The sequence below is a fragment of the Chiloscyllium punctatum genome, chromosome 6 (assembly GCF_047496795.1).
Source record: "Chiloscyllium punctatum isolate Juve2018m chromosome 6, sChiPun1.3, whole genome shotgun sequence".
Taxonomy (NCBI): domain Eukaryota; kingdom Metazoa; phylum Chordata; class Chondrichthyes; order Orectolobiformes; family Hemiscylliidae; genus Chiloscyllium; species Chiloscyllium punctatum.
The window spans coordinates 130,862,141-130,934,229 of record NC_092744.1 but is presented as its reverse complement, the minus strand read 5'-3'; the positions used below and the strand labels follow the sequence as shown (position 1 = coordinate 130,934,229).

At 43.9% G+C, this 72,089-nt stretch overlaps 6 non-coding genes across 6 annotated transcripts; all 6 read left to right on the top strand.

The window, feature by feature from the left end:
* Nucleotides 1–31,490: 31,490 nt before the first annotated feature.
* trnav-aac (transfer RNA valine (anticodon AAC)) lies at nucleotides 31,491–31,563 on the top strand. Its single transcript has one exon. It is a non-coding gene; the product is annotated as a tRNA-Val (tRNA).
* An 11,721-nt stretch (nucleotides 31,564–43,284) lies between these two features.
* Nucleotides 43,285–43,357, top strand: trnav-aac (transfer RNA valine (anticodon AAC)). Its single transcript has one exon. It is a non-coding gene; the product is annotated as a tRNA-Val (tRNA).
* A 2,875-nt stretch (nucleotides 43,358–46,232) lies between these two features.
* On the top strand, nucleotides 46,233–46,305 carry trnav-aac (transfer RNA valine (anticodon AAC)). The gene has a single exon. It is a non-coding gene; the product is annotated as a tRNA-Val (tRNA).
* A 5,827-nt stretch (nucleotides 46,306–52,132) lies between these two features.
* trnav-aac (transfer RNA valine (anticodon AAC)) lies at nucleotides 52,133–52,205 on the top strand. The gene has a single exon. It is a non-coding gene; the product is annotated as a tRNA-Val (tRNA).
* Nucleotides 52,206–55,080: 2,875 nt separating this feature from the next.
* Nucleotides 55,081–55,153, top strand: trnav-aac (transfer RNA valine (anticodon AAC)). Its single transcript has one exon. It is a non-coding gene; the product is annotated as a tRNA-Val (tRNA).
* Nucleotides 55,154–58,033: 2,880 nt separating this feature from the next.
* trnav-cac (transfer RNA valine (anticodon CAC)) lies at nucleotides 58,034–58,106 on the top strand. Its single transcript has one exon. It is a non-coding gene; the product is annotated as a tRNA-Val (tRNA).
* The last annotated feature ends 13,983 nt before the right edge of the window (nucleotides 58,107–72,089 follow it).

Below are 72,089 nucleotides of genomic sequence, written 5' to 3'. Positions count from 1 at the left end.
TTCCCAGTTCGAAAGTGGGCAGAAACTGCTTTGCCTTTGACATAGACAAGAGCCGAGCTTTCTTGCTTGCTTTCCCATCTGCAAACCTGCCTTCGAATTTGCTTGAAGAAATCTGCTCTCGAAGTAAACTGCAATACAATTCCATTTAAATACTGTGCAAAGAATTGTAAATGATCATATGCCTTCTGTTTGAGAGTGTAGTTACCCCCTTCTGATGCTTGTTAGTTGTGTGATTACTTTATGGCTCATGCCCCCGGAATGTCTCACATTTAGCATTCATGCTCGCTGTGTCTGAAAATGCATTTGGTTTTCCAGGTTTGTTTGTGTTCCGTGTTAAATGCTTTCTGTTTTGCGATTCGCTCAATACATTACGAATTAACAGGGTTTCTGAGGTAACTTCCAGCTGCAAAAGTCCTCAACTCAGAATCTGGGAAACTTTCACGGAGTATGGTCAGTCGGAGCAAAAGTAAGGATGTCGTTCGTTTCTGCAGTGTTTCACAATACTACCTTTCCCGTGAGCAGTCGAACAAACGAAATGATTTTGCCACAGACTGCGACGGTAAGCTCCGCAAAAACGTAATTCTTTAAAGCAGGTGTGAGCAACACAACGTTATTGGGGTACACCACGTGGAGACAGATACTTCGGTGTATCACGTCCATGCTCAGCACATAGCCAAATTTAAACAACGAGCTCATGGAAACAGAAAGGTGGAAGGGAGAATGGCTTCAACTTTCAGTGCGAGATGCCACTGAGCCCCAGCCGGGACGGCAGAGGCCTGTTTCTGTCGTGTAGTGGTCATTACGTTCGCCGCACACGCGAAAGGTATCGGTTAGAAACTGGGCAGAAACAACTTTGTTCTTCAGCTACAGCCTTTGACATGGGCAAGAACGGAGCTGACATGCTCCATCGGCACAGCTTGTTAAAATGCTGTTTCAAACCCTGCTGCATTTCTGTTTAAAACAGAAGACAAATGGGTTTGCTCCCCGGGGAATTGACTGCGGTGTGGGAAAGTGCCGAATTTTCCAAAGTGCCTGTTCTGTCGTGATCGTGTTCGCCTCCCGCGGGGAAAATCGCAAGCAGCTCTACTGTTCCGTTTCTGTTCCAGGCAAGTTGAGCTTTTACTGGAACCGAATGGAGACTGTTATTTCATCGCTGTTGCGAAACAGAGTCCTACGGTGACTCGACTCGCCGACATTCGGTTTTCTGGCCAATGAGAAAATCGTTCCAATCTATTTCGATGTCATATGTTATTGAATTTCTCCCACTTTCTTCATTTCCGTCCTGGAGACATCGGAAGGGAAAGGTAATCTAATCGAGACTGCGATTGGTGAAATTCACTTTTTATGGCCCATTCTTATTATGTTCTTTCTTTGTCGCTTTGCAGCATTGTCTGTGAAGTGGTGGTGCACTCAGGCTCCAGTATGTTTGAAAGAGTAGTTTGGAATTGCCCTGTTGTTAGTTGAGTGATTACTTTATGGCTCATGCCCCCGGACTGTCTCACAGTTAGCATTCATGCTCGCTGTGTCTGAAAATGCATTTGGTTTTCCAGTTTTGTTTGTGTTCCGTGTTAAATGCTTTCTGTTTTGCGATTCGCTCAATACATTACGAATTAACAGGGTTTCTGAGGTAACTTCCAGCTGCAAAAATCCTCAACTGAGAATCTGGGAAACTTTCACGGAGTATGGTCAGTCGGAGCAAAAGTAAGGATGTCGCTCGTTTCTGCACTGTTTCACAATACTACCTTTCCCGTGAGCAGTCGAACAGAGGAAATGATTTTGCCACAGACTGCGACGGTAAGCTCCGCAAAAACGTAATTCTTTAAAGCAGGTGTGAGCAACACAACGTTATTGGGGTACACCACGTGGAAACAGATACTTCGATGTATCTCGTCCATGCTCAGCACATAGCCAAATTTAAACAAGTCCCATTAAACAACGAGCTCATGGATATAGAAAGGTGAAAGGTGGAATGGCTTCAACTTTCAGTGCTGAATGTCACTGAGCCCCAGCAGGGACGGCTGCGGCCTGTTTCTGTAGTGTAGTGGTCATCCCGTTCGCCTAACACGCGAAAGGTCCCCAGTTCGAAACTGGGCAGAAACTGCTTTGTCCTTTAACTGTAGACTTTTGCATGGACAAGAACGGAGCTGACTTGCTTGCTTTCCCATCTGCAAACCTGCCTTCGAGTTTGCTTAAACAAATCTGCTCTCGTAGTGAAATGCAATGCAGTTCCATTCACTAACAGTGCAAAGCATTGTAAAGTTTTTCTCCAACCTGGTTCTGATCATATGCCATTCTGTTTGAGAGTGTAGTTACCCCCTTCTGATCCTTCCACGAAAAGCATTACCGCATTTGCATTCCTTGCGCAGGCAACCCGGTTCAAAGACAGGGAAGAAGCCGATGCGCTGGTGTCACAATGCACCACGGATTCCTGAGCTAATCTGTCTGTCAAATGTATCCCAAAGTCGTCTCTGAAAGACCTCATTTGGAAGGTGTCTGTCGTTATTCAACGTGCGAGAATTGGCACCAGAGATCCTGAATCATGTTTTGGAGCAGTTCGCACGTTTGTGGCTCATTCAATCAGCAACAGCAATGAAAGAAATTACACTCTCAGAGGAACCTCTGGATCTGTGCTTTCATAGCGTCGCTAGTATTAAGGTGCGCCCCGAGATCTAAGCCACGTTGGACCTGAAACGGAGGAATCGACAGAGAGACTACAGAATGACATCGCATCCATTTGGTTTTCTTGAAATCACTGACGAGCAGGAAAATGTAAACGGGAGGGCGACTGGGGAAGTGTGGCAGTTGCAGCTCTGGTGAAACTCCTTCTTTGTGATTCACTCAGCAACCAGACACGTGAAGGTGACTCAGGCGTGAGAGCTCTTCACATCGTGAACAAAAAGCAATCAAGGGCAGTTAGCACCTCTTCCGGAGTGGGGTGGGGTGAGGTAATTACCTTTTGACTTCTGTTACTATGTTCAGAAACTGCCTTTTAGATTGAGGTGAAAAGAAACTGCATTTCTAAAAAGCACCATGGAATTTGTTAAACTCTATTGAGTCGCTTCTCATCGATTCCCACACAGGTTTCCAACTCAGTTGGTATCCATGAGGCTCATGTCCAGGTGTGAACATCTCTGCAGCAAATTGCACGGTGAAGGTAAAAGGCAAGGAAAGTGGCATCTCGAACCGGCCCCGAGGTCAGATCTTCCTCACGATGCAATCTGTCGTTCTCGGATTGGAATGCGACCTCTGGTTTTCGGGTGGAACTTTCTTTGGGAACCTTATTCTGCAAAACAGACACAGTGACTGAAACTATGCTGCACGGTATGATTTGGGACACGGCCTGCTCAGCTTTGTGCATTTTCCCTGTAGTCCGGTGTGTTTCATGTTCCGTGTAAACGTGAAAGTTGTCCTGTTTCGAGCAATGGGTGAAATCATTTAGCAAAGCAAGAATCCGAATTGCAGTAATGTCAAGCAGCTGATGGTAATTTGACCCAATCATAACCGATCATATATTCTCACGCACTCACAGATACATTTGTAGCTGAATCCAGTCTGAGAAGATAGACTCAGCTTACCAGTGATTTTTGTCTGGATTGATGGGCTGTCATTATCTGCTGAGAAATTGATATTGCAGACGGGCACATCCGAGCAGCTGTGCGAGTCGGAGAGGGATCATCGAACCCTTTTCACGTGAGTTTGCATCTGTTGTTATGCAGGAGCACAATTGGAATTGCAAGAAAATGGCGGGCGGGGCGTGTTGGTAGTGTGGCCGAGCGGTCTAAGACGCTGGATTAAGGCTCCAGTCTCGACAGAGTCGTGCGTTCGAATCCCACCGCTGCCATTTCCTCTGAACAGCTCCATCGGCACAGCTTGTTAAAATGCTTTTTCGATCCCTGCTGCATTTCTGTTCAAAATAGAAGAAAAATGTGTTTGCTTCCCGGGGATTTGACTGCGGTTTGTGAAAGTGGCGAATTTTCCAAAGTGTCTGTGCTCGCGTGTTCGACTCCCGCGCGGAAAAATCGCAAACAGCTCTACTGTTGCTTTCTGTTCCAGGCAAGTTGAGCTTTTACTGGAACCCAATGGAGACTGTTATTTCATCGCTGTTGCGAAACAGAGTCCTACGGTGACTCGACTCGCCGACATTCGGTTTTCTGGCCAATGAGAAAATCGTTCGAATCTATTTCGATGTCATATGTTATTGAATTTCTCCCACTTTCTTCATTTCCGTCCTGGAGACATCGGAAGGGAAAGGTAATCTAATCGAGACTGCGATTGGTGAAATTCACTTTTTATGGCCCATTCTTATCAGGTTCTTTCTTTGTCGCTTTGCAGCATTGTCTGGGAAGTGGTGGTGCACTCAGGCTCCAGTATGTTTGAAAGAGTAGTTTGGAATTGCCCTGTTGTTAGTTGAGTGATTACTTTATGGCTCATGCCACCGGACTGTCTCACATTTAGCATTCATGCTCGCTGTGTCTGAAAATGCATTTGGTTTTCCAGTTTTGTTTGTGTTCCGTGTTAAATGCTTTCTGTTTTGCGATTCGCTCAATACATTACGAATTAACAGGGTTTCTGAGGTAACTTCCAGCTGCAAAAATCCTCAACTGAGAATCTGGGAAACTTTCACGGAGTATGGTCAGTCGGAGCAAAAGTAAGGATGTCGCTCGTTTCTGCACTGTTTCACAATACTAACTTTCCCGTGAGCAGTCGAAAAGAGGAAATGATTTTGCCACAGACTGCGACGGTAAGCTCCGCAAAAACGTAATTCTTTAAAGCAGGTGTCAGCAACACAACGTTATTGGGGTACACCACGTGGAAACAGATACTTCGATGTATCTCGTCCATGCTCAGCACATAGCCAAATTTAAACAAGTCCCATTAAACAACGAGCTCATGGATATAGAAAGGTGAAAGGTGGAATGGCTTCAACTTTCAGTGCTGAATGTCACTGAGCCCCAGCAGGGACGGCTGCGGCCTGTTTCTGTAGTGTAGTGGTCATCACGTTCGCTTAACACGCGAAAGTTCCCCAGTTCGAAACTGGGCAGAAACTGCTTTGTCCTTTAACTGTAGACTTTTGGATGGACAAGAACGGAGCTGACTTGCTTGCTTTCCCATCTGCAAACCTGCCTTCGAGTTTGCTTAAACAAATCTGCTCTCGTAGTGAAATGCAATGCAGTTCCATTTACTAACAGTGCAAAGCATTGTAAAGTTTTTCTCCAATCTGGTTCTGATCATATGCCATTCTGTTTGAGAGTGTAGATACCCCCTTCTGATCCTTCCACGAAAAGCATTACCGCATTTGCATTCCTTGCGCAGGCAACCCGGTTCAAAGACAGGGAAGAAGCCGATGCGCTGGTGTCACAATGCACCACGGATTCCTGAGCTAATCTGTCTGTCAAATGTATCCCAAAGTCGTCTCTGAAAGACCTCATTTGGAAGGTGTCTGTCGTTATTCAACGTGCGAGAATTGGCACCAGAGATCCTGAATCATGTTTTGGAGCAGTTCGCACGTTTGTGGCTCATTCAATCAGCAACAGCAATGAAAGAAATTACACTCTCAGAGGAACCTCTGGATCTGTGCTTTCATAGCGTCGCTAGTATTAAGGTGCGCCCCGAGATCTAAGCCACGTTGGACCTGAAACGGAGAAATCGACAGAGAGACTACAGAATGACATCGCATCCATTTGGTTTTCTTGAAATCACTGACGAGCAGGAAAATGTAAACGGGAGGGCGACTGGGGAAGTGTGGCAGTTGTAGCTCTGGTGAAACTCCTTCTTTGTGATTCACTCAGCAACCAGACACGTGAAGGTGACTCAGGCGTGAGAGCTCTTCACATCGTGAACAAAAAGCAATCAAGGGCAGTTAGCACCTCTTCCGGAGTGGGGGTGGGGTGAGGTAATTACCTTTTGACTTCTGTTACTATGTTCAGAAACTGCCTTTTAGATTGAGGTGAAAAGAAACTGCATTTCTAAAAAGCACCATGGAATTTGTTAAACTCTATTGAGTCGCTTCTCATCGATTCCCACACAGGTTTCCAACTCAGTTGGTATCCATGAGGCTCATGTCCAGGTGTGAACATCTCTGCAGCAAATTGCACGGTGAAGGTAAAAGGCAAGGAAAGTGGCATCTCGAACCGGCCCCGAGGTCAGATCTTCCTCACGATGCAATCTGTCGTTCTCGGATTGGAATGCGACCTCTGGTTTTCGGGTGGAACTTTCTTTGGGAACCTTATTCTGCAAAACAGACACAGTGACTGAAACTATGCTGCACGGTATGATTTGGGACACGGCCTGCTCAGCTTTGTGCATTTTCCCTGTAGTCCGGTGTGTTTCATGTTCCGTGTAAACGTGAAAGTTGTCCTGTTTCGAGCAATGGGTGAAATCATTTAGCAAAGCAAGAATCCGAATTGCAGTAATGTCAAGCAGCTGATGGTAATTTGACCCAATCATAACCGATCATATATTCTCACGCACTCACAGATACATTTGTAGCTGAATCCAGTCTGAGAAGATAGACTCAGCTTACCAGTGATTTTTGTCTGGATTGATGGGCTGTCATTATCTGCTGAGAAATTGATATTGCAGACGGGCACATCCGAGCAGCTGTGCGAGTCGGAGAGGGATCATCGAACCCTTTTCACGTGAGTTTGCATCTGTTGTTATGCAGGAGCACAATTGGAATTGCAAGAAAATGGCGGGCGGGGCGTGTTGGTAGTGTGGCCGAGCGGTCTAAGACGCTGGATTAAGGCTCCAGTCTCGACAGAGTCGTGCGTTCGAATCCCACCGCTGCCATTTCCTCTGAACAGCTCCATCGGCACAGCTTGTTAAAATGCTTTTTCGATCCCTGCTGCATTTCTGTTCAAAATAGAAGAAAAATGTGTTTGCTTCCCGGGGATTTGACTGCGGTTTGTGAAAGTGGCGAATTTTCCAAAGTGTCTGTGCTCGCGTGTTCGACTCCCGCGCGGAAAAATCGCAAACAGCTCTACTGTTGCTTTCTGTTCCAGGCAAGTTGAGCTTTTACTGGAACCCAATGGAGACTGTTATTTCATCGCTGTTGCGAAACAGAGTCCTACGGTGACTCGACTCGCCGACATTCGGTTTTCTGGCCAATGAGAAAATCGTTCGAATCTATTTCGATGTCATATGTTATTGAATTTCTCCCACTTTCTTCATTTCCGTCCTGGAGACATCGGAAGGGAAAGGTAATCTAATCGAGACTGCGATTGGTGAAATTCACTTTTTATGGCCCATTCTTATCAGGTTCTTTCTTTGTCGCTTTGCAGCATTGTCTGGGAAGTGGTGGTGCACTCAGGCTCCAGTATGTTTGAAAGAGTAGTTTGGAATTGCCCTGTTGTTAGTTGAGTGATTACTTTATGGCTCATGCCACCGGACTGTCTCACATTTAGCATTCATGCTCGCTGTGTCTGAAAATGCATTTGGTTTTCCAGTTTTGTTTGTGTTCCGTGTTAAATGCTTTCTGTTTTGCGATTCGCTCAATACATTACGAATTAACAGGGTTTCTGAGGTAACTTCCAGCTGCAAAAATCCTCAACTGAGAATCTGGGAAACTTTCACGGAGTATGGTCAGTCGGAGCAAAAGTAAGGATGTCGCTCGTTTCTGCACTGTTTCACAATACTAACTTTCCCGTGAGCAGTCGAAAAGAGGAAATGATTTTGCCACAGACTGCGACGGTAAGCTCCGCAAAAACGTAATTCTTTAAAGCAGGTGTCAGCAACACAACGTTATTGGGGTACACCACGTGGAAACAGATACTTCGATGTATCTCGTCCATGCTCAGCACATAGCCAAATTTAAACAAGTCCCATTAAACAACGAGCTCATGGATATAGAAAGGTGAAAGGTGGAATGGCTTCAACTTTCAGTGCTGAATGTCACTGAGCCCCAGCAGGGACGGCTGCGGCCTGTTTCTGTAGTGTAGTGGTCATCACGTTCGCTTAACACGCGAAAGTTCCCCAGTTCGAAACTGGGCAGAAACTGCTTTGTCCTTTAACTGTAGACTTTTGGATGGACAAGAACGGAGCTGACTTGCTTGCTTTCCCATCTGCAAACCTGCCTTCGAGTTTGCTTAAACAAATCTGCTCTCGTAGTGAAATGCAATGCAGTTCCATTTACTAACAGTGCAAAGCATTGTAAAGTTTTTCTCCAATCTGGTTCTGATCATATGCCATTCTGTTTGAGAGTGTAGATACCCCCTTCTGATCCTTCCACGAAAAGCATTACCGCATTTGCATTCCTTGCGCAGGCAACCCGGTTCAAAGACAGGGAAGAAGCCGATGCGCTGGTGTCACAATGCACCACGGATTCCTGAGCTAATCTGTCTGTCAAATGTATCCCAAAGTCGTCTCTGAAAGACCTCATTTGGAAGGTGTCTGTCGTTATTCAACGTGCGAGAATTGGCACCAGAGATCCTGAATCATGTTTTGGAGCAGTTCGCACGTTTGTGGCTCATTCAATCAGCAACAGCAATGAAAGAAATTACACTCTCAGAGGAACCTCTGGATCTGTGCTTTCATAGCGTCGCTAGTATTAAGGTGCGCCCCGAGATCTAAGCCACGTTGGACCTGAAACGGAGAAATCGACAGAGAGACTACAGAATGACATCGCATCCATTTGGTTTTCTTGAAATCACTGACGAGCAGGAAAATGTAAACGGGAGGGCGACTGGGGAAGTGTGGCAGTTGTAGCTCTGGTGAAACTCCTTCTTTGTGATTCACTCAGCAACCAGACACGTGAAGGTGACTCAGGCGTGAGAGCTCTTCACATCGTGAACAAAAAGCAATCAAGGGCAGTTAGCACCTCTTCCGGAGTGGGGGTGGGGTGAGGTAATTACCTTTTGACTTCTGTTACTATGTTCAGAAACTGCCTTTTAGATTGAGGTGAAAAGAAACTGCATTTCTAAAAAGCACCATGGAATTTGTTAAACTCTATTGAGTCGCTTCTCATCGATTCCCACACAGGTTTCCAACTCAGTTGGTATCCATGAGGCTCATGTCCAGGTGTGAACATCTCTGCAGCAAATTGCACGGTGAAGGTAAAAGGCAAGGAAAGTGGCATCTCGAACCGGCCCCGAGGTCAGATCTTCCTCACGATGCAATCTGTCGTTCTCGGATTGGAATGCGACCTCTGGTTTTCGGGTGGAACTTTCTTTGGGAACCTTATTCTGCAAAACAGACACAGTGACTGAAACTATGCTGCACGGTATGATTTGGGACACGGCCTGCTCAGCTTTGTGCATTTTCCCTGTAGTCCGGTGTGTTTCATGTTCCGTGTAAACGTGAAAGTTGTCCTGTTTCGAGCAATGGGTGAAATCATTTAGCAAAGCAAGAATCCGAATTGCAGTAATGTCAAGCAGCTGATGGTAATTTGACCCAATCATAACCGATCATATATTCTCACGCACTCACAGATACATTTGTAGCTGAATCCAGTCTGAGAAGATAGACTCAGCTTACCAGTGATTTTTGTCTGGATTGATGGGCTGTCATTATCTGCTGAGAAATTGATATTGCAGACGGGCACATCCGAGCAGCTGTGCGAGTCGGAGAGGGATCATCGAACCCTTTTCACGTGAGTTTGCATCTGTTGTTATGCAGGAGCACAATTGGAATTGCAAGAAAATGGCGGGCGGGGCGTGTTGGTAGTGTGGCCGAGCGGTCTAAGACGCTGGATTAAGGCTCCAGTCTCGACAGAGTCGTGCGTTCGAATCCCACCGCTGCCATTTCCTCTGAACAGCTCCATCGGCACAGCTTGTTAAAATGCTTTTTCGATCCCTGCTGCATTTCTGTTCAAAATAGAAGAAAAATGTGTTTGCTTCCCGGGGATTTGACTGCGGTTTGTGAAAGTGGCGAATTTTCCAAAGTGTCTGTGCTCGCGTGTTCGACTCCCGCGCGGAAAAATCGCAAACAGCTCTACTGTTGCTTTCTGTTCCAGGCAAGTTGAGCTTTTACTGGAACCCAATGGAGACTGTTATTTCATCGCTGTTGCGAAACAGAGTCCTACGGTGACTCGACTCGCCGACATTCGGTTTTCTGGCCAATGAGAAAATCGTTCGAATCTATTTCGATGTCATATGTTATTGAATTTCTCCCACTTTCTTCATTTCCGTCCTGGAGACATCGGAAGGGAAAGGTAATCTAATCGAGACTGCGATTGGTGAAATTCACTTTTTATGGCCCATTCTTATCAGGTTCTTTCTTTGTCGCTTTGCAGCATTGTCTGGGAAGTGGTGGTGCACTCAGGCTCCAGTATGTTTGAAAGAGTAGTTTGGAATTGCCCTGTTGTTAGTTGAGTGATTACTTTATGGCTCATGCCACCGGACTGTCTCACATTTAGCATTCATGCTCGCTGTGTCTGAAAATGCATTTGGTTTTCCAGTTTTGTTTGTGTTCCGTGTTAAATGCTTTCTGTTTTGCGATTCGCTCAATACATTACGAATTAACAGGGTTTCTGAGGTAACTTCCAGCTGCAAAAATCCTCAACTGAGAATCTGGGAAACTTTCACGGAGTATGGTCAGTCGGAGCAAAAGTAAGGATGTCGCTCGTTTCTGCACTGTTTCACAATACTAACTTTCCCGTGAGCAGTCGAAAAGAGGAAATGATTTTGCCACAGACTGCGACGGTAAGCTCCGCAAAAACGTAATTCTTTAAAGCAGGTGTCAGCAACACAACGTTATTGGGGTACACCACGTGGAAACAGATACTTCGATGTATCTCGTCCATGCTCAGCACATAGCCAAATTTAAACAAGTCCCATTAAACAACGAGCTCATGGATATAGAAAGGTGAAAGGTGGAATGGCTTCAACTTTCAGTGCTGAATGTCACTGAGCCCCAGCAGGGACGGCTGCGGCCTGTTTCTGTAGTGTAGTGGTCATCACGTTCGCTTAACACGCGAAAGTTCCCCAGTTCGAAACTGGGCAGAAACTGCTTTGTCCTTTAACTGTAGACTTTTGGATGGACAAGAACGGAGCTGACTTGCTTGCTTTCCCATCTGCAAACCTGCCTTCGAGTTTGCTTAAACAAATCTGCTCTCGTAGTGAAATGCAATGCAGTTCCATTTACTAACAGTGCAAAGCATTGTAAAGTTTTTCTCCAATCTGGTTCTGATCATATGCCATTCTGTTTGAGAGTGTAGATACCCCCTTCTGATCCTTCCACGAAAAGCATTACCGCATTTGCATTCCTTGCGCAGGCAACCCGGTTCAAAGACAGGGAAGAAGCCGATGCGCTGGTGTCACAATGCACCACGGATTCCTGAGCTAATCTGTCTGTCAAATGTATCCCAAAGTCGTCTCTGAAAGACCTCATTTGGAAGGTGTCTGTCGTTATTCAACGTGCGAGAATTGGCACCAGAGATCCTGAATCATGTTTTGGAGCAGTTCGCACGTTTGTGGCTCATTCAATCAGCAACAGCAATGAAAGAAATTACACTCTCAGAGGAACCTCTGGATCTGTGCTTTCATAGCGTCGCTAGTATTAAGGTGCGCCCCGAGATCTAAGCCACGTTGGACCTGAAACGGAGAAATCGACAGAGAGACTACAGAATGACATCGCATCCATTTGGTTTTCTTGAAATCACTGACGAGCAGGAAAATGTAAACGGGAGGGCGACTGGGGAAGTGTGGCAGTTGTAGCTCTGGTGAAACTCCTTCTTTGTGATTCACTCAGCAACCAGACACGTGAAGGTGACTCAGGCGTGAGAGCTCTTCACATCGTGAACAAAAAGCAATCAAGGGCAGTTAGCACCTCTTCCGGAGTGGGGGTGGGGTGAGGTAATTACCTTTTGACTTCTGTTACTATGTTCAGAAACTGCCTTTTAGATTGAGGTGAAAAGAAACTGCATTTCTAAAAAGCACCATGGAATTTGTTAAACTCTATTGAGTCGCTTCTCATCGATTCCCACACAGGTTTCCAACTCAGTTGGTATCCATGAGGCTCATGTCCAGGTGTGAACATCTCTGCAGCAAATTGCACGGTGAAGGTAAAAGGCAAGGAAAGTGGCATCTCGAACCGGCCCCGAGGTCAGATCTTCCTCACGATGCAATCTGTCGTTCTCGGATTGGAATGCGACCTCTGGTTTTAGGGTGGAACTTTCTTTGGGAACCTTATTCTGCAAAACAGACACAGTGACTGAAACTATGCTGCACGGTATGATTTGGGACACGGCCTGCTCAGCTTTGTGCATTTTCCCTGTAGTCCGGTGTGTTTCATGTTCCGTGTAAACGTGAAAGTTGTCCTGTTTCGAGCAATGGGTGAAATCATTTAGCAAAGCAAGAATCCGAATTGCAGTAATGTCAAGCAGCTGATGGTAATTTGACCCAATCATAACCGATCATATATTCTCACGCACTCACAGATACATTTGCAGCTGAATCCAGTCTGAGAAGATAGACTCACCTTACCAGTGATTTTTGTCTGGATTGATGGGCTGTCATTATCTGCTGAGAAATTGATATTGCAGACGGGCACATCCGAGCAGCTGTGCGAGTCGGAGAGGGATCATCGAACCCTTTTCACGTGAGTTTGCATCTGTTGTTATGCAGGAGCACAATTGGAATTGCAAGAAAATGGGGGAGTGGGCGTGTTGGTAGTGTGGCCGAGCGGTCTAAGGCGCTGGATTAAGGCTCCGGTCTCGGCAGAGGCGTGCGTTCGAATCCCACCGCTACCATTTCCTCTGAACAGCTCCATCGGCACAGCTTGTTAAAATGCTTTTTCGATCCCTGCTGCATTTCTGTTTCAAATAGAAGAAAAATGGGTTTGCTTCCCGGGGATTTGACTGCGGTTTGTGAAAGTGGCGAATTTTCCAAAGTGTCTTTGCTCGCGTGTTCGACTCCCGCGCGGAAAAATCGCAAGCAGCTCTACTGTTGCTTTCTGTTCCAGGCAAGTTGAGCTTTTACTGGAACCGAATGGAGACTGTTATTTCATCGCTGTTGCGAAACAGAGTCCTCCGGTGACTCGACTCGCCGACATTCGGTTTTCTGGCCAATGAGAAAATCGTTCCAATCTATTTCGATTTCATATGTTATTGAATTTCTCCCACTTTCTTCATTTCCGTCCTGGAGACATCGGAAGGGAAAGGTAATCTAATCGAGACTGCGATTGGTGAAATTCACTTTTTATGGCCCATTCTTATCAGGTTCTTTCTTTGTCGCTTTGCAGCATTGTCTGGGAAGTGGTGGTGCACTCAGGCTCCAGTATGTTTGAAAGAGTAGTTTGGAATTGCCCTGTTGTTAGTTGAGTGATTACTTTATGGCTCATGCCCCCGGACTGTCTCACATTTAGCATTCATGCTCGCTGTGTCTGAAAATGCATTTGGTTTTTCCAGTATTGTTTGTGTTCCGTGTTAAATGCTTTCTGTTTTGCGATTCGCTCAATACATTACGAATTAACAGGGTTTCTGAGGTAACTTCCAGCTGCAAAAATCCTCAACTGAGAATCTGGGAAACTTTCACGGAGTATGGTCAGTCGGAGCAAAAGTAAGGATGTCGCTCGTTTCTGCACTGTTTCACAATACTACCTTTCCCGTGAGCAGTCGAACAGAGGAAATGATTTTGCCACAGACTGCGACGGTAAGCTCCGCAAAAACGTAATTCTTTAAAGCAGGTGTGAGCAACACAACGTTATTGGGGTACACCACGTGGAAACAGATACTTCGATGTATCTCGTCCATGCTCAGCACATAGCCAAATTTAAACAAGTCCCATTAAACAACGAGCTCATGGATATAGAAAGGTGAAAGGTGGAATGGCTTCAACTTTCAGTGCTGAATGTCACTGAGCCCCAGGATGGATGGTTGCGACCTGATTCTGTAGTGTTGTGGTCATCACGTTCGCCTAACACGCGGAAGGTCGCCAGTTCGAAACTGGGAAGGCACTGCTTTGTCCTTTAACTGTAGACTTTTGGATGGACAAGAACGGAGCTGACTTGCTTGCTTTCCCATCTGCAAACCTGCCTTCGAGTTTGCTTAAACAAATCTGCTCTCGTAGTGAAATGCAATGCAGTTCCATTTACTAACAGTGCAAAGCATTGTAAAGTTTTTCTCCAACCTGGTTCTGATCATATGCCATTCTGTTTGAGAGTGTAGTTACCCCCTTCTGATCCTTCCACGAAAAGCATTACCGCATTTGCATTCCTTGCGCAGGCAACCCGGTTCAAAGACAGGGAAGAAACCGATGCGCTGGTGTCCCAATGCACCACGGATTCCTGAGCTAATCTGTCTGTCAAATGTATCCCAAAGTCGTCTCTGAAAGACCTCATTTGGAAGGTGTCTGTCGTTATTCAACGTGCGAGAATTGGCACCAGAGATCCTGAATCATGTTTTGGAGCAGTTCGCACGTTTGTGACTCATTCAATCAGCAACAGCAATGAAAGAAATTACACTCTCAGAGGAAGCTCTGGATCTGTGCTTTCATAGCGTCGCTAGTATTAAGGTGCGCCCCGAGATCTAAGCCACGTTGGACCTGAAACGGAGGAATCGACAGAGAGACTACAGAATGACATCGCATCCATTTGGTTTTCTTGAAATCACTGACGAGCAGGAAAATGTAAACGGGAGGGCGACTGGGGAAGTGTGGCAGTTGCAGCTCTGGTGAAACTCCTTCTTTGTGATTCACTCAGCAACCAGACACGTGAAGGTGACTCAGGCGTGAGAGCTCTTCACATCGTGAACAAAAAGCAATCAAGGGCAGTTAGCACCTCTTCCGGAGTGGGGGTGGGGTGAGGTAATTACCTTTTGACTTCTGTTACTATGTTCAGAAACTGCCTTTTAGATTGAGGTGAAAAGAAACTGCATTTCTAAAAAGCACCATGGAATTTGTTAAACTCTATTGAGTCGCTTCTCATCGATTCCCACACAGGTTTCCAACTCAGTTGGTATCCATGAGGCTCATGTCCAGGTGTGAACATCTCTGCAGCAAATTGCACGGTGAAGGTAAAAGGCAAGGAAAGTGGCATCTCGAACCGGCCCCGAGGTCAGATCTTCCTCACGATGCAATCTGTCGTTCTCGGATTGGAATGCGACCTCTGGTTTTAGGGTGGAACTTTCTTTGGGAACCTTATTCTGCAAAACAGACACAGTGACTGAAACTATGCTGCACGGTATGATTTGGGACACGGCCTGCTCAGCTTTGTGCATTTTCCCTGTAGTCCGGTGTGTTTCATGTTCCGTGTAAACGTGAAAGTTGTCCTGTTTCGAGCAATGGGTGAAATCATTTAGCAAAGCAAGAATCCGAATTGCAGTAATGTCAAGCAGCTGATGGTAATTTGACCCAATCATAACCGATCATATATTCTCACGCACTCACAGATACATTTGTAGCTGAATCCAGTCTGAGAAGATAGACTCAGCTTACCAGTGATTTTTGTCATTATCTGCTGAGAAATTGATATTGCAGACGGGCACATCCGAGCAGCTGTGCGAGTCGGAGAGGGATCATCGAACCCTTTTCACGTGAGTTTGCATCTGTTGTTATGCAGGAGCACAATTGGAATTGCAAGAAAATGGGGGGGTGGGCGTGTTGGTAGTGTGGCCGAGCGGTCAAAGGCGCTGGATTAAGGCCCCAGTCTCGACAGAGGCGTGCGTTCGAATCCCACCGCTGCCATCTCCTCGGAACAGCTCCATCGGCGCAGCTTGTTAAAATGCTTTTTCGATCCCTGCTGCATTTCTGTTTATAATAGAAGAAAAATGGGTTTGCTTCCCGGGGATTTGACTGCGGTTTGTGAAAGTGGCGAATGTTCCAAAGTGTCTGTGCTCGCGTGTTCGACTCCTGCGCGGAAAAATCGCAAGCAGCTCTACTATTGCTTTCTGTTCCAGGCAAGTTGAGCTTTTACTGGAACCGAATGGAGACTGTTATTTCATCGCTGTTGCGAAACAGAGTCCTACGGTGACTCGACTCGCCGACATTCGGTTTTCTGGCCAATGAGAAAATCTTTCCAATCTATTTCGATGTCATATGTTATTGAATTTCTCCCACTTTCTTCTATTCCGTCCTGGAGACATTGGAAGGGAAAGGTAATCTTATCGAGACTGCGATTGGTGAAATTCACTTTTTATGGCCCATTCTTATTAGGTTCTTTCTTTGTCGCTTTGCAGCATTGTCTGGGAAGTGGTGGTGCACTCAGGCTCCAGTATGTTTGAAAGTGTAGTTTGGAATTGCCCTGTTGTTAGTTGAGTGATTACTTTATGGCTCATGCCCCCGGACTGTCTCACATTTAGCATTCATGCTCGCTGTGTCTGAAAATGCATTTGGTTTTCCAGTTTTGTTTGTGTTCCGTGTTAAATGCTTTCTGTTTTGCGATTCGCTCAATACATTACGAATTAACAGGGTTTCTGAGGTAACTTCCAGCTGCAAAAATCCTCAACTGAGAATCTGGGAAACTTTCACGGAGTATGGTCAGTCGGAGCAAAAGTAAGGATGTCGTTCGTTTCTGCACTGTTTCACAATACTACCTTTTCCCGTGAGCAGTCGAACAGACGACATGATTTTGCCACAGACTGCGACGGTAAGCTCCGCAAAAACGTAATTCTTTAAAGCAGGTGTGAGCAACACAACGTTATTGGGGTACGCCACGTGGAAACAGATACTTCGATGTATCTCGTCCATGCTCAGCACATAGCCAAATTTAAACAAGTCCCATCAAACAACGAGCTCATGGATCCAGAAAGGTGAAAGGTAGAATGGCTTCAACTTTCAGTGCTGGATGTCAATGAGCCCCAGCAAGGACGGCCGAGGCCTGTTTCTGTAGTATAGTGGTCATCACGTTCGCCTAACACGCGAAAAGTCCCCAGTTCGAAACTGGGCAGAAGCTGCTTTGTCCTTTAACTGTAGACTTTTGCATGGACAAGAACGGAGCTGACTTGCTTGCTTTCCCATCTGCAAACCTGCCTTCGAGTTTGCTTAAACAAATCTGCTCTCGTAGTGAAATGCAATGCAGTTCCATTTACTAACAGTGCAAAGCATTGTAAAGTTTTTCTCCAACCTGGTTCTGATCATATGCCATTCTGTTTGAGAGTGTAGTTACCCCCTTCTGATCCTTCCACGAAAAGCATTACCGCATTTGCATTCCTTGCGCAGGCAACCCGGTTCAAAGACAGGGAAGAAACCGATGCGCTGGTGTCCCAATGCACCACGGATTCCTGAGCTAATCTGTCTGTCAAATGTATCCCAAAGTCGTCTCTGAAAGACCTCATTTGGAAGGTGTCTGTCGTTATTCAACGTGCGAGAATTGGCACCAGAGATCCTGAATCATGTTTTGGAGCAGTTCGCACGTTTGTGACTCATTCAATCAGCAACAGCAATGAAAGAAATTACACTCTCAGAGGAACCTCTGGATCTGTGCTTTCATAGCGTCGATCGTATTAAGGTGCGCCCCGAGATCTAAGCCACGTTGGACCTGAAACGGAGGAATCGACAGACAGACTACAGAATGACATCGCATCCATTTGGTTTTCTTGAAATCACTGACGAGCAGGAAAATGTAAACGGGAGGGCGACTGGGGAAGTGTGGCAGTTGCAGCTCTGGTGAAACTCCTTCTTTGTGATTCACTCAGCAACCAGACACGTGAAGGTGACTCAGGCGTGAGAGCTCTTCACATCGTGAACAAAAAGCAATCAAGGGCAGTTAGCACCTCTTCCGGAGTGGGGGTGGGGTGAGGTAATTACCTTTTGACTTCTGTTACTATGTTCAGAAACTGCCTTTTAGATTGAGGTGAAAAGAAACTGCATTTCTAAAAAGCACCATGGAATTTGTTAAACTCTATTGAGTCGCTTCTCATCGATTCCCACACAGGTTTCCAACTCAGTTGGTATCCATGAGGCTCATGTCCAGGTGTGAACATCTCTGCAGCAAATTGCACGGTGAAGGTAAAAGGCAAGGAAAGTGGCATCTCGAACCGGCCCCGAGGTCAGACCTTCCTCACGATGCAATCTGTCGTTCTCGGATTGGAATGCGACCTCCGGTTTTAGGGTGGAACTTTCTTTGGGAACCTTATTCTGCAAAACAGACACAGTGACTGAAACTATGCTGCACGGTATGATTTGGGACACGGCCTGCTCAGCTTTGTGCATTTTCCCTGTAGTCCGTGTGTTTCATGTTCCGTGTAAACGTGAAAGTTGTCCTGTTTCGAGCAATGGGTGAAATCATTTAGCAAAGCAAGAATCCGAATTGCTGTAATGTCAAGCAGCTGATGGTAATTTGACCCAATCATAACCGATCATATATTCTCACGCACTCACAGATACATTTGTAGCTGAATCCAGTCTGAGAAGATAGACTCAGCTTACCAGTGATTTTTGTCTGGATTGATGGGCTGTCATTATCTGCTGAGAAATTGATATTGCAGACGGGCACATCCGAGCAGCTGTGCGAGTCGGAGAGGGATCATCGAACCCTTTTCACGTGAGTTTGCATCTGTTGTTATGCAGGAGCACAATTGGAATTGCAAGAAAATGGAGGCCTGGGCGTGTTGGTCGAGTGGCCGTGCGGTCTAAGGTGCTGGACTAAGGTTCCAGTCTCGACATAGGCGTGGGTTCGAATCACACCGCTGCCATTTCCTCTGAACGGCTCCATCGGTGCAGCTTCTTAAAATGCTGTTTCGATCCCTGCTGCATTTGTGTTTAAAACAGAAGAAAAATGTGTTTGCTTCCCGGGGAATTGACTGCGGTTTGTGAGAGTGGCGAATTTGCCAAAGTGTCTGTGCTCGCGTGTTCGCCTCCCGCGCGGAAAAATCGCAAGCAGCTCTACTGTTGCTTTCTGTTCCAGGCAAGTTGAGCTTTTACTGGAACCGAATGGAGACTGTTATTTCATCGCTGTTGCGAAACAGAGTCCTCCGGTGACTCGACTCGCCGACATTCGGTTTTCTGGCCAATGAGAAAATCTTTCCAATCTATTTCGATGTCATATGTTATTGAATTTCTCCCACTTTCTTCATTTCCGTCCTGGAGACATTGGAAGGGAAAGGTAATCTTATCGAGACTGCGATTGGTGAAATTCACTTTTTATGGCCCATTCTTATTATGTTCTTTCTTTGTCGCTTTGCAGCATTGTCTGGGAAGTGGTGGTGCACTCAGGCTCCAGCATGTTTGAAAGAGTAGTTTGGAATTGCCCTGTTGTTAGTTGAGTGATTACTTTATGGCTCATGCCACCGGACTGTCTCACATTTAGCATTCATGCTCGCTGTGTCTGAAAATGCATTTGGTTTTCCAGTTTTGTTTGTGTTCCGTGTTAAATGCTTTCTGTTTTGCGATTCGCTCAATACATTACGAATTAACAGGGTTTCTGAGGTAACTTCCAGCTGCAAAAATCCTCAACTGAGAATCTGGGAAACGTTCACGGAGTATGGTCAGTCGGAGCAAAAGTAAGGATGTCGCTCGTTTCTGCACTGTTTCACAATACTACCTTTCCCGTGAGCAGTCGAACAGAGGAAATGATTTTGCCACAAACTGCGACGGTAAGCTCCGCAAAAACGTAATTCTTTAAAGCAGGTGTGAGCAACACAACGTTATTGGGGTACACCACGTGGAAACAGATACTTCGATGTATCTCGTCCATGCTCAGCACATAGCCAAATTTAAACAAGTCCCATTAAACAACGAGCTCATGGATATAGAAAGGTGAAAGGTGGAATGGCTTCAACTTTCAGTGGTGGATGTCACTGAGCACCAGGATGGACGGCTGCGACCTGATTCTGTAGTGTTGTGGTCATCACGTTCGCCTAACACGCGGAAGGTCGCCCGTTCGAAACTGGGAAGGCACTGCTTTGTCCTTTAACTGTAGACTTTTGGATGGATAAGAACGGAGCTGACTTGCTTGCTTTCCCATCTGCAAACCTGCCTTCGAGTTTGCTTAAACAAATCTGCTCTCGTAGTGAAATGCAATGCAGTTCCATTTACTAACAGTGCAAAGCATTGTAAAGTTTTTCTCCAACCTGGTTCTGATCATATGCCATTCTGTTTGAGAGTGTAGTTACCCCCTTCTGATCCTTCCACGAAAAGCATTACCGCATTTGCATTCCTTGCGCAGGCAACCCGGTTCAAAGACAGGGAAGAAACCGATGCGCTGGTGTCCCAATGCACCACGGATTCCTGAGCTAATCTGTCTGTCAAATGTATCCCAAAGTCGTCTCTGAAAGACCTCATTTGGAAGGTGTCTGTCGTTATTCAACGTGCGAGAATTGGCACCAGAGATCCTGAATCATGTTTTGGAGCAGTTCGCACGTTTGTGACTCATTCAATCAGCAACAGCAATGAAAGAAATTACACTCTCAGAGGAACCTCTGGATCTGTGCTTTCATAGCGTCGATCGTATTAAGGTGCGCCCCGAGATCTAAGCCACGTTGGACCTGAAACGGAGGAATCGACAGACAGACTACAGAATGACATCGCATCCATTTGGTTTTCTTGAAATCACTGACGAGCAGGAAAATGTAAACGGGAGGGCGACTGGGGAAGTGTGGCAGTTGCAGCTCTGGTGAAACTCCTTCTTTGTGATTCACTCAGCAACCAGACACGTGAAGGTGACTCAGGCGTGAGAGCTCTTCACATCGTGAACAAAAAGCAATCAAGGGCAGTTAGCACCTCTTCCGGAGTGGGGGTGGGGTGAGGTAATTACCTTTTGACTTCTGTTACTATGTTCAGAAACTGCCTTTTAGATTGAGGTGAAAAGAAACTGCATTTCTAAAAAGCACCATGGAATTTGTTAAACTCTATTGAGTCGCTTCTCATCGATTCCCACACAGGTTTCCAACTCAGTTGGTATCCATGAGGCTCATGTCCAGCTGTGAACATCTCTGCAGCAAATTGCACGGTGAAGGTAAAAGGCAAGGAAAGTGGCATCTCGAACCGGCCCCGAGGTCAGACCTTCCTCACGATGCAATCTGTCGTTCTCAGATTGGAATGCGACCTCCGGTTTTAGGGTGGAACTTTCTTTGGGAACCTTATTCTGCAAAACAGACACAGTGACTGAAACTATGCTGCACGGTATGATTTGGGACACGGCCTGCTCAGCTTTGTGCATTTTCCCTGTAGTCCGTGTGTTTCATGTTCCGTGTAAACGTGAAAGTTGTCCTGTTTCGAGCAATGGGTGAAATCATTTAGCAAAGCAAGAATCCGAATTGCTGTAATGTCAAGCAGCTGATGGTAATTTGACCCAATCATAACCGATCATATATTCTCACGCACTCACAGATACATTTGTAGCTGAATCCAGTCTGAGAAGATAGACTCAGCTTACCAGTGATTTTTGTCTGGATTGATGGGCTGTCATTATCTGCTGAGAAATTGATATTGCAGACGGGCACATCCGAGCAGCTGTGCGAGTCGGAGAGGGATCATCGAACCCTTTTCACGTGAGTTTGCATCTGTTGTTATGCAGGAGCACAATTGGAATTGCAAGAAAATGGCGGAGTGGGCGTGTTGGTAGTGTGGCCGAGCGGTCAAAGGCGCTGGATTAAGGCTCCAGTCTCGACTGAGGCGTGCGTTCGAATCCCACCGCTGCCATCTCCTCGGAACAGCTCCATCGGCGCAGCCTGTTAAACTGCTTTTTCGATCCCTGCTGCATTTCTGTTTAAAATAGAAGAAAAATGGGTTTGCTTCCCGGGGTTTTGACTGCGGTTTGTGAAAGTGGCGAATTTTCCAAAGTGTCTGTGCTCGCGTGTTCGAATCCCGCGCGGAAAAATCGCAAGCAGCTCTGCTGTTGCTTTCTGTTCCAGGCAAGTTGAGCTTTTACTGGAACCGAATGGAGACTGTTATTTCATCGCTGTTGCGAAACAGAGTCCTACGGTGACTCGACTCGCCGACATTCGGTTTTCTGGCCAATGAGAAAATCGTTCCAATCTATTTCGATGTCATATGTTATTGAATTTCTCCCACTTTGTTCATTTCCGTCCTGGAGACATCGGAAGGGAAAGGTAATCTAATCGAGACTGCGAAGGTGAAATTCACTTTTTATGGCCCATTCTAATCAGGTTCTTTCTTTGTCGCTTTGCAGCATTGTCTGGGAAGTGGTGGTGCACTCAGGCTCCAGTATGTTTGAAAGAGTAGTTTGGAATTGCCCTGTTGTTAGTTGAGTGATTACTTTATGGCTCATGCCCCCGGACTGGCTCACATTTAGCATTCATGCTCGCTGTGTCTGAAAATGCATTTGATTTTCCAGTTTTGTTTGTGTTCCGTGTTAAATGCTTTCTGTTTTGCGATTCGCTCAATACATTACGAATTAACAGGGTTTCTGACGTAACTTCCAGCTGCAAAAATCCTCAACTGAGAATCTGGGAAACTTTCACGGAGTATGGTCAGTCGGAGCAAAAGTAAGGATGTCGTTCGTTTCTGCACTGTTTCACAATACTACCTTTTCCCGTGAACAGTCGAACAGAGGAAACGATTTTGCCACAGACTGCGACGGTAAGCTCCGCAAAAACGTAATTCTTTAAAGCAGGTGTGAGCAACACAACGTTATTGGGGTACACCACGTGGAAACAGATACTTCGGTGTATCTCGTCCATGCTCAGCACATAGCCAAATTTAAACAAGTCCCATTAAACAACGAGCTCATGGATTTCGAAAGGTGAAAGGTAGCATGGCTTCAACTTTCAGTGGTGGATGTCACTGAGCCCCAGGCAGGATGGTTGCGACCTGTTTCTGTAGTGTAGTGGTTATCACGTTCGCGTAACACGCGAAAGGTCCCCAGTTCGAAACTGGGAAAAAACTGCTTTGTCCTTTAACTGTAGACTTTTGGATGGACAAGAACGGAGCTGACTTGCTTGCTTTCCCATCTGCAAACCTGCCTTCGAGTTTGCTTAAACAAATCTGCTCTCGTAGTGAAATGCAATGCAGTTCCATTTACTAACAGTGCAAAGCATTGTAAAGTTTTTCTCCAACCTGGTTCTGATCATATGCCATTCTGTTTGAGAGTGTAGTTACCCCCTTCTGATCCTTCCACGAAAAGCATTACCGCATTTGCATTCCTTGCGCAGGCAACCCGGTTCAAAGACAGGGAAGAAGCCGATGCGCTGGTGTCACAATGCACCACGGATTCCTGAGCTAATCTGTCTGTCAAATGTATCCCAAAGTCGTCTCTGAAAGACCTCATTTGGAAGGTGTCTGTCGTGATTCAACGTGCGAGAATTGGCACCAGAGATCCTGAATCATGTTTTGGAGCAGTTCGCACGTTTGTGACTCATTCAATCAGCAACAGCAATGAAAGAAATTACACTCTCAGAGGAACCTCTGGATCTGTGCTTTCATAGCGTCGCTAGTATTAAGGTGCGCCCCGAGATCTAAGCCACGTTGGACCTGAAACGGAGGAATCGACAGACAGACTACAGAATGACATCGCATCCATTTGGTTTTCTTGAAATCACTGACGAGCAGGAAAATATAAACGGGAGGGCGACTGGGGAAGTGTGGCAGTTGCAGCTCTGGTGAAACTCCTTCTTTGTGATTCACTCAGCAACCAGACACGTGAAGGTGACTCAGGCGTGAGAGCTCTTCACACCGTGAACAAAAAGCAATCAAGGGCAGTTAGCACCTCTTCCGGAGTGGGGGTGGGGTGAGGTAATTACCTTTTGACTTCTGTTACTATGTTCAGAAACTGCCTTTTAGATTGAGGTGAAAAGAAACTGCATTTCTAAAAAGCACCATGGAATTTGTTAAACTCTATTGAGTCGCTTCTCATCGATTCCCACACAGGTTTCCAACACAGTTGGTATCCATGAGGCTCATGTCCAGGTGTGAACATCTCTGCAGCAAATTGCACGGTGAAGGTAAAAGGCAAGGAAAGTAGCATCTCGAACCGGCCCCGAGGTCAGACCTTCCTCACGATGCAATCTGTCGTTCTCGGATTGGAATGCGACCTCCGGTTTTAGGGTGGAACTTTCTTTGGGAACCTTATTCTGCAAAACAGACACAGTGACTGAAACTATGCTGCAAGGTATGATTTGGGACACGGCCTGCTCAGCTTTGTGCATTTTCCCTGTAGTCCGGTGTGTTTCATGTTCCGTGTAAACGTGAAAGTTGTCCTGTTTCGAGCAATGGGTGAAATCATTTAGCAAAGCAAGAATCCGAATTGCAGTAATGTCAAGCAGCTGATGGTAATTTGACCCAATCATAACCGATCATATATTCTCACGCACTCACAGATACATTTGTAGCTGAATCCAGTCTGAGAAGATAGACTCAGCTTACCAGTGATTTTTGTCTGGATTGATGGACTGTCATTATCTGCTGAGAAATTGATATTGCAGACGGGCACATCCGAGCAGCTGTGCGAGTCGGAGAGGGATCATCGAACCCTTTTCACGTGAGTTTGCATCTGTTGTTATGCAGGAGCACAATTGGAATTGCAAGAAAATGGCGGGCTGGGCGTGTTGGTAGTGTGGCCGAGCGGTCTAAGGCGCTGGATTACGGCTCCAGTCTCGACAGAGGCGTGCGTTCCAATCCCAACGCTGCCATTTCCTCTGAACAGCTCCATCAGCACAGCTTGTTGAAATGCTTTTTCGATCCCTGCTGCATTTCTGTTTAAAATAGAAGAAAAATGGTTTTGCTTCCCGGGGATTTGACTGCGGTTTGTGAAAGTGGCGAATTTTCCAAAGTGTCTGTGCTCGCGTGTTCGACTCCCGCGCGGAAAAATCGCAAGCAGCTCTGCTGTTGCTTTCTGTTCCAGGCAAGTTGAGCTTTTACTGGAACCGAATGGAGACTGTTATTTCATCGCTGTTGCGAAACAGAGTCCTACGGTGACTCGACTCGCCGACATTCGGTTTTCTGGCCAATGAGAAAATCGTTCCAATCTATTTCGATGTCATATGTTATTGAATTTCTCCCACTTTCTTCATTTCCGTCCTGGAGACATCGGAAGGGAAAGGTAATCTAATCGAGACTGCGATTGGTGAAATTCACTTTTTATGGCCCATTCTTATTATGTTCTTTCTTTGTCGCTTTGCAGCCTTGTCTGGGAAGTGGTGGTGCACTCAGGCTCCAGTATGTTTGAAAGAGTAGTTTGGAATTGCCCTGTTGTTAGTTGAGTGATAACTTTATGGCTCATGCCCCCGGACTGTCTCACATTTAGCATTCATGCTCGCTGTGTCTGAAAATGCATTTGGTTTTCCAGTTTTGTTTGTGTTCCGTGTTAAATGCTTTCTGTTTTGCGATTCGCTTAATACATTACGAATTAACAGGGTTTCTGAGGTAACTTCCAGCTGCAAAAATCCTCAACTGAGAATCTGGGAAACTTTCACGGAGTATGGTCAGTCGGAGCAAAAGTAAGGATGTCGTTCGTTTCTGCACTGTTTCACAATACTACCTTTTCCCGTGAGCAGTCGAACAGACAAAATGATTTTGCCACAGACTGCGACGGTAAGCTCCGCAAAAACGTAATTCTTTAAAGCAGGTGTGAGCAACACAACGTTATTGGGGTACACCACGTGGAAACAGATACTTCGATGTATCTCGTCCATGCTCAGCACAAAGCCAAATTTAAACAAGTCCCATCAAACAACGAGCTCATGGATCCAGAAAGGTGAAAGGTAGAATGGCTTCAACTTTCAGTGCTGGATGTCACTGAGCCCCAGCAAGGACGGCCGTGGCCTGTCTCTGTAGTGTAGTGGTCATCAAGTTCGCCTTGCACGCGAAAAGTCCCCAGTTCGAGACTGGGCAGAAACTGCTTTGTCCTTTAACCGTAGACTTTTGCATGGACAAGAACGGAGCTGACTTGCTTGCTTTCCCATCTGCAAACCTGCCTTCGAGTTTGCTTAAACAAATCTGCTCTCGTAGTGAAATGCAATGCAGTTCCATTTACTAACAGTGCAAAGCATTGTAAAGTTTTTCTCCAACCTGGTTCTGATCATATGCCATTCTGTTTGAGAGTGTAGTTACCCCCTTCTGATCCTTCCACGAAAAGCATTACCGCATTTGCATTCCTTGCGCAGGCAACCCGGTTCAAAGACAGGGAAGAAACCGATGCGCTGGTGTCCCAATGCACCACGGATTCCTGAGCTAATCTGTCTGTCAAATGTATCCCAAAGTCGTCTCTGAAAGACCTCATTTGGAAGGTGTCTGTCGTTATTCAACGTGCGAGAATTGGCACCAGAGATCCTGAATCATGTTTTGGAGCAGTTCGCACGTTTGTGGCTCATTCAATCAGCAACAGCAATGAAAGAAATTACACTCTCAGAGGAACCTCTGGATCTGTGCTTTCATAGCGTCGATCGTATTAAGGTGCGCCCCGAGATCTAAGCCATGTTGGACCTGAAACGGAGGAATCGACAGAGAGACTACAGAATGACATCGCATCCATTTGGTTTTCTTGAAATCTCTGACGAGCAGGAAAATGTAAACGGGAGGGCGACTGGGGAAGTGTGGCAGTTGCAGCTCTGGTGAAACTCCTTCTTTGTGATTCACTCAGCAACCAGACACGTGAAGGTGACTCAGGCGTGAGAGCTCTTCACATCGTGAACAAAAAGCAATCAAGGGCAGTTAGCACCTCTTCCGGAGTGGGGGTGGGGTGAGGTAATTACCTTTTGACTTCTGTTACTATGTTCAGAAACTGCCTTTTAGATTGAGGTGAAAAGAAACTGCATTTCTAAAAAGCACCATGGAATTTGTTAAACTCTATTGAGTCGCTTCTCATCGATTCCCACACAGGTTTCCAACTCAGTTGGTATCCATGAGGCTCATGTCCAGGTGTGAACATCTCTGCAGCAAATTGCACGGTGAAGGTAAAAGGCAAGGAAAGTGGCATCTCGAACCGGCCCCGAGGTCAGACCTTCCTCACGATGCAATCTGTCGTTCTCGGATTGGAATGCGACCTCTGGTTTTAGGGTGGAACTTTCTTTGGGAACCTTATTCTGCAAAACAGACACAGTGACTGAAACTATGCTGCACGGTATGATTTGGGACACGGCCTGCTCAGCTTTGTGCATTTTCCCTGTAGTCCGGTGTGTTTCATGTTCCGTGTAAACGTGAAAGTTGTCCTGTTTCGAGCAATGGGTGAAATCATTTAGCAAAGCAAGAATCCGAATTGCAGTAATGTCAAGCAGCTGATGGTAATTTGACCCAATCATAACCGATCATATATTCTCACGCACTCACAGATACATTTGCAGCTGAATCCAGTCTGAGAAGATAGACTCAGCTTACCAGTGATTTTTGTCTGGATTGATGGGCTGTCATTATCTGCTGAGAAATTGATATTGCAGACGGGCACATCCGAGCAGCTGTGCGAGTCGGAGAGGGATCATCGAACCCTTTTCACGTGAGTTTGCATCTGTTGTTATGCAGGAGCACAATTGGAATTGCAAGAAAATGGCGGGCTGGGCGTGTTGGTAGTGTGGCCGAGCGGTCTCAGGCGCTGGATTAATGCTCCAGTCTCGACCGAGGCGTGCGTTCGAATCCCACCGCTGCCATTTCCTCTGAACAGCTCCATCGGCGCAGCTTGTTAAAATGCTTTTTCGATCCCTGCTGCATTTCTGTTTAAAATAGAAGAAAAATGGGTTTGCTTCCCGGGGATTTGACTGCGGTTTGTGAAAGTGGCGAATTTTCCAAAGTGTCTGTGCTCGCGTGTTCGACTCCCGCGCGGAAAAATCGCAAGCAGCTCTACTGTTGCTTTCTGTTCCAGGCAAGTTGAGCTTTTACTGGAACCGAATGGAGACTGTTATTTCATCGCTGTTGCGAAACAGAGTCCTACGGTGACTCGACTCGCCGACATTCGGTTTTCTGGCCAATGAGAAAATCGTTCCAATCTATTTCGATGTCATATGTTATTGAATTTCTCCCACTTGCTTCATTTCCGTCCTGGAGACATCGGAAGGGAAAGGTAATCTAATCGAGACTGCGATTGGTGAAATTCACTTTTTATGGCCCATTCTTATTATGTTCTTTCTTTGTCGCTTTGCAGCATTGTCTGGGAAGTGGTGGTGCACTCAGGCTCCAGTATGTTTGAAAGAGTAGTTTGGAATTGCCCTGTTGTTAATTGAGTGATTACTTTATGGCTCATGCCCCCGGACTGTCTCACAGTTAGCATTCATGCTCGCTGTGTCTGAAAATGCATTTGGTTTTCCAGTTTTGTTTGTGTTCCGTGTTAAATGCTTTCTGTTTTGCGATTCGCTCAATACATTACGAATTAACAGGGTTTCTGAGGTAACTTCCAGCTGCAAAAATCCTCAACTGAGAATCTGGGAAACTTTCACGGAGTATGGTCAGTCGGAGCAAAAGTAAGGATGTCGCTCGTTTCTGCACTGTTTCACAATACGACCTTTCCCGTGAGCAGTCGAACAGAGGAAATGATTTTGCCACAGACTGCGACGGTAAGCTCCGCAAAAACGTAATTCTTTAAAGCAGGTGTGAGCAACACAACGTTATTGGGGTACACCACGTGGAAACAGATACTTCGATGTATCTCGTCCATGCTCAGCACAAAGCCAAATTTAAACAAGTCCCATCAAACAACGAGCTCATGGATCCAGAAAGCTGAAAGGTAGAATGGCTTCAACTTTCAGTGCTGGATGTCACTGAGCCCCAGCAAGGACGGCCGTGGCCTGTCTCTGTAGTGTAGTGGTCATCAAGTTCGCCTTGCACGCGAAAAGTCCCCAGTTCGAGACTGGGCAGAAACTGCTTTGTCCTTTAACCGTAGACTTTTGCATGGACAAGAACGGAGCTGACTTGCTTGCTTTCCCATCTGCAAACCTGCCTTCGAGTTTGCTTAAACAAATCTGCTCTCGTAGTGAAATGCAATGCAGTTCCATTTACTAACATTGCAAAGCATTGTAAAGTTTTTCTCCAACCTGGTTCTGATCATATGCCATTCTGTTTGAGAGTGTAGTTACCCCCTTCTGATCCTTCCACGAAAAGCATTACCGCATTTGCATTCCTTGCGCAGGCAACCCGCTTCAAAGACAGGGAAGAAGCCGATGCGCTGGTGTCACAATGCACCACGGATTCCTGAGCTAATCTGTCTGTCAAATGTATCCCAAAGTCGTCTCTGAAAGACCTCATTTGGAAGGTGTCTGTCGTGATTCAACGTGCGAGAATTGGCACCAGAGATCCTGAATCATGTTTTGGAGCAGTTCGCACGTTTGTGGCTCATTCAATCAGCAACAGCAATGAAAGAAATTACACTCTCAGAGGAACCTCTGGATCTGTGCTTTCATAGCGTCGCTAGTATTAAGGTGCGCCCCGAGATCTAAGCCACGTTGGACCAGAAACGGAGGAATCGACAGAGAGACTACAGAATGACATCGCATCCATTTGGTTTTCTTGAAATCACTGACGAGCAGGAAAATGTAAACGGGAGGGCGACTGGGGAAGTGTGGCAGTTGCAGCTCTGGTGAAACTCCTTCTTTGTGATTCACTCAGCAACCAGACACGTGAAGGTGACTCAGGCGTGAGAGCTCTTCACATCGTGAACAAAAAGCAATCAAGGGCAGTTAGCACCTCTTCCGGAGTGGTGGTGGGGTGAGGTAATTACCTTTTGACTTCTGTTACTATGTTCAGAAACTGCCTTTTAGATTGAGGTGAAAAGAAACTGCATTTCTAAAAAGCACCATGGAATTTTTTAAACTCTATTGAGTCGCTTCTCATCGATTCCCACACAGGTTTCCAACTCAGTTGGTATCCATGAGGCTCATGTCCAGGTGTGAACATCTCTGCAGCAAATTGCACGGTGAAGGTAAAAGGCAAGGAAAGTGGCATGTCGAACCGGCCCCGAGGTCAGATCTTCCTCACGATGCAATCTGTCGTTCTCGGATTGGAATGCGACCTCTGGTTTTAGGGTGGAACTTTCTTTGGGAACCTTATTCTGCAAAACAGACACAGTGACTGAAACTATGCTGCACGGTATGATTAGGGACACGGCCTGCTCAGCTTTGTGCATTTTCCCTGTAGTCCGGTGTGTTTCATGTTCCGTGTAAACGTGAAAGTTGTCCTGTTTCGAGCAATGGGTGAAATCATTAAGCAAAGCAAGAATCCGAATTGCAGTAATGTCAAGCAGCTGATGGTAATTTGACCCAATCATAACCGATCATATATTCTCACGCACTCACAGATACATTTGTAGCTGAATCCAGTCTGAGAAGATAGACTCAGCTTACCAGTGATTTTTGTCTGGATTGATGGGCTGTCATTATCTGCTGAGAAATTGATATTGCAGACGGGCACATCCGAGCAGCTGTGCGAGTCGGAGAGGGATCATCGAACCCTTTTCACGTGAGTTTGCATCTGTTGTTATGCAGGAGCACAATTGGAATTGCAAGAAAATGGCGGGCTGGGAGTGTTGGTAGTGTGGCCGAGCGGTCTAAGGCGCTGGATTAAGGCTCCAGTCTCGACAGAGGCGTGCGTTCGAATCCCACCGCTGCCATTTCCTCTGAACAGCTCCATCGGCGCAGCTTGTTAAAATGCTTTTTCGATCCCTGCTGCATTTCTGTTTAAAATAGAAGAAAAATGGGTTTGCTTCCCGGGGATTTGACTGCGGTTTGTGAAAGTGGCGAATTTTCCAAAGTGTCTGTGCTCGCGTGTTCGACTCCCGCGCGGAAAAATCGCAAGCAGCTCTACTGTTGCTTTCTGTTCCAGGCAAGTTGAGCTTTTACTGGAACCGAATGGAGACTGTTATTTCATCGCTGTTGCGAAACAGAGTCCTCCGGTGACTCGACTCGCCGACATTCGGTTTTCTGGCCAATGAGAAAATCGTTCCAATCTATTTCGATTTCATATGTTATTGAATTTCTCCCACTTTCTTCATTTCCGTCCTGGAGACATCGGAAGGGAAAGGTAATCTAATCGAGACTGCGATTGGTGAAATTCACTTTTTATGGCCCATTATTATTATGTTCTTTCTTTGTCGCTTTGCAGCAATGTCTGGGAAGTGGTGGTGCACTCAGGCTCCAGTATGTTTGAAAGAGTAGTTTGGAATTGCCCTGTTGTTAGTTGAGTGATTACTTTATGGCTCATGCCCCCGGACTGTCTCACATTTAGCATTCATGCTCGCTGTGTCTGAAAATGCATTTGGTTTTCCAGTTTTGTTTGTGTTCCGTGTTAAATGCTTTCTGTTTTGCGATTCGCTCAATACATTACGAATTAACAGGGTTTCTGAGGTAACTTCCAGCTGCAAAAATCCTCAACTGAGAATCTGGGAAACTTTCACGGAGTATGGTCAGTCGGAGCAAAAGTAAGGATGTCGCTCGTTTCTGCACTGTTTCACAATACGACCTTTCCCGTGAGCAGTCGAACAGAGGAAATGATTTTGCCACAGACTGCGACGGTAAGCTCCGCAAAAACGTAATTCTTTAAAGCAGGTGTGAGCAACACAACGTTATTGGGGTACACCACGTGGAAACAGATACTTTGATGTATCTCGTCCATGCTCAGCACATAGCCAAATTTAAACAAGTCCCATTAAACAACGAGCTCATGGATATAGAAAGGTGAAAGGTGGAATGGCTTCAACTTTCAGTGCTGAATGTCACTGAGCCCCAGAGGGGACGGCTGCGGCCTGTTTCTGTAGTGTAGTGGTCATCACGTTCGCCTAACACGCGAAAGGTCCCCAGTTCGAAACTGGGCAGAAACTGCTTTGTCCTTTAACTGTAGACTTTTGGATGGGCAAGAACGGAGCTGACTTGCTTGCTTTCCCATCTGCAAACCTGCCTTCGAGTTTGCTTAAACAAATCTGCTCTCGTAGTGAAATGCAATGCAGTTCCATTTACTAACAGTGCAAAGCATTGTAAAGTTTTTCTCCAACCTGGTTCTGATCATATGCCATTCTGTTTGAGAGTGTAGTTACCCCCTTCTGATCCTTCCACGAAAAGCATTACCGCATTTGCATTCCTTGCGCAGGCAACCCGCTTCAAAGACAGGGAAGAAACCGATGCGCTGGTGTCCCAATGCACCACGGATTCCTGAGCTAATCTGTCTGTCAAATGTATCCCAAAGTCGTCTCTGAAAGACCTCATTTGGAAGGTGTCTGTCGTTATTCAACGTCCGAGAATTGGCACCAGAGATCCTGAATCATGTTTTGGATCAGTTCTCACGTTTGTGGCTCATTCAATCAGCAACAGCAATGAAAGAAATTACAATCTCAGAGGAACCTCTGGATCTGTGCTTTCATAGCGTCGCTAGTATTAAGGTGCGCCCCGAGATCTAAGCCACGTTGGAACTGAAACGGAGGAATCGACAGAGAGACTACAGAATGACATCGCATCCATTTGGTTTTCTTGAAATCACTGACGAGCAGGAAAATGTAAACGGGAGGGCGACTGGGGAAGTGTGGCAGTTGCAGCTCTGGTGAAACTCCTTCTTTGTGATTCACTCAGCAACCAGACACGTGAAGGTGACTCAGGCGTGAGAGCTCTTCACATTGTGAACAAAAAGCAATCAAGGGCAGTTAGCACCTCTTCCGGAGTGGGGGTGAGGTGAGGTAATTACCTTTTGACTTCTGTTACTATGTTCAGAAACTGCCTTTTAGATTGAGGTGAAAAGAAACTGCATTTCTAAAAAGCACCATGGAATTTGTTAAACTCTATTGAGTCGCTTCTCATCGATTCCCACACAGGTTTCCAACTCAGTTGGTATCCATGAGGCTCATGTCCAGGTGTGAACATCTCTGCAGCAAATTGCACGGTGAAGGTAAAAGGCAAGGAAAGTGGCATCTCGAACCGGCCCCGAGGTCAGACCTTCCTCACGATGCAATCTGTCGTTCTCGGATTGGAATGCGACCTCTGGTTTTAGGGTGGAACTTTCTTTGGGAACCTTATTCTGCAAAACAGACACAGTGACTGAAACTATGCTGCACGGTATGATTAGGGACACGGCCTGCTCAGCTTTGTGCATTTTCCCTGTAGTCCGGTGTGTTTCATGTTCCGTGTAAACGTGAAAGTTGTCCTGTTTCGAGCAATGGGTGAAATCATTAAGCAAAGCAAGAATCCGAATTGCAGTAATGTCAAGCAGCTGATGGTAATTTGACCCAATCATAACCGATCATATATTCTCACGCACTCACAGATACATTTGTAGCTGAATCCAGTCTGAGAAGATAGACTCAGCTTACCAGTGATTTTTGTCTGGATTGATGGGCTGTTATTATCTGCTGAGAAATTGATATTGCAGACGGGCACATCCGAGCAGCTGTGCGAGTCGGAGAGGGATCATCGAACCCTTTTCACGTGAGTTTGCATCTGTTGTTATGCAGGAGCACAATTGGAATTGCAAGAAAATGGCGGGCTGGGCGTGTTGGTAGTGTGGCCGTGCGGTCTAAGGTGCTGGACTAAGGCTCCAGTCTCGACAGAGGCGTGGGTTCGAATCACACCGCTGCCATTTCCTCTGAACGGCTCCATCGGTGCAGCTTCTTAAAATGCCGTTTCGATCCCTGCTGCATTTCTGTTTAAAACAGAAGAAAAATGTGTTTGCTTCCCGGGGAATTGACTGCGGTTTGTGAAAGTGGCGAATTTTCCAAAGTGTCTGTGCTCGCGTGTTCGCCTCCCGCGCGGAAAAATCGCAAGCAGCTCTGCTGTTGCTTTCTGTTCCAGGCAAGTTGAGCTTTTACTGGAACCGAATGGAGACTGTTATTTCATCGCTGTTGCGAAACAGAGTCCTACGGTGACTCGACTCGCCGACATTCGGTTTTCTGGCCAATGAGAAAATCGTTCCAATCTATTTCGATGTCATATGTTATTGAATTTCTCCCACTTGCTTCATTTCCGTCCTGGAGACATCGGAAGGGAAAGGTAATCTAATCGAGACTGCGATTGGTGAAATTCACTTTTTATGGCCCATTCTTATTATGTTCTTTCTTTGTCGCTTTGCAGCATTGTCTGGGAAGTGGTGGTGCACTCAGGCTCCAGTATGTTTGAAAGAGTAGTTTGGAATTGCCCTGTTGTTAGTTGAGTGATTACTTTATGGCTCATGCCCCCGGACTGTCTCACATTTAGCATTCATGCTCGCTGTGTCTGAAAATGCATTTGGTTTTCCAGTTTTGTTTGTGTTCCGTGTTAAATGCTTTCTGTTTTGCGATTCGCTCAATACATTACGAATTAACAGGGTTTCTGAGGTAACTTCCAGCTGCAAAAATCCTCAACTGAGAATCTGGGAACCTTTCACGGAGTATGGTCAGTCGGAGCAAAAGTAAGGATGTCGTTCGTTTCTGCACTGTTTCACAATACTACCTTTTCCCGTGAACAGTCGAACAGAGGAAACGATTTTGCCACAGACTGCGACGGTAAGCTCCGCAAAAACGTAATTCTTTAAAGCAGGTGTGAGCAACACAACGTTATTGGGGTACACCACGTGGAAACAGATACTTCGGTGTATCTCGTCCATGCTCAGCACATAGCCAAATTTAAACAAGTCCCATTAAACAACGAGCTCATGGATTTCGAAAGGTGAAAGGTAGCATGGCTTCAACTTTCAGTGGTGGATGTCACTGAGCCCCAGGCAGGATGGTTGCGACCTGTTTCTGTAGTGTAGTGGTTATCACGTTCGCGTAACACGCGAAAGGTCCCCAGTTCGAAACTGGGAAAAAACTGCTTTGTCCTTTAACTGTAGACTTTTGGATGGACAAGAACGGAGCTGACTTGCTTGCTTTCCCATCTGCAAACCTGCCTTCGAGTTTGCTTAAACAAATCTGCTTTCGTAGTGAAATGCAATGCAGTTCCATTTACTAACAGTGCAAAGCATTGTAAAGTTTTTCTCCAACCTGGTTCTGATCATATGCCATTCTGTTTGAGAGTGTAGTTACCCCCTTCTGATCCTTCCACGAAAAGCATTACCGCATTTGCATTCCTTGCGCAGGCAACCCGGTTCAAAGACAGGGAAGAAGCCGATGCGCTGGTGTCACAATGCACCACGGATTCCTGAGCTAATCTGTCTGTCAAATGTATCCCAAAGTCGTCTCTGAAAGACCTCATTTGGAAGGTGTCTGTCGTGATTCAACGTGCGAGAATTGGCACCAGAGATCCTGAATCATGTTTTGGAGCAGTTCGCACGTTTGTGACTCATTCAATCAGCAACAGCAATGAAAGAAATTACACTCTCAGAGGAACCTCTGGATCTGTGCTTTCATAGCGTCGCTAGTATTAAGGTGCGCCCCGAGATCTAAGCCACGTTGGACCTGAAACGGAGGAATCGACAGACAGACTACAGAATGACATCGCATCCATTTGGTTTTCTTGAAATCACTGACGAGCAGGAAAATATAAACGGGAGGGCGACTGGGGAAGTGTGGCAGTTGCAGCTCTGGTGAAACTCCTTCTTTGTGATTCACTCAGCAACCAGACACGTGAAGGTGACTCAGGCGTGAGAGCTCTTCACACCGTGAACAAAAAGCAATCAAGGGCAGTTAGCACCTCTTCCGGAGTGGGGGTGGGGTGAGGTAATTACCTTTTGACTTCTGTTACTATGTTCAGAAACTGCCTTTTAGATTGAGGTGAAAAGAAACTGCATTTCTAAAAAGCACCATGGAATTTGTTAAACTCTATTGAGTCGCTTCTCATCGATTCCCACACAGGTTTCCAACACAGTTGGTATCCATGAGGCTCATGTCCAGGTGTGAACATCTCTGCAGCAAATTGCACGGTGAAGGTAAAAGGCAAGGAAAGTAGCATCTCGAACCGGCCCCGAGGTCAGACCTTCCTCACGATGCAATCTGTCGTTCTCGGATTGGAATGCGACCTCCGGTTTTAGGGTGGAACTTTCTTTGGGAACCTTATTCTGCAAAACAGACACAGTGACTGAAACTATGCTGCAAGGTATGATTTGGGACACGGCCTGCTCAGCTTTGTGCATTTTCCCTGTAGTCCGGTGTGTTTCATGTTCCGTGTAAACGTGAAAGTTGTCCTGTTTCGAGCAATGGGTGAAATCATTTAGCAAAGCAAGAATCCGAATTGCAGTAATGTCAAGCAGCTGATGGTAATTTGACCCAATCATAACCGATCATATATTCTCACGCACTCACAGATACATTTGTAGCTGAATCCAGTCTGAGAAGATAGACTCAGCTTACCAGTGATTTTTGTCTGGATTGATGGACTGTCATTATCTGCTGAGAAATTGATATTGCAGACGGGCACATCCGAGCAGCTGTGCGAGTCGGAGAGGGATCATCGAACCCTTTTCACGTGAGTTTGCATCTGTTGTTATGCAGGAGCACAATTGGAATTGCAAGAAAATGGCGGGCTGGGCGTGTTGGTAGTGTGGCCGAGCGGTCTAAGGCGCTGGATTACGGCTCCAGTCTCGACAGAGGCGTGCGTTCCAATCCCAACGCTGCCATTTCCTCTGAACAGCTCCATCAGCACAGCTTGTTGAAATGCTTTTTCGATCCCTGCTGCATTTCTGTTTAAAATAGAAGAAAAATGGTTTTGCTTCCCGGGGATTTGACTGCGGTTTGTGAAAGTGGCGAATTTTCCAAAGTGTCTGTGCTCGCGTGTTCGACTCCCGCGCGGAAAAATCGCAAGCAGCTCTGCTGTTGCTTTCTGTTCCAGGCAAGTTGAGCTTTTACTGGAACCGAATGGAGACTGTTATTTCATCGCTGTTGCGAAACAGAGTCCTACGGTGACTCGACTCGCCGACATTCGGTTTTCTGGCCAATGAGAAAATCGTTCCAATCTATTTCGATGTCATATGTTATTGAATTTCTCCCACTTTCTTCATTTCCGTCCTGGAGACATCGGAAGGGAAAGGTAATCTAATCGAGACTGCGATTGGTGAAATTCACTTTTTATGGCCCATTCTTATTATGTTCTTTCTTTGTCGCTTTGCAGCCTTGTCTGGGAAGTGGTGGTGCACTCAGGCTCCAGTATGTTTGAAAGAGTAGTTTGGAATTGCCCTGTTGTTAGTTGAGTGATAACTTTATGGCTCATGCCCCCGGACTGTCTCACATTTAGCATTCATGCTCGCTGTGTCTGAAAATGCATTTGGTTTTCCAGTTTTGTTTGTGTTCCGTGTTAAATGCTTTCTGTTTTGCGATTCGCTTAATACATTACGAATTAACAGGGTTTCTGAGGTAACTTCCAGCTGCAAAAATCCTCAACTGAGAATCTGGGAAACTTTCACGGAGTATGGTCAGTCGGAGCAAAAGTAAGGATGTCGTTCGTTTCTGCACTGTTTCACAATACTACCTTTTCCCGTGAGCAGTCGAACAGACAAAATGATTTTGCCACAGACTGCGACGGTAAGCTCCGCAAAAACGTAATTCTTTAAAGCAGGTGTGAGCAACACAACGTTATTGGGGTACACCACGTGGAAACAGATACTTCGATGTATCTCGTCCATGCTCAGCACAAAGCCAAATTTAAACAAGTCCCATCAAACAACGAGCTCATGGATCCAGAAAGGTGAAAGGTAGAATGGCTTCAACTTTCAGTGCTGGATGTCACTGAGCCCCAGCAAGGACGGCCGTGGCCTGTCTCTGTAGTGTAGTGGTCATCAAGTTCGCCTTGCACGCGAAAAGTCCCCAGTTCGAGACTGGGCAGAAACTGCTTTGTCCTTTAACCGTAGACTTTTGCATGGACAAGAACGGAGCTGACTTGCTTGCTTTCCCATCTGCAAACCTGCCTTCGAGTTTGCTTAAACAAATCTGCTCTCGTAGTGAAATGCAATGCAGTTCCATTTACTAACAGTGCAAAGCATTGTAAAGTTTTTCTCCAACCTGGTTCTGATCATATGCCATTCTGTTTGAGAGTGTAGTTACCCCCTTCTGATCCTTCCACGAAAAGCATTACCGCATTTGCATTCCTTGCGCAGGCAACCCGGTTCAAAGACAGGGAAGAAACCGATGCGCTGGTGTCCCAATGCACCACGGATTCCTGAGCTAATCTGTCTGTCAAATGTATCCCAAAGTCGTCTCTGAAAGACCTCATTTGGAAGGTGTCTGTCGTTATTCAACGTGCGAGAATTGGCACCAGAGATCCTGAATCATGTTTTGGAGCAGTTCGCACGTTTGTGGCTCATTCAATCAGCAACAGCAATGAAAGAAATTACACTCTCAGAGGAACCTCTGGATCTGTGCTTTCATAGCGTCGATCGTATTAAGGTGCGCCCCGAGATCTAAGCCATGTTGGACCTGAAACGGAGGAATCGACAGAGAGACTACAGAATGACATCGCATCCATTTGGTTTTCTTGAAATCTCTGACGAGCAGGAAAATGTAAACGGGAGGGCGACTGGGGAAGTGTGGCAGTTGCAGCTCTGGTGAAACTCCTTCTTTGTGATTCACTCAGCAACCAGACACGTGAAGGTGACTCAGGCGTGAGAGCTCTTCACATCGTGAACAAAAAGCAATCAAGGGCAGTTAGCACCTCTTCCGGAGTGGGGGTGGGGTGAGGTAATTACCTTTTGACTTCTGTTACTATGTTCAGAAACTGCCTTTTAGATTGAGGTGAAAAGAAACTGCATTTCTAAAAAGCACCATGGAATTTGTTAAACTCTATTGAGTCGCTTCTCATCGATTCCCACACAGGTTTCCAACTCAGTTGGTATCCATGAGGCTCATGTCCAGGTGTGAACATCTCTGCAGCAAATTGCACGGTGAAGGTAAAAGGCAAGGAAAGTGGCATGTCGAACCGGCCCCGAGGTCAGACCTTCCTCACGATGCAATCTGTCGTTCTCGGATTGGAATGCGACCTCTGGTTTTAGGGTGGAACTTTCTTTGGGAACCTTATTCTGCAAAACAGACACAGTGACTGAAACTATGCTGCACGGTATGATTTGGGACACGGCCTGCTCAGCTTTGTGCATTTTCCCTGTAGTCCGGTGTGTTTCATGTTCCGTGTAAACGTGAAAGTTGTCCTGTTTCGAGCAATGGGTGAAATCATTTAGCAAAGCAAGAATCCGAATTGCAGTAATGTCAAGCAGCTGATGGTAATTTGACCCAATCATAACCGATCATATATTCTCACGCACTCACAGATACATTTGCAGCTGAATCCAGTCTGAGAAGATAGACTCAGCTTACCAGTGATTTTTGTCTGGATTGATGGGCTGTCATTATCTGCTGAGAAATTGATATTGCAGACGGGCACATCCGAGCAGCTGTGCGAGTCGGAGAGGGATCATCGAACCCTTTTCACGTGAGTTTGCATCTGTTGTTATGCAGGAGCACAATTGGAATTGCAAGAAAATGGGGGGGTGGGCGTGTTGGTAGTGTGGCCGAGCGGTCAAAGGCGCTGGATTAAGGCTCCGGTCTCGGCAGAGGCGTGCGTTCGAATCCCACCGCTACCATTTCCTCTGAACAGCTCCATCGGCACAGCTTGTTAAAATGCTTTTTCGATCCCTGCTGCATTTCTGTTTCAAATAGAAGAAAAATGGGTTTGCTTCCCGGGGATTTGACTGCGGTTTGTGAAAGTGGCGAATTTTCCAAAGTGTCTGTGCTCGCGTGTTCGACTCCCGCGCGGAAAAATCGCAAGCAGCTCTACTGTTGCTTTCTGTTCCAGGCAAGTTGAGCTTTTACTGGAACCGAATGGAGACTGTTATTTCATCGCTGTTGCGAAACAGAGTCCTACGGTGACTCGACTCGCCGACATTCGGTTTTCTGGCCAATGAGAAAATCGTTCCAATCTATTTCGATGTCATATGTTATTGAATTTCTCCCACTTGCTTCATTTCCGTCCTGGAGACATCGGAAGGGAAAGGTAATCTAATCGAGACTGCGATTGGTGAAATTCACTTTTTATGGCCCATTCTTATTATGTTCTTTCTTTGTCGCTTTGCAGCATTGTCTGGGAAGTGGTGGTGCACTCAGGCTCCAGTATGTTTGAAAGAGTAGTTTGGAATTGCCCTGTTGTTAATTGAGTGATTACTTTATGGCTCATGCCCCCGGACTGTCTCACAGTTAGCATTCATGCTCGCTGTGTCTGAAAATGCATTTGGTTTTCCAGTTTTGTTTGTGTTCCGTGTTAAATGCTTTCTGTTTTGCGATTCGCTCAATACATTACGAATTAACAGGGTTTCTGAGGTAACTTCCAGCTGCAAAAATCCTCAACTGAGAATCTGGGAAACTTTCACGGAGTATGGTCAGTCGGAGCAAAAGTAAGGATGTCGCTCGTTTCTGCACTGTTTCACAATACGACCTTTCCCGTGAGCAGTCGAACAGAGGAAATGATTTTGCCACAGACTGCGACGGTAAGCTCCGCAAAAACGTAATTCTTTAAAGCAGGTGTGAGCAACACAACGTTATTGGGGTACACCACGTGGAAACAGATACTTCGATGTATCTCGTCCATGCTCAGCACAAAGCCAAATTTAAACAAGTCCCATCAAACAACGAGCTCATGGATCCAGAAAGGTGAAAGGTAGAATGGCTTCAACTTTCAGTGCTGGATGTCACTGAGCCCCAGCAAGGACGGCCGTGGCCTGTCTCTGTAGTGTAGTGGTCATCAAGTTCGCCTTGCACGCGAAAAGTCCCCAGTTCGAGACTGGGCAGAAACTGCTTTGTCCTTTAACCGTAGACTTTTGCATGGACAAGAACGGAGCTGACTTGCTTGCTTTCCCATCTGCAAACCTGCCTTCGAGTTTGCTTAAACAAATCTGCTCTCGTAGTGAAATGCAATGCAGTTCCATTTACTAACATTGCAAAGCATTGTAAAGTTTTTCTCCAACCTGGTTCTGATCATATGCCATTCTGTTTGAGAGTGTAGTTACCCCCTTCTGATCCTTCCACGAAAAGCATTACCGCATTTGCATTCCTTGCGCAGGCAACCCGGTTCAAAGACAGGGAAGAAGCCGATGCGCTGGTGTCACAATGCACCACGGATTCCTGAGCTAATCTGTCTGTCAAATGTATCCCAAAGTCGTCTCTGAAAGACCTCATTTGGAAGGTGTCTGTCGTTATTCAACGTCCGAGAATTGGCACCAGAGATCCTGAATCATGTTTTGGATCAGTTCTCACGTTTGTGGCTCATTCAATCAGCAACAGCAATGAAAGAAATTACAATCTCAGAGGAACCTCTGGATCTGTGCTTTCATAGCGTCGCTAGTATTAAGGTGCGCCCCGAGATCTAAGCCACGTTGGAACTGAAACGGAGGAATCGACAGAGAGACTACAGAATGACATCGCATCCATTTGGTTTTCTTGAAATCACTGACGAGCAGGAAAATGTAAACGGGAGGGCGACTGGGGAAGTGTGGCAGTTGCAGCTCTGGTGAAACTCCTTCTTTGTGATTCACTCAGCAACCAGACACGTGAAGGTGACTCAGGCGTGAGAGCTCTTCACATTGTGAACAAAAAGCAATCAAGGGCAGTTAGCACCTCTTCCGGAGTGGGGGTGAGGTGAGGTAATTACCTTTTGACTTCTGTTACTATGTTCAGAAACTGCCTTTTAGATTGAGGTGAAAAGAAACTGCATTTCTAAAAAGCACCATGGAATTTGTTAAACTCTATTGAGTCGCTTCTCATCGATTCCCACACAGGTTTCCAACTCAGTTGGTATCCATGAGGCTCATGTCCAGGTGTGAACATCTCTGCAGCAAATTGCACGGTGAAGGTAAAAGGCAAGGAAAGTGGCATCTCGAACCGGCCCCGAGGTCAGACCTTCCTCACGATGCAATCTGTCGTTCTCGGATTGGAATGCGACCTCTGGTTTTAGGGTGGAACTTTCTTTGGGAACCTTATTCTGCAAAACAGACACAGTGACTGAAACTATGCTGCACGGTATGATTAGGGACACGGCCTGCTCAGCTTTGTGCATTTTCCCTGTAGTCCGGTGTGTTTCATGTTCCGTGTAAACGTGAAAGTTGTCCTGTTTCGAGCAATGGGTGAAATCATTAAGCAAAGCAAGAATCCGAATTGCAGTAATGTCAAGCAGCTGATGGTAATTTGACCCAATCATAACCGATCATATATTCTCACGCACTCACAGATACATTTGTAGCTGAATCCAGTCTGAGAAGATAGACTCAGCTTACCAGTGATTTTTGTCTGGATTGATGGGCTGTCATTATCTGCTGAGAAATTGATATTGCAGACGGGCACATCCGAGCAGCTGTGCGAGTCGGAGAGGGATCATCGAACCCTTTTCACGTGAGTTTGCATCTGTTGTTATGCAGGAGCACAATTGGAATTGCAAGAAAATGGCGGGCTGGGCGTGTTGGTAGTGTGGCCGAGCGGTCTAAGGCGCTGGATTAAGGCTCCAGTCTCGACAGAGGCGTGCGTTCGAATCCCACCGCTGCCATTTCCTCTGAACAGCTCCATCGGCGCAGCTTGTTAAAATGCTTTTTCGATCCCTGCTGCATTTCTGTTTAAAATAGAAGAAAAATGGGTTTGCTTCCCGGGGATTTGACTGCGGTTTGTGAAAGTGGCGAATTTTCCAAAGTGTCTGTGCTCGCGTGTTCGACTCCCGCGCGGAAAAATCGCAAGCAGCTCTACTGTTGCTTTCTGTTCCAGGCAAGTTGAGCTTTTACTGGAACCGAATGGAGACTGTTATTTCATCGCTGTTGCGAAACAGAGTCCTCCGGTGACTCGACTCGCCGACATTCGGTTTTCTGGCCAATGAGAAAATCGTTCCAATCTATTTCGATTTCATATGTTATTGAATTTCTCCCACTTTCTTCATTTCCGTCCTGGAGACATCGGAAGGGAAAGGTAATCTAATCGAGACTGCGATTGGTGAAATTCACTTTTTATGGCCCATTATTATTATGTTCTTTCTTTGTCGCTTTGCAGCAATGTCTGGGAAGTGGTGGTGCACTCAGGCTCCAGTATGTTTGAAAGAGTAGTTTGGAATTGCCCTGTTGTTAGTTGAGTGATTACTTTATGGCTCATGCCCCCGGACTGTCTCACATTTAGCATTCATGCTCGCTGTGTCTGAAAATGCATTTGGTTTTCCAGTTTTGTTTGTGTTCCGTGTTAAATGCTTTCTGTTTTGCGATTCGCTCAATACATTACGAATTAACAGGGTTTCTGAGGTAACTTCCAGCTGCAAAAATCCTCAACTGAGAATCTGGGAAACTTTCACGGAGTATGGTCAGTCGGAGCAAAAGTAAGGATGTCGCTCGTTTCTGCACTGTTTCACAATACGACCTTTCCCGTGAGCAGTCGAACAGAGGAAATGATTTTGCCACAGACTGCGACGGTAAGCTCCGCAAAAACGTAATTCTTTAAAGCAGGTGTGAGCAACACAACGTTATTGGGGTACACCACGTGGAAACAGATACTTTGATGTATCTCGTCCATGCTCAGCACATAGCCAAATTTAAACAAGTCCCATTAAACAACGAGCTCATGGATATAGAAAGGTGAAAGGTGGAATGGCTTCAACTTTCAGTGCTGAATGTCACTGAGCCCCAGAGGGGACGGCTGCGGCCTGTTTCTGTAGTGTAGTGGTCATCACGTTCGCCTAACACGCGAAAGGTCCCCAGTTCGAAACTGGGCAGAAACTGCTTTGTCCTTTAACTGTAGACTTTTGGATGGGCAAGAACGGAGCTGACTTGCTTGCTTTCCCATCTGCAAACCTGCCTTCGAGTTTGCTTAAACAAATCTGCTCTCGTAGTGAAATGCAATGCAGTTCCATTTACTAACAGTGCAAAGCATTGTAAAGTTTTTCTCCAACCTGGTTCTGATCATATGCCATTCTGTTTGAGAGTGTAGTTACCCCCTTCTGATCCTTCCACGAAAAGCATTACCGCATTTGCATTCCTTGCGCAGGCAACCCGCTTCAAAGACAGGGAAGAAACCGATGCGCTGGTGTCCCAATGCACCACGGATTCCTGAGCTAATCTGTCTGTCAAATGTATCCCAAAGTCGTCTCTGAAAGACCTCATTTGGAAGGTGTCTGTCGTTATTCAACGTCCGAGAATTGGCACCAGAGATCCTGAATCATGTTTTGGATCAGTTCTCACGTTTGTGGCTCATTCAATCAGCAACAGCAATGAAAGAAATTACAATCTCAGAGGAACCTCTGGATCTGTGCTTTCATAGCGTCGCTAGTATTAAGGTGCGCCCCGAGATCTAAGCCACGTTGGAACTGAAACGGAGGAATCGACAGAGAGACTACAGAATGACATCGCATCCATTTGGTTTTCTTGAAATCACTGACGAGCAGGAAAATGTAAACGGGAGGGCGACTGGGGAAGTGTGGCAGTTGCAGCTCTGGTGAAACTCCTTCTTTGTGATTCACTCAGCAACCAGACACGTGAAGGTGACTCAGGCGTGAGAGCTCTTCACATTGTGAACAAAAAGCAATCAAGGGCAGTTAGCACCTCTTCCGGAGTGGGGGTGAGGTGAGGTAATTACCTTTTGACTTCTGTTACTATGTTCAGAAACTGCCTTTTAGATTGAGGTGAAAAGAAACTGCATTTCTAAAAAGCACCATGGAATTTGTTAAACTCTATTGAGTCGCTTCTCATCGATTCCCACACAGGTTTCCAACTCAGTTGGTATCCATGAGGCTCATGTCCAGGTGTGAACATCTCTGCAGCAAATTGCACGGTGAAGGTAAAAGGCAAGGAAAGTGGCATCTCGAACCGGCCCCGAGGTCAGACCTTCCTCACGATGCAATCTGTCGTTCTCGGATTGGAATGCGACCTCTGGTTTTAGGGTGGAACTTTCTTTGGGAACCTTATTCTGCAAAACAGACACAGTGACTGAAACTATGCTGCACGGTATGATTAGGGACACGGCCTGCTCAGCTTTGTGCATTTTCCCTGTAGTCCGGTGTGTTTCATGTTCCGTGTAAACGTGAAAGTTGTCCTGTTTCGAGCAATGGGTGAAATCATTAAGCAAAGCAAGAATCCGAATTGCAGTAATGTCAAGCAGCTGATGGTAATTTGACCCAATCATAACCGATCATATATTCTCACGCACTCACAGATACATTTGTAGCTGAATCCAGTCTGAGAAGATAGACTCAGCTTACCAGTGATTTTTGTCTGGATTGATGGGCTGTCATTATCTGCTGAGAAATTGATATTGCAGACGGGCACATCCGAGCAGCTGTGCGAGTCGGAGAGGGATCATCGAACCCTTTTCACGTGAGTTTGCATCTGTTGTTATGCAGGAGCACAATTGGAATTGCAAGAAAATGGCGGGCTGGGCGTGTTGGTAGTGTGGCCGAGCGGTCTAAGGCGCTGGATTAAGGCTCCAGTCTCGACAGAGGCGTGCGTTCGAATCCCACCGCTGCCATTTCCTCTGAACAGCTCCATCGGCGCAGCTTGTTAAAATGCTTTTTCGATCCCTGCTGCATTTCTGTTTAAAATAGAAGAAAAATGGGTTTGCTTCCCGGGGATTTGACTGCGGTTTGTGAAAGTGGCGAATTTTCCAAAGTGTCTGTGCTCGCGTGTTCGACTCCCGCGCGGAAAAATCGCAAGCAGCTCTACTGTTGCTTTCTGTTCCAGGCAAGTTGAGCTTTTACTGGAACCGAATGGAGACTGTTATTTCATCGCTGTTGCGAAACAGAGTCCTCCGGTGACTCGACTCGCCGACATTCGGTTTTCTGGCCAATGAGAAAATCGTTCCAATCTATTTCGATTTCATATGTTATTGAATTTCTCCCACTTTCTTCATTTCCGTCCTGGAGACATCGGAAGGGAAAGGTAATCTAATCGAGACTGCGATTGGTGAAATTCACTTTTTATGGCCCATTATTATTATGTTCTTTCTTTGTCGCTTTGCAGCAATGTCTGGGAAGTGGTGGTGCACTCAGGCTCCAGTATGTTTGAAAGAGTAATTTGGAATTGCCCTGTTGTTAGTTGAGTGATTACTTTATGGCTCATGCCCCCGGACTGTCTCACATTTAGCATTCATGCTCGCTGTGTCTGAAAATGCATTTGGTTTTCCAGTTTTGTTTGTGTTCCGTGTTAAATGCTTTCTGTTTTGCGATTCGCTCAATACATTACGAATTAACAGGGTTTCTGAGGTAACTTCCAGCTGCAAAAATCCTCAACTGAGAATCTGGGAAACTTTCACGGAGTATGGTCAGTCGGAGCAAAAGTAAGGATGTCGCTCGTTTCTGCACTGTTTCACAATACGACCTTTCCCGTGAGCAGTCGAACAGAGGAAATGATTTTGCCACAGACTGCGACGGTAAGCTCCGCAAAAACGTAATTCTTTAAAGCAGGTGTGAGCAACACAACGTTATTGGGGTACACCACGTGGAAACAGATACTTTGATGTATCTCGTCCATGCTCAGCACATAGCCAAATTTAAACAAGTCCCATTAAACAACGAGCTCATGGATATAGAAAGGTGAAAGGTGGAATGGCTTCAACTTTCAGTGCTGAATGTCACTGAGCCCCAGAGGGGACGGCTGCGGCCTGTTTCTGTAGTGTAGTGGTCATCACGTTCGCCTAACACGCGAAAGGTCCCCAGTTCGAAACTGGGCAGAAACTGCTTTGTCCTTTAACTGTAGACTTTTGGATGGGCAAGAACGGAGCTGACTTGCTTGCTTTCCCATCTGCAAACCTGCCTTCGAGTTTGCTTAAACAAATCTGCTCTCGTAGTGAAATGCAATGCAGTTCCATTTACTAACAGTGCAAAGCATTGTAAAGTTTTTCTCCAACCTGGTTCTGATCATATGCCATTCTGTTTGAGAGTGTAGTTACCCCCTTCTGATCCTTCCACGAAAAGCATTACCGCATTTGCATTCCTTGCGCAGGCAACCCGCTTCAAAGACAGGGAAGAAACCGATGCGCTGGTGTCCCAATGCACCACGGATTCCTGAGCTAATCTGTCTGTCAAATGTATCCCAAAGTCGTCTCTGAAAGACCTCATTTGGAAGGTGTCTGTCGTTATTCAACGTCCGAGAATTGGCACCAGAGATCCTGAATCATGTTTTGGATCAGTTCTCACGTTTGTGGCTCATTCAATCAGCAACAGCAATGAAAGAAATTACAATCTCAGAGGAACCTCTGGATCTGTGCTTTCATAGCGTCGCTAGTATTAAGGTGCGCCCCGAGATCTAAGCCACGTTGGAACTGAAACGGAGGAATCGACAGAGAGACTACAGAATGACATCGCATCCATTTGGTTTTCTTGAAATCACTGACGAGCAGGAAAATGTAAACGGGAGGGCGACTGGGGAAGTGTGGCAGTTGCAGCTCTGGTGAAACTCCTTCTTTGTGATTCACTCAGCAACCAGACACGTGAAGGTGACTCAGGCGTGAGAGCTCTTCACATTGTGAACAAAAAGCAATCAAGGGCAGTTAGCACCTCTTCCGGAGTGGGGGTGAGGTGAGGTAATTACCTTTTGACTTCTGTTACTATGTTCAGAAACTGCCTTTTAGATTGAGGTGAAAAGAAACTGCATTTCTAAAAAGCACCATGGAATTTGTTAAACTCTATTGAGTCGCTTCTCATCGATTCCCACACAGGTTTCCAACTCAGTTGGTATCCATGAGGCTCATGTCCAGGTGTGAACATCTCTGCAGCAAATTGCACGGTGAAGGTAAAAGGCAAGGAAAGTGGCATCTCGAACCGGCCCCGAGGTCAGACCTTCCTCACGATGCAATCTGTCGTTCTCGGATTGGAATGCGACCTCCGGTTTTAGGGTGGAACTTTCTTTGGGAACCTTATTCTGCAAAACAGACACAGTGACTGAAACTATGCTGCACGGTATGATTTGGGACACGGCCTGCTCAGCTTTGTGCATTTTCCCTGTAGTCCGTGTGTTTCATGTTCCGTGTAAACGTGAAAGTTGTCCTGTTTCGAGCAATGGGTGAAATCATTTAGCAAAGCAAGAATCCGAATTGCTGTAATGTCAAGCAGCTGATGGTAATTTGACCCAATCATAACCGATCATATATTCTCACGCACTCACAGATACATTTGTAGCTGAATCCAGTCTGAGAAGATAGACTCAGCTTACCAGTGATTTTTGTCTGGATTGATGGGCTGTCATTATCTGCTGAGAAATTGATATTGCAGACGGGCACATCCGAGCAGCTGTGCGAGTCGGAGAGGGATCATCGAACCCCTTTCACGTGAGTTTGCATCTGTTGTTATGCAGGAGCACAATTGGAATTGCAAGAAAATGGCGGGCTGGGCGTGTTGGTAGTGTGGCCGTGCGGTCTAAGGTGCTGAACTAAGGCTCCAGTCTCGACAGAGGCGTGCGTTCGAAACCCGCCGCTGCCATTTTCTCTGAACAGCTCCATCGGCACAGCTTGTTAAAATGCTTTTTCGATCCCTGCTGCATTTCTGTTTAAAATAGAAGAAAAATGGGTTTGCTTCCCGGGGAATTGACTGCGGTGTGGGAAAGTGCCGAATTTTCCAAAGTGCCTGTTCTGTCGTGATCGTGTTCGCCTCCCGCGGGGAAAATCGCTAGCAGCTCTACTGTTGCTTTCTGTTCCAGGCAAGTTGAGCTTTTACTGGAACCGAATGGAGACTGTTATTTCATCGCTGTTGCGAAACAGAGTCCTACGGTGACTCGACCCGCCGTCATTCGGTTTTCTGGCCAATGAGAAAATCGTTCCAATCTATTTCGATGTCATATGTTATTGAATTTCTCCCACTTTCTTCATTTCCGCCCTGGAGACATCGGAAGGGAAAGGTAATCTAATCGAGACTGCGATTGGTGAAATTCACTTTTTATGGCCCATTCTTGTTATGTTCTTTCTTTGTCGCTTTGCAGCATTGTCTGGGAAGTGGTGGTGCACTCAGGCTCCGGGATGTTTGAAAGAGTAGTTTGGAATTGCCCCGTTGTTAGTTGTGTGATTACTTTATGGCTCATGCCCCCGGACTGTCTCACATTAAGCATTCATGCTCGCTGTTTCTGAAAATGCATTTGGTTTTCCAGTTTTGTTTGTGTTCCGTGTTAAATGCTTTCTGTTTTGCGATTCGCTCAATACATTACGAATTAACAGGGTTTCTGAGGTAACTTCCAGCTGCAAAAATGCTCAACTGAGAATCTGGGAAACTTTCACGGAGTATGGTCAGTCGGAGCAAAAGTAAGGATGTCGTTCGTTTCTGCAGTGTTTCACAATACTACCTTTCCCGTGAGCAGTCGAACAGACTAAATGATTTTGCCACAGACTGCGACGGTAAGCTCCGCAAAAACGTAATTCTTTAAAGCAGGTGTGAGCAACACAACGTTATTGGGGTACACCACGTGTAAACAGATACTTCGATGTATCTCGTCCATGCTCAGCACAAAGCCAAATTTAAACAAGTCCCATCAAACAACGAGCTCATGGATCCAGAAAGGTGAAAGGTAGAATGGCTTCAACTTTCAGTGCTGGATGTCACTGAGCCCCAGCAAGGACGGCCGTGGCCTGTCTCTGTAGTGTAGTGGTCATCAAGTTCGCCTTGCACGCGAAAAGTCCCCAGTTCGAGACTGGGCAGAAACTGCTTTGTCCTTTAACCGTAGACTTTTGCATGGACAAGAACGGAGCTGACTTGCTTGCTTTCCCATCTGCAAACCTGCCTTCGAGTTTGCTTAAACAAATCTGCTCTCGTAGTGAAATGCAATGCAGTTCCATTTACTAACATTGCAAAGCATTGTAAAGTTTTTCTCCAACCTGGTTCTGATCATATGCCATTCTGTTTGAGAGTGTAGTTACCCCCTTCTGATCCTTCCACGAAAAGCATTACCGCATTTGCATTCCTTGCGCAGGCAACCCGGTTCAAAGACAGGGAAGAAGCCGATGCGCTGGTGTCACAATGCACCACGGATTCCTGAGCTAATCTGTCTGTCAAATGTATCCCAAAGTCGTCTCTGAAAGACCTCATTTGGAAGGTGTCTGTCGTTATTCAACGTCCGAGAATTGGCACCAGAGATCCTGAATCATGTTTTGGATCAGTTCTCACGTTTGTGGCTCATTCAATCAGCAACAGCAATGAAAGAAATTACAATCTCAGAGGAACCTCTGGATCTGTGCTTTCATAGCGTCGCTAGTATTAAGGTGCGCCCCGAGATCTAAGCCACGTTGGAACTGAAACGGAGGAATCGACAGAGAGACTACAGAATGACATCGCATCCATTTGGTTTTCTTGAAATCACTGACGAGCAGGAAAATGTAAACGGGAGGGCGACTGGGGAAGTGTGGCAGTTGCAGCTCTGGTGAAACTCCTTCTTTGTGATTCACTCAGCAACCAGACACGTGAAGGTGACTCAGGCGTGAGAGCTCTTCACATTGTGAACAAAAAGCAATCAAGGGCAGTTAGCACCTCTTCCGGAGTGGGGGTGAGGTGAGGTAATTACCTTTTGACTTCTGTTACTATGTTCAGAAACTGCCTTTTAGATTGAGGTGAAAAGAAACTGCATTTCTAAAAAGCACCATGGAATTTGTTAAACTCTATTGAGTCGCTTCTCATCGATTCCCACACAGGTTTCCAACTCAGTTGGTATCCATGAGGCTCATGTCCAGGTGTGAACATCTCTGCAGCAAATTGCACGGTGAAGGTAAAAGGCAAGGAAAGTGGCATCTCGAACCGGCCCCGAGGTCAGACCTTCCTCACGATGCAATCTGTCGTTCTCGGATTGGAATGCGACCTCTGGTTTTAGGGTGGAACTTTCTTTGGGAACCTTATTCTGCAAAACAGACACAGTGACTGAAACTATGCTGCACGGTATGATTAGGGACACGGCCTGCTCAGCTTTGTGCATTTTCCCTGTAGTCCGGTGTGTTTCATGTTCCGTGTAAACGTGAAAGTTGTCCTGTTTCGAGCAATGGGTGAAATCATTAAGCAAAGCAAGAATCCGAATTGCAGTAATGTCAAGCAGCTGATGGTAATTTGACCCAATCATAACCGATCATATATTCTCACGCACTCACAGATACATTTGTAGCTGAATCCAGTCTGAGAAGATAGACTCAGCTTACCAGTGATTTTTGTCTGGATTGATGGGCTGTCATTATCTGCTGAGAAATTGATATTGCAGACGGGCACATCCGAGCAGCTGTGCGAGTCGGAGAGGGATCATCGAACCCTTTTCACGTGAGTTTGCATCTGTTGTTATGCAGGAGCACAATTGGAATTGCAAGAAAATGGCGGGCTGGGCGTGTTGGTAGTGTGGCCGAGCGGTCTAAGGCGCTGGATTAAGGCTCCAGTCTCGACAGAGGCGTGCGTTCGAATCCCACCGCTGCCATTTCCTCTGAACAGCTCCATCGGCGCAGCTTGTTAAAATGCTTTTTCGATCCCTGCTGCATTTCTGTTTAAAATAGAAGAAAAATGGGTTTGCTTCCCGGGGATTTGACTGCGGTTTGTGAAAGTGGCGAATTTTCCAAAGTGTCTGTGCTCGCGTGTTCGACTCCCGCGCGGAAAAATCGCAAGCAGCTCTACTGTTGCTTTCTGTTCCAGGCAAGTTGAGCTTTTACTGGAACCGAATGGAGACTGTTATTTCATCGCTGTTGCGAAACAGAGTCCTCCGGTGACTCGACTCGCCGACATTCGGTTTTCTGGCCAATGAGAAAATCGTTCCAATCTATTTCGATTTCATATGTTATTGAATTTCTCCCACTTTCTTCATTTCCGTCCTGGAGACATCGGAAGGGAAAGGTAATCTAATCGAGACTGCGATTGGTGAAATTCACTTTTTATGGCCCATTATTATTATGTTCTTTCTTTGTCGCTTTGCAGCAATGTCTGGGAAGTGGTGGTGCACTCAGGCTCCAGTATGTTTGAAAGAGTAGTTTGGAATTGCCCTGTTGTTAGTTGAGTGATTACTTTATGGCTCATGCCCCCGGACTGTCTCACATTTAGCATTCATGCTCGCTGTGTCTGAAAATGCATTTGGTTTTCCAGTTTTGTTTGTGTTCCGTGTTAAATGCTTTCTGTTTTGCGATTCGCTCAATACATTACGAATTAACAGGGTTTCTGAGGTAACTTCCAGCTGCAAAAATCCTCAACTGAGAATCTGGGAAACTTTCACGGAGTATGGTCAGTCGGAGCAAAAGTAAGGATGTCGCTCGTTTCTGCACTGTTTCACAATACGACCTTTCCCGTGAGCAGTCGAACAGAGGAAATGATTTTGCCACAGACTGCGACGGTAAGCTCCGCAAAAACGTAATTCTTTAAAGCAGGTGTGAGCAACACAACGTTATTGGGGTACACCACGTGGAAACAGATACTTTGATGTATCTCGTCCATGCTCAGCACATAGCCAAATTTAAACAAGTCCCATTAAACAACGAGCTCATGGATATAGAAAGGTGAAAGGTGGAATGGCTTCAACTTTCAGTGCTGAATGTCACTGAGCCCCAGAGGGGACGGCTGCGGCCTGTTTCTGTAGTGTAGTGGTCATCACGTTCGCCTAACACGCGAAAGGTCCCCAGTTCGAAACTGGGCAGAAACTGCTTTGTCCTTTAACTGTAGACTTTTGGATGGGCAAGAACGGAGCTGACTTGCTTGCTTTCCCATCTGCAAACCTGCCTTCGAGTTTGCTTAAACAAATCTGCTCTCGTAGTGAAATGCAATGCAGTTCCATTTACTAACAGTGCAAAGCATTGTAAAGTTTTTCTCCAACCTGGTTCTGATCATATGCCATTCTGTTTGAGAGTGTAGTTACCCCCTTCTGATCCTTCCACGAAAAGCATTACCGCATTTGCATTCCTTGCGCAGGCAACCCGCTTCAAAGACAGGGAAGAAACCGATGCGCTGGTGTCCCAATGCACCACGGATTCCTGAGCTAATCTGTCTGTCAAATGTATCCCAAAGTCGTCTCTGAAAGACCTCATTTGGAAGGTGTCTGTCGTTATTCAACGTCCGAGAATTGGCACCAGAGATCCTGAATCATGTTTTGGATCAGTTCTCACGTTTGTGGCTCATTCAATCAGCAACAGCAATGAAAGAAATTACAATCTCAGAGGAACCTCTGGATCTGTGCTTTCATAGCGTCGCTAGTATTAAGGTGCGCCCCGAGATCTAAGCCACGTTGGAACTGAAACGGAGGAATCGACAGAGAGACTACAGAATGACATCGCATCCATTTGGTTTTCTTGAAATCACTGACGAGCAGGAAAATGTAAACGGGAGGGCGACTGGGGAAGTGTGGCAGTTGCAGCTCTGGTGAAACTCCTTCTTTGTGATTCACTCAGCAACCAGACACGTGAAGGTGACTCAGGCGTGAGAGCTCTTCACATTGTGAACAAAAAGCAATCAAGGGCAGTTAGCACCTCTTCCGGAGTGGGGGTGAGGTGAGGTAATTACCTTTTGACTTCTGTTACTATGTTCAGAAACTGCCTTTTAGATTGAGGTGAAAAGAAACTGCATTTCTAAAAAGCACCATGGAATTTGTTAAACTCTATTGAGTCGCTTCTCATCGATTCCCACACAGGTTTCCAACTCAGTTGGTATCCATGAGGCTCATGTCCAGGTGTGAACATCTCTGCAGCAAATTGCACGGTGAAGGTAAAAGGCAAGGAAAGTGGCATGTCGAACCGGCCCCGAGGTCAGACCTTCCTCACGATGCAATCTGTCGTTCTCGGATTGGAATGCGACCTCTGGTTTTAGGGTGGAACTTTCTTTGGGAACCTTATTCTGCAAAACAGACACAGTGACTGAAACTATGCTGCACGGTATGATTAGGGACACGGCCTGCTCAGCTTTGTGCATTTTCCCTGTAGTCCGGTGTGTTTCATGTTCCGTGTAAACGTGAAAGTTGTCCTGTTTCGAGCAATGGGTGAAATCATTAAGCAAAGCAAGAATCCGAATTGCAGTAATGTCAAGCAGCTGATGGTAATTTGACCCAATCATAACCGATCATATATTCTCACGCACTCACAGATACATTTGTAGCTGAATCCAGTCTGAGAAGATAGACTCAGCTTACCAGTGATTTTTGTCTGGATTGATGGGCTGTCATTATCTGCTGAGAAATTGATATTGCAGACGGGCACATCCGAGCAGCTGTGCGAGTCGGAGAGGGATCATCGAACCCTTTTCACGTGAGTTTGCATCTGTTGTTATGCAGGAGCACAATTGGAATTGCAAGAAAATGGCGGGCTGGGCGTGTTGGTAGTGTGGCCGAGCGGTCTAAGGCGCTGGATTAAGGCTCCAGTCTCGACAGAGGCGTGCGTTCGAATCCCACCGCTGCCATTTCCTCTGAACAGCTCCATCGGCGCAGCTTGTTAAAATGCTTTTTCGATCCCTGCTGCATTTCTGTTTAAAATAGAAGAAAAATGGGTTTGCTTCCCGGGGATTTGACTGCGGTTTGTGAAAGTGGCGAATTTTCCAAAGTGTCTGTGCTCGCGTGTTCGACTCCCGCGCGGAAAAATCGCAAGCAGCTCTACTGTTGCTTTCTGTTCCAGGCAAGTTGAGCTTTTACTGGAACCGAATGGAGACTGTTATTTCATCGCTGTTGCGAAACAGAGTCCTCCGGTGACTCGACTCGCCGACATTCGGTTTTCTGGCCAATGAGAAAATCGTTCCAATCTATTTCGATTTCATATGTTATTGAATTTCTCCCACTTTCTTCATTTCCGTCCTGGAGACATCGGAAGGGAAAGGTAATCTAATCGAGACTGCGATTGGTGAAATTCACTTTTTATGGCCCATTATTATTATGTTCTTTCTTTGTCGCTTTGCAGCAATGTCTGGGAAGTGGTGGTGCACTCAGGCTCCAGTATGTTTGAAAGAGTAATTTGGAATTGCCCTGTTGTTAGTTGAGTGATTACTTTATGGCTCATGCCCCCGGACTGTCTCACATTTAGCATTCATGCTCGCTGTGTCTGAAAATGCATTTGGTTTTCCAGTTTTGTTTGTGTTCCGTGTTAAATGCTTTCTGTTTTGCGATTCGCTCAATACATTACGAATTAACAGGGTTTCTGAGGTAACTTCCAGCTGCAAAAATCCTCAACTGAGAATCTGGGAAACTTTCACGGAGTATGGTCAGTCGGAGCAAAAGTAAGGATGTCGCTCGTTTCTGCACTGTTTCACAATACGACCTTTCCCGTGAGCAGTCGAACAGAGGAAATGATTTTGCCACAGACTGCGACGGTAAGCTCCGCAAAAACGTAATTCTTTAAAGCAGGTGTGAGCAACACAACGTTATTGGGGTACACCACGTGGAAACAGATACTTTGATGTATCTCGTCCATGCTCAGCACATAGCCAAATTTAAACAAGTCCCATTAAACAACGAGCTCATGGATATAGAAAGGTGAAAGGTGGAATGGCTTCAACTTTCAGTGCTGAATGTCACTGAGCCCCAGAGGGGACGGCTGCGGCCTGTTTCTGTAGTGTAGTGGTCATCACGTTCGCCTAACACGCGAAAGGTCCCCAGTTCGAAACTGGGCAGAAACTGCTTTGTCCTTTAACTGTAGACTTTTGGATGGGCAAGAACGGAGCTGACTTGCTTGCTTTCCCATCTGCAAACCTGCCTTCGAGTTTGCTTAAACAAATCTGCTCTCGTAGTGAAATGCAATGCAGTTCCATTTACTAACAGTGCAAAGCATTGTAAAGTTTTTCTCCAACCTGGTTCTGATCATATGCCATTCTGTTTGAGAGTGTAGTTACCCCCTTCTGATCCTTCCACGAAAAGCATTACCGCATTTGCATTCCTTGCGCAGGCAACCCGCTTCAAAGACAGGGAAGAAACCGATGCGCTGGTGTCCCAATGCACCACGGATTCCTGAGCTAATCTGTCTGTCAAATGTATCCCAAAGTCGTCTCTGAAAGACCTCATTTGGAAGGTGTCTGTCGTTATTCAACGTCCGAGAATTGGCACCAGAGATCCTGAATCATGTTTTGGATCAGTTCTCACGTTTGTGGCTCATTCAATCAGCAACAGCAATGAAAGAAATTACAATCTCAGAGGAACCTCTGGATCTGTGCTTTCATAGCGTCGCTAGTATTAAGGTGCGCCCCGAGATCTAAGCCACGTTGGAACTGAAACGGAGGAATCGACAGAGAGACTACAGAATGACATCGCATCCATTTGGTTTTCTTGAAATCACTGACGAGCAGGAAAATGTAAACGGGAGGGCGACTGGGGAAGTGTGGCAGTTGCAGCTCTGGTGAAACTCCTTCTTTGTGATTCACTCAGCAACCAGACACGTGAAGGTGACTCAGGCGTGAGAGCTCTTCACATTGTGAACAAAAAGCAATCAAGGGCAGTTAGCACCTCTTCCGGAGTGGGGGTGAGGTGAGGTAATTACCTTTTGACTTCTGTTACTATGTTCAGAAACTGCCTTTTAGATTGAGGTGAAAAGAAACTGCATTTCTAAAAAGCACCATGGAATTTGTTAAACTCTATTGAGTCGCTTCTCATCGATTCCCACACAGGTTTCCAACTCAGTTGGTATCCATGAGGCTCATGTCCAGGTGTGAACATCTCTGCAGCAAATTGCACGGTGAAGGTAAAAGGCAAGGAAAGTGGCATCTCGAACCGGCCCCGAGGTCAGACCTTCCTCACGATGCAATCTGTCGTTCTCGGATTGGAATGCGACCTCCGGTTTTAGGGTGGAACTTTCTTTGGGAACCTTATTCTGCAAAACAGACACAGTGACTGAAACTATGCTGCACGGTATGATTTGGGACACGGCCTGCTCAGCTTTGTGCATTTTCCCTGTAGTCCGTGTGTTTCATGTTCCGTGTAAACGTGAAAGTTGTCCTGTTTCGAGCAATGGGTGAAATCATTTAGCAAAGCAAGAATCCGAATTGCTGTAATGTCAAGCAGCTGATGGTAATTTGACCCAATCATAACCGATCATATATTCTCACGCACTCACAGATACATTTGTAGCTGAATCCAGTCTGAGAAGATAGACTCAGCTTACCAGTGATTTTTGTCTGGATTGATGGGCTGTCATTATCTGCTGAGAAATTGATATTGCAGACGGGCACATCCGAGCAGCTGTGCGAGTCGGAGAGGGATCATTGAACCCCTTTCACGTGAGTTTGCATCTGTTGTTATGCAGGAGCACAATTGGAATTGCAAGAAAATGGCGGGCTGGGCGTGTTGGTAGTGTGGCCGTGCGGTCTAAGGTGCTGAACTAAGGCTCCAGTCTCGACAGAGGCGTGCGTTCGAAACCCGCCGCTGCCATTTTCTCTGAACAGCTCCATCGGCACAGCTTGTTAAAATGCTTTTTCGATCCCTGCTGCATTTCTGTTTAAAATAGAAGAAAAATGGGTTTGCTTCCCGGGGAATTGACTGCGGTGTGGGAAAGTGCCGAATTTTCCAAAGTGCCTGTTCTGTCGTGATCGTGTTCGCCTCCCGCGGGGAAAATCGCTAGCAGCTCTACTGTTGCTTTCTGTTCCAGGCAAGTTGAGCTTTTACTGGAACCGAATGGAGACTGTTATTTCATCGCTGTTGCGAAACAGAGTCCTACGGTGACTCGACCCGCCGTCATTCGGTTTTCTGGCCAATGAGAAAATCGTTCCAATCTATTTCGATGTCATATGTTATTGAATTTCTCCCACTTTCTTCATTTCCGCCCTGGAGACATCGGAAGGGAAAGGTAATCTAATCGAGACTGCGATTGGTGAAATTCACTTTTTATGGCCCATTCTTGTTATGTTCTTTCTTTGTCGCTTTGCAGCATTGTCTGGGAAGTGGTGGTGCACTCAGGCTCCGGGATGTTTGAAAGAGTAGTTTGGAATTGCCCCGTTGTTAGTTGTGTGATTACTTTATGGCTCATGCCCCCGGACTGTCTCACATTAAGCATTCATGCTCGCTGTTTCTGAAAATGCATTTGGTTTTCCAGTTTTGTTTGTGTTCCGTGTTAAATGCTTTCTGTTTTGCGATTCGCTCAATACATTACGAATTAACAGGGTTTCTGAGGTAACTTCCAGCTGCAAAAATGCTCAACTGAGAATCTGGGAAACTTTCACGGAGTATGGTCAGTCGGAGCAAAAGTAAGGATGTCGTTCGTTTCTGCAGTGTTTCACAATACTACCTTTCCCGTGAGCAGTCGAACAGACTAAATGATTTTGCCACAGACTGCGACGGTAAGCTCTGCAAAAACGTAATTCTTTAAAGCAGGTGTGAGCAACACAACGTTATTGGAGTACACCACGTGGAAACAGATACTTCGGTGTATCACGTCCATGCTCAGCACATAGCCAAATTTAAACAAGTCCCCTTTCAACAACGAGCTCATGGAAACAGAAAGGTGAAAGGTAGAATGGCTTCAGGTTTCAGTGCTGGATGCCACTGAGCCCCAGCTGAGACGGCAGAGGCCTGTTTCTGTAGTGTAGTGGTCATCACGTTCGCCTCACACGCGAAAGGTCCCCAGTTCGAAACTGGGCAGAAACAGCTTTGTTCTTCAACTGCAGCCTTTTACATGGACAAGAACGGAGCTGACTTGCTTGCTTTCCCATCTGCAAACCTTCCTTCGAGTTTGCTTAAACAAATCTGCTCTCGTCGTGAAATGCAATGCAGTTCCATTTACTAACAGTGCAAAGCATTGCAAAGTTTTTCTCCTACCTGGTTCTGATCATATGATATTCTGTTTGAGAGTGTAGTTACCCCCTTCTGATCCTTCCACGAAAAGCATTACCGCATTTGCATTCCTTGCGCAGGCGACCCGGTTCAAAGATCGGGAAGAAGCCGATGCGCTGGTGTCACAATGCACCACGGATTCCTGAACTAATCTGTCCGTCAAATGTATCCCAAAGTCGTCTCTGAAAGACCTCATTTGGAAGGTGTCTGTCGTTATTCAACGTGCGAGAATTGGCACCAGAGATCCTGAATCATGTTTTGGAGCAGTTCGCAAGTTGGTGGCTCATTCAATCAGCAACAGCAATGAAAGACATTACACTCTCAGAGGAACCTCTGGACCTGTGCTTTCATAGCGTCGCTAGTATTAAGGTGCGCCCCGAGATCTAAGCCACGTTGGAACTGAAACGGAGGAATCGACAGAGAGACTACAGAATGACATCGCATCCATTTTGCCACAGACTGCGACGGTAAGCTCCGCAAAAATGAAAACAATAATTATTTTGTAGCACGCATGATTGGAAATAGCAGTTTTTTTAATATGACATATACAGTGAAGATTAACCCTTTTTCAAAAATGTAGGAACTTCACGAATTTAAAATGCAGTATTTGTTCAATTTGGAATAAAATGGTTATAATTTGAATTGTCTCTTGTAAACACATAACAAAAAAGGTGTTTCAAGATTGTTAGATTGACAAAAATTTGCTTCCCAACGTTATTGTAGTATCCTCAATATCTGTGATAAAGTAGAATTATTGGTTTAAACAATATAAATCAAAATTAACGACTGAACTGAAATATAACACATCAATTGCATTAACTGCATAGAATAGTAAATAAATGCTTACTGTTGTCATTTGTCCCAGGAACAATAAGACACTTACTCAGGTTATTCCACTGAATAGTAATCAGCTGATGATGAATATCTTTGTGTCGCTTTATGTGCACTGTTTTGTGTGAACATTGATTTCAATAAATTTAGATATTTACATGAATTAGGAACAGGCTGATAACTGGGTGTGAAAGATCTTATTTAAGATTAGACAATTTTTAGTATTCACTAGGTTTGCTGAACAAAACACAGTTAAGTCATCATGCAATAAACTGGATTAGAGAGAAATATGCAAAATTCAATTTCAAATGGATGCACTCGGATATTTTCACAACATTTCAATCTTACATTCAATATAAATAGATGAGTGGAAAACTAAAAACAAATTTAAGACAACTCAAACAGATCAATAGCTAAAAATTGATATATAGTAGGAAGTGGCATTTGTTTATTTAACTAAAGAAGAACTTGATTTTTTTCTCGTATTTACACCTTTGATGCATCAAGTTCTATATGCAGTCTGAACTCAGCTCTTCAGAACAAAAGAAAATCAAGGAATATCTGTACTTTGCATATTTCATCTTTGTGAGTGCAACATTATCAAATATTTTGCAAAGAATATTGATTGAGTGGAATTAGATACATTCTGTTATTCGTGGACTGAAGAAAATATATAGCAGATATTGTGATTATTGGAATGAACAACAAATGAAAACATATCTAATGTTGAATTGAAAGGCAATTCATTCGATTCTTAGATATTTTCTTATCAACATTCAGAGCTGCTCTGGCACAGCTCTGTGCAAGGTGGGAATTGAAATTGTACCCTCTGGTCTGGTAACAGAGACACGACCAGAGTGGCACAAGATTCCTTCATAACATTCCCAACCAGGCTGGGCAGGGCTGAAAACTAATCAGATGTTTATTGTGATAATTGGATTGGAATTAAATGGTTGGACACTGTGTGTAATCTCCTTAAAATTCAGTAGCAATTTACAATAATGATGGTAGTCAACAAATGTCTTAATTAAACATGATTTTTATGATCACTTGGGGAACGACAGCTTGACAGGATGGTGTGATTAGTGTGCATTATATATAAAAAAATGAATTTAATTATTCTATATGGTCAGAAGTTTCTCATTTTCTGAAATGCAGATTAAAATGTTTTTGTTCGACACGTAAATTGGAACAAAATGATGAATTGGTCAGTCAATGTACCTATTCAGCTGAAGACAACTTTCATTCTTTCTGAAAATGTACGATTTCTAAGAAGTCACTATTTCCTGTGATTGTTTAATGAAATAAGATAGATGCCAACCCTTTTTTGTATGCTTCAAAAAATTCATCGGGATTTGAATTATTTTGCGCATGAAAAATATTCAATTTTTATTGTGATTAAAAACACAATAAATGTTAACATTCAAGTGATTTCCAATCAAATCAATTCAAAAGTGTTTCCAAGTTTAAACTGAAATGCAATATTCAGAATGATTGAGTGATTGTACGTTGCAATGTCCTTGCATTAGTTATTGTATGGAAGTATAGTTCCACATGTCCACCCCTTACCGAATTGAACAATTATTAGGTTTTGGCAACAAATCGATTTGAAATATTTTATTAATGAATTTAAGAATAATGAGGTATCTCCACTTACTATTCCACTAAGTAATGTTAAGAAACGAAGAGAAATATTGCAGTGTAAAATAACTGGTGTTCTCTGAATTCCAATGGCTGAGAAGACTGTGATCTTTCAACTGAGCAAAAGTCAGATATTTACAAATGATGTTGCAATGGCAATTATTGGTCTTTTGTGGGTATATTGGCCTGATCAAACAGGTTTTACTATTGTAGCACTCACACTAAGAAATATGGAAGGTATTAAAAGCACATTGTTCTTGTTATAAAGCCGAAGTTAAAGTATTGCGTAATTATTGTAATTGATCATTGTTTCTAAAATCCTGATCAATAAATTGACTTAATATTTTGAATGCACTTTGCTCTGATGTCGATTGTATATTCATTAAGATTAATAAACTGAAAATTAAGATATAAAGCTTGGCTTTAATAATTAAAAAATCTCAGCAACAATTGAACATCGTTCAACTTTTTTTTGGTCGGTTCTTGTCTATTTTATTAATGTAACGTTTATCATGATAAATGTTTAGATAAATGTCAGAACTAGGAAAAAAATAATGAGGATAGGAAAGTGAGTATTATTATGAACTAAACATCGAGTTAACGACATTTGGTACAGGAAGTCATTTTGTCGCAAAAAACTAATAATTCTGTGATTATTGATCATTGCCAACTACTGTTGGAAGAAAATAAAACTATCTCAAAATGAAACTAAAATAAATATCATCTTGGAGGTCACATGATTTGAAAAACGGACATTGTCACTTAATGTGACATTTTAGCTGAAGAATCGTTCTTCCCCCCTCCCCCCGCCACCCCCATGTGTAGTCCTTTCAATAATTTAAAATTTAGCTTAAGTTGAACTAAATAACAAATGGATATTCCTCCATTTTTTTCTTGCACACAAAAAATTAAAAAAAATAACATGAAAATGATATCGCTCTGCAAGGAATAGTTTCAGAGATAATAAGTGTTCATATTGAATTAAAATGTCACCATAGCTGGAGGAGTGATTTCCCATGACAAGGAATGAAGACTGAGGAGATAGGCCGAACTCAGGCAAGTGGAAGATGTTTACTCATGCTGCAATCAGTTAATGCAGGGATCATCCCCCGAGGCAAATCTAGGAAGGGAGATCCATGACACACTGTAACGTGTACAGTAAAAAACAGTATTTTTACACACCTTCTGTATTACAATGTCCACATGCAATGTAGTTACAGTCCTTCCCTCATTATACAGACACCCGATCCTGTAGAACAACTAATCTTGGATGAACATCGCTATGGATAGCCCGAGCTTCCTATTGCTTCATGGTGTTTTACAGGTGGTATAATCTCCAGGCCTTGGGATCTCTCTGTGCATTTTATTTCCTCAGATTACAAAATGAATTGTTGCAGTCCTTTGGGGGCCTCTCACTCTGCCTTATTTGCGATTCTCAAGAATATGTAATTAGAAACTTTTTAAATGTTCTGAGCAACGTTAGTGGGCAGCATGGTGGAACAGTATTTAGCACTGCTGCATCACAACGCCAGAGACCCGGGTTCAATATCCCGCCTCAGGCGACTGACTGTGTGGAGTTTGCACATTCTCCCCGTGTCTGCGTGGGTCTCCTCCGGGTGCTCTGGTTTCCTCCCACATTCCAAAGATGTGCAGGCCAGGTGAATTGGCCATACTAAATTGCCCATAGTGTTACCTACAGGGTAGATGCAGGGGTCTGGGTGGGTTGTGCTTCAGCGGGGCGGTGTGGGCTTGTTGGGCCGAAGGGCCTGTTTCCACACTGAAAGTTATCTATCTATTCTCCAAAAAAAGTAACTATTTCTGGCAATCAAACCCTGTCTGTTTCCCTGATAGCCGCTGTGGAAGTTAGCTGGGCTCTATCCTGCAGCTGGTGTTTAATCATTCACTGGGAAAATTATTCTTTCATTAATGAAAGTCAGGGTTAGTCATTTTTCGGTATGCCTGCATTCTCTTATCACTATCTGGTATATCACTGTCTGGAATGGCATACTTATGGACTTGGAGTAGGATTGTACAAAATGTTCTTTTTTAACTTAACACTGAAACAGATTGTTCGTCTCATTTATCTCCCCTCCACCATTTTGTGTTTTAATTCCAAGGCAGGCTGCTCGGGGCTTCCCTACAGCAGCAAATCTACAAGGATTTCAGCACTAAAATAAAAATTAGCATTCGCTACCATTAGGAAACAGTACCATGCAATAGGTTTACGTCACTGAGACTTAATTCCACACTTAAAGCCGACTACACTGGATTTGATCAATGATTACATATTAGATATAAGTAACATTTAGTGTTAAAACTAGTCACGGTAAATTTAAAATGATTATAAATGTCATATTACAATCCGTCACATGTAAAATTGAACATTAATTATTGGAGTCTAAAACAATCAGACGTATCTTCATTTGTAAGGCGAATATGAATCCAATGATTTCTGTGAACATTCAAATGAGAAGGTATCAGATATTTCCTGTCAGTGTTGGATGAGGAATCATTGCTTGGTTTGTGGTTGTGTTGACCTGGAATAAAAGATATTTTTTTCTTTGTAAAATTGGCACTACAAAATAATGAATAAATTGAAATGTGAATCTCACGATATTTGTTACAAAACCTAACTTGAATTACTGTGTGATTGTTGGACTAACAATGAATTGGTAATCTATTTTAGAACACTGAAACATTAAGTGATTCAATATTCCCAAACGGGTTTGCTGTGATATCGATTACATAATAATTAGTATCAGTGAACTGAGAGTTAGAATGCTGGCATAAATGTTTTGGAAAATATTTTCGATATGCATTGATTATTGATCATTCAATATTCTCAGATAAAACTGCAATCTGTAATTGCTGTCTCAGCTTTTCTTCTGTAGAAATACAATATATAATCCATGCAACTTTTCATGTCATCAATATTCAGACATTTGTGTCGACATTACAAAGAAAATAAATCGACAAGGAACATGGGTATCATAGCAAAAAACAGTCAACAGCATTTATCGAGGAAATTTTTAAACATTGTCTCTGAGTGAATACATAAAAAGGTTTAATGGGGATCTGTTGCAATGTATTGAGCTGCATTTACATTTTTAGCACGATGATTGGGGGAACCTATCAGAAAACTCGCCTATATTTAGGAATTCCTTTATCTCAAAACATGTTACTATCAGCATCCTTAGTCGGAAGTGAAGTCTATTTAATGGTGTGGGAATGATGTGTGTATATGATAAGAAGGAATCTCTTGCATATATTTGGGATGGTGTGAAAGCGTGATGTTTGTTGTGGTTATTCATCTTGAGAACAATACAATACTGACAAAAGATTTTGCACTGAACAGTAATTAGGTGGCCTTGAATACCATCTTGTGGCTTTATGTGCAGTGAGTAATTTATTTCAAGAGCTTTGAGATGTTTTCCATGATTTGTAAAATGATTAATAATTTTGTGACAAACATCCACATGTGGTCATGAGCTGGATTCAAAGAATCCAATGTGTTGGTGTGAAAACCCTTCATTAATGACATTTCCAAGCGAGGTGTATAATGCTCAGGCACTGGCTGGAAGCCAAGGTGTAAGAAAATCTGATTCACTCTGGAGCTGATTGATTCTAACTGCTTTTTGAATGAGGTTGATTGATTTTGTATTTGTCCCGATTTCTCTGCCTGGAGGTGAATTTACAACGTCCAATTTCTGTCCAAGGGTCACTTCACATCACTGGAGAGTTAAAATATAATTCACATATTGTGATAACAATGAATTTTCAATTAAAGTTTGTGTTTTAACAAACAAAACGATTTGTTGTTTTCCGGGAATTTACACTGACATTGATTAGATATTTATTAAGATAGATAAACTGAGAATTATCATTTAGTTGCAGGATTGTTGAATTGTTCAACCACAGACTTAAGGGTTTTATTTTTGGAATGATTTGGAGGCGCCAGTGTTGGACTGGGTTGTACAAAGTTAAAAATCAAACACAAGCAGTTTATTAACCAATATGTTTATTTTGAAGAACTAGCTTTCAGAAGAACCAGCGTTCATCAGCTGTTTGAAGGACCAGCGCTCCGAAAGCCAGTGCTTCCAAATAAACATGTTGGACTATAGCCTGGTGTTGTGCGATTTTTAACTTTGGTTTTTGGAAGGAATATTTTCTTTATTCAAATATACAGGCTGTTTAAGAACTCTATCGCGCCTTTCGTGATTTTCTTTTAGATTTTCTCATGTATAATTCACACAATTTTCACTGTAATCAGTATTTGAAATTTCCATCAGATCTAAGATGAAACGAGGACCAATTAATGAGTACTTCCATGAATGGAAAGCACAATAAATTCACTTTGCAGAGGCAAGATTCAAATGTTATCTGAATAAGCAAATAAACATTTTGAATGGAAAATATCTGAAAATGTTTACATTCAAATTTGAATGAAGTCAAATTACTTCTTTTTGAAATACATGGCCTGAAAACCTGTTTGAAAACATGAACAAATCAAGACTATCAACATGTCTTGCTGTCAGTGTCCTCGGCCAATTTTCATAAAGAATAAACACCACTTTCAGCAACAAGTATCATGTGTAATTACTGAATTGAAAAATAAGGTGATTGCTCTTGTATTTATTGGCAAGAATGTTTACTGTGGTTATTGCACTCAGTAAAAATAAGATCAAGACCAATGGCTGTTAGAATCATTGGCCACTCGTAATGAAGAATAAACACTGCTTTGAGCAACAAGTATCATGGATAATTACTGAACAGAAATTTCAAAGGACACCCATTGTATTTATTGGCTGGAATAATGACAAGATGCTTACTGTGGTGATTAATCTCAGGAACAATAACACAATTACTCAGACTATTTCCTGAACAGTAATTAGATGGTAATGAAGACCATTGTGTGGCTTCATGTATCGTGCTTTGTGTGAGCATTGCTTTCAATAATATTGTGATATTATACAGTGTGCAGCTAAGGTGAGTTGGTCATGCTAAATTGCCAATAATCTTCATGGATGTTTCAGGTTAGGTGCATTAGATCTTGTTAGAGTGGTGCTGGAAAAGCACAGCAGTTCAGGCAGCATCCAAGGAGCAGTGAAATCGACATTTCGGGCAAAAGCCCTTCATTAGGAATACAGCCTGTATCCCTGATGAAGGGCTTTTTGCCCGAAACATTTATTTTCCTGCTCCTCAGATGCTGCCTGAATTGCTGGGCTTTTCCAGCACCGCTCTAATCTAAACTCTGGTTTCCAGTATCTGCAGTCACTGTTTTTACCGAGGTTAGGTGCATTAGTCAGGGGAAATGTCGAGTAATAGAGTAAGGGAGTGTCTGGGTGGGTTACTCTTTGGATGGTCAGTGTGGACTGTTGGGACAAATGGCCTGTTTCAACACTGTCATAGAATCATAGAGTCATAGATTCTATGAATCTATGATTCTATGATTGTCGATTAAATTGATATGAGTGCTAAAGATACTACTTAAAGTCAACAAAATCTTTTACGTTTAGCAAGGTACATTGAAGCCATCATGCATGAAGTGAGATAAGTGTGTGTGTGTGTGTGTGTGTGTGTGTGAGAGAGAGAGAGAGAGAGAGAGAGAAATTAAATGTTCAAATGAAAACACGCCAATAATTTCACAGCATATCAATCTTACATTCAATATGAATAGGTGAATGGAAAATAAAAATAAATTTCTGACAATTCATGAATAAGTAATAATTAGAAAATAAATTTGATCAAAGCACATACCAGTATTTAGATGAATTGCAATGTTTAGTTACAAATGTAGGTGATCAGCTGTCCAATGAATAACATGATGTTGCATTTGGTATTTTGCTGAAGAGGAATTTCGACTGTTAATATTTTCATCTTTATACTACTGGAGAATAAGGATTTATGTGCTTGAAATGTTTGAACTAGGTTCCTTTAAACAGTAAAACAAATAATGATTACCATGTCTTAGACTCTTCCATCTTTAAGGTTGCAACATCGTCAACTATTTTTCCAAGGAATGTAGAACCAGCAGAATTAGATGCATCATTTTATTAGTGAACTGAAGAAAATAAATAGGAAATATGGTGATGATTGAAATGAAGAACAGATTGAAGAATATCTAATGTTGTTTTGAAAAGCAGTTCAATCTATACTCAAATATGTTCTAATGAAATTTCCGAGCTGCTCTGACACATCTCCGCTGAATGTGGAAATTGAAATCATTCCTCCTGATCTTGATGTAGAGACACTGTCAGAGCTCCACAAGGACCCGTCATAATGTTACCATCCCGGAAGGGGAGATGTATAGTCACATGCTTACGGCGGCAACTCAAATGAATATTAATCAGATGTTTCTTGTAATTATTTGAATGGGAATTAATTGCGTATTTCCTGTGTGTAAAGAATTGACAAAGCGAATTAGTAATTTACAGTAATGATGAAACAAACCAAGAAAGACTTTAATTAAATATGAATCTCGTGATTATTCATTATAAGAAAAAAACTAATCATTTGATCAGTGTACACTGATGAACGAAACTCAATCAATCCAAAAGTTCCATATGTTCAATGCAGTTTGTCACAGAATGAAAAGAAAATTAATATGCAATTGCAACATAAATGATTAGGAAAATAAATTAATTGGTCACTCAATGCGGTTGCTCATCTGAAGACAACTTCTCTTCTTTCCAGAAATGTTCAACTTCCCAAAGTTCAAAATGTCCTGTGACTATTTCATGAAACAATAAAGAGATGTTAGTTCCTTCTGTTGTACTTCAAACAGTTACAAAAATTTTAAATGATTTTGTTCCATGAAAAGTGATTAACTTGTATTGTGTTTATAAATACAGTAAATGTTAACATTGAAGTTAAACATAATTAAATCAATTCAACTGTTTCCACGGTTAAAATAAAAATTGGTATCCACAATGCCCACTGCAAAATCTTTACATTATTTAATTTATGAGCCATAATTTCGTAATCATACCGTGAACTATATTGAGCAACGATTAGATAATAGCAGCAATTGAATTGTCAAAATTATATCATTTCATTTAAGAATACTGAGAAATCTCAGTTAATTATTTCACTGAGCAATGTGGAGAAACAACCAGGAATTATTCTGATGAAAATAATTGCATTTCTCTGAACGCTTCAGCTGAGATTACCGTGATCATTCAAATGAGCAAGTATCAGATATTCACAATGAGGCATCGAATGGGATGTCATTGGTTCCATTATGGGTTCGTTCACCTGAAAAATAAATTGATTTATGCATTGTAGTGTTCGTACTAAGAAACAATTGATGCAATTAAAATGCGAATCGCACTATATGTGTTAGAAAGAATAACTCCAATAATTGTGCAATTATTGTCATGGCAGTGACTGGAAAATTACGTTGTAATCTAAAAAAAAAAGATTCAATATTTTAAAAGCACTTTGTTGTGATGATGATTGGATATTCATTAAGATTGGTAAACTGAGAAATTTAATATGGTAGCGAGCTTTATGATTCAGAAAAATGAGCCATTCAGTGATTATTCAGCAGAATTGCTTTTGGTTCAAAAATGCAGGATTACAAGAATTACATGTTTCCATCCATTGGTTTGCTTATTGAGATGTAGCTTTAATTTACAACTTTTTGTTCATGGCCAATGTTTAGGCATTCATGTCAGACGGAGGAAGGAAATAAGGAGATAGTGAAAGTACATATTGCAGTGAACATAAGATACAGGGAGCTTCCATAATTCTGTGATTATTGTACATCGATAAATAACTTGGGAGTAAAAAATAATTAGAAATCAACATGTTCAAAGCATTTTTTCTCTTGTAACAAATTGAAAGAAATCCTTATGCATTGCACATCGTTTGAAAACACATCAGTCACCAAAACCCCAGTCAGAAATAAAATCAAGGTCATAATAAGCATCTGTTTAAGATAATAAGACCTTTATGAAGAGTATTCTGCTCAACAGTAATTAGAGGACCTTGAACATCTTCATGTCATTCTTGCAGAGAAAACTCTTTCATTATTCATAAAGAGTTAATATTGTAAATATTTTGACATTTGTATCAGAACTAGGAAGAAATTGAGAAGCAATTCACATGATTATTTTCGTGAAAGAAACTCAAAATAAATTAAATTTACAGTGCCACCTTTCAGTATTTTCTCTGCATAAGCAGATAAAGGTTTTTAATGCGCAAAATCAACAGGTTTTCACCTAGAGTTGTACTAAGCCGAATTAAAATTATTTTATTTTGCGATACTTTAACTGGAACCCTGATTGACCAGCTGCTACGTATGTTGATGTTACCATCCTCAGTCATTTGCAATAAAGCATGGTTATTGGTTTTAGCTAAATAATTTGTGTTCAATTACTGAACCAAAATGTAAGAAATCAAATGCATTTATTGGATGGAACTGGTCACCAAATGTTTATTGTGACTCTTGTTCTCAGGAACGATAAGAGACTTACTCCGGTTTTTCTCCTGAGCAGTAATTAGATGACCAGGAAGACATTTGTGTGGCTGTATGTGCCCTATTGTGTGAGCATTGATTTCACTTACATTGAGATATTTTACTAATATCGGAAGGGTTTAACAATCGCCTTTTAAAGTTCTTAATTAAAGTCATATTTTCTTTTTAAAAATTATGGGAATTCCTTTGTGAAACATTGATTTAGAGATGCTGGAGTTGGACTGGGGTGAGCAAAGTTAAAAATCACATGACACCAGGTTATAGTCCAACAGGTTTATTGGGAAGCCCTAACTTTCAAGGTGCTGCCTCTTCATCAGGCGATCTTCATCTCTTCATCTGCTCGGACTAGAGAATAAGGATTGGTGTACGGGAGGAGTTGGAATGCACAATAATGTTGTGTTAAGTGTTTATTGAATCTCTTCTGCAGCATTAAGTTCACAGAATAAACAAAATGTGAGCATTCATGAGCTGACTGGAAGTAAAATCCTGTTGCCCACCATATGAATAATACCCGAATGTATTTTGATTAAAATAAAATGAATTTCATTACTTACATCCTTTAAATATTTAAAAACTGCAGTGTCCTCAAATCTAAAATTTAGATATAATATAATATAATGCATAATGTTATTAATGATCTGAAGATAATAAATTGCAGATTGAGAGATTATTGGAATGAACAACAGACAGAAGCAGATCTAAAACTGGATTGAAAATCAATTCAAACTCTGCTTAGATATTTTCTAATCACCATTCTAAGCTGCTCTGGCTTATCTCTGTTGGAGAAGGGAACTGAAGCCACACCTCCTAGTCTCATAGGAGAGACACTACTAGAGCTGCACAAGTGTCTTTCGTTATGTTCCTAACAAGGAAGGGTGGGATTATAATCAATTGTGATTACTCATATGAAAACTAATCAATATTCATTCCGATAATTTGGCTGAGAATTAATTGGACTGTTTCTGTGTGTAATGGACTGAGAATGAAATAATAATTCCCAATAATGATGGTACTAAGCACATATGCTCTTACTTAGAAATTAAAATCATGGCAATTGAAAGAATGATAAATACACATATTGCTAATTCATGAAAAATATGACTGTGGAATGTGTTTAAAGTAGTTTTTCTTGTAATGAAAATATAGCTAGAATGCTTAGCAGCAGGATGTAATCCCGAAAAAAACATTCAATGTGACTATTCTGCAGCAGGCAGCTCCACTTCCTTACACACATGTATGACTTCCAACAATTCAAAATTTACTCTGATAAAGAAAAGAACATACGTATGTAAATTCTTCTTTCTTGTTGACAAAAAAGTCACAAATTTGATTTTTTAGTTTTAAAATTTTTAACTATTACTGTGATCAGAAATACAATAAATCTTCATGTTGAAGAAAAATATGATCAAATCAAATCAAATCAAAATACACATCGATATTCACAATAATTGGGAGAGTGAACACAACAATATCTTTCCATCAGTTAATGTACGGAGCCATAATTCCACTGTTATACCCCTTACTGGAATTAATTAGTGGATCTATTATTAGATATTATAAATAACTAAATTATTAATATGCTGTCAGTGAACTGAATATTAATGAGAAATCTCACATTGCTGTTTCAACGAGCAATTTGTCGAACTAAACAGTAATTATTACTGAAATGTCTTAGATATCTCTTAATCAATGAGACGTTATTACTTTGATTGTTGAAACGAGTAGCATTCAGATATTTATAATGAGCATTGGCTGGAAATCAATGCTTTTTGATGTAGACCTGAAAGATTTTGTTATTGTAGTATTGGCAGTAAGAAATAATTGATTAAATTATGATGTGCATCTCACCTTACTGAATATTTTCAAGTTTTCTAAAAGGTTTCTGGTCCAGTCTTCAATTTAACAAGGGTAATTTTGGGTCAGCACATCAGTAACTGCAAACATTTTCGAAACATCTCCATCAAAGTTATTAATCTGATAATTCATAACGAATATCATAAAAACTCTGTAAATTTAACTGACTATATTTTTAGATTGTAGTCAAGTTCGTTCTCTACTTATTTCCTTCCTATTTCTGACACCAGTGCCTCAATATTAATTAGATTAAATGTCGTATGAGTTCGACGTTAGTTTTCTCTCAAAGATCTGTGCAGCACAGGAATTGGTCATTTGGCCCATAACGTTGTGTTGAACGTAATGCAAAAGAAACTCATCCATTCTGCCTACTCTTGGTCCATATCCTACCAAATTATCGAAATGAACATTAAAGAGCCTTAATGTATCCGCTTTCAGCACCAACCCTGGAAGTTCATTCCAGACAGCTACCACTACCTGTGTAAAAACAAATTGCCCCTTACATGCCCCTTGAACATTCCCCCTAACCTTAAACGCATGTCACATAGTTTTTGATGTTTCAACTCTGGGAAAAACTCTCTGACCGTCAACCCTATCTATGTATCTCATGATTGTACAGCTATCCATCAAGTATTCCCTCAGTTTCCGCCATTCCACAAAAAGGAATCTGAGTTTTTCTCGCCTCTCCGAATCCAGGCAGCATCCTGGTAAACGCCCTCTGTACCCTCTCCAAAGCCTCCATCCCCTTCCTGTAATGTGGTGAACAGAAGTGAATACAATACTTCAAGCATGCCTTAACCAAAGTCTTATAAAGTTACAATATGTCTTCCTGACTCTTGTAACCAGTTCCCTGACCAATAAAGGCAAGCATGCCATTTGCCTTCCTAACCACCTAATTACTTGCATGGTCACTTTCAGGGAACCATGGTCTTGAACGCCAAGATCCCTTTGAATAATAAAGCTATTAGGGTCCTGCCATTAACTATCTGCTT